Raw genomic sequence first — 70940 nt, 5'->3', positions numbered from 1 at the left:
TCCACTTTCAAATGGCTTCACAGAACCCTCCCTTACAATATGGCTGCAATTCATTTCTCTTGAACACCTAATTGCTATTCTCCATCATTATTGCGTTATTCATTTCCTGAATCCTCACAAAGACCTGACGAGGTGGGGCTGTCCTCACCTCATTTTACAGGGGCGTCTATAAAGCCACAGATGTTTAACAAGCTGCCTAGGTCGCAGCCAGCAAGTGGCAGAGCTGAGCTTTGAACCCAGGCCGCCTCACAGCATGGCAGGCAGCCTGCTTCCGTTTAGTTGATCTATTCCATGTCATCCAATGGAGCAAAGTTTCAAAAAAAGACTTTTATTCTTATTTTGTAGGGTGTTTTCATTTACTATTGTTCTGGTCAATCTATTATTATGGGGAGCTTTGGGAGGGCCAATGGAGATGGGAGCTGGCAAAAGAATTTGGATTCTAGTCTCATCTGTTGACTCCTCCTCAAATCACGCCCTGCTCCCCCACAGACTTAGAGTGAGAGGGAGGAGCTGGCAGTGCCTGCCCTGTGGCCTGAAGAACTCAGGGCTGGGCATCCTCTGTAATAAAACAGGCGTCTGCTCCCAAGGTCGACACCCTGGCCTCTGTTGCAAAACCTCTCTGCAGAAGAACCTGAACTCTGGAACCTCAGGCTGTTCCCTGGTGGCCCCGGGGTAGCCCCTTGGTCCTTGGAGAGAGGACAGGAGAGGCATTCTGGGGACTTTCATTGCAGGAGCCTGACTTCCTGAGCCAGCAGGGCAGCACCGGTCTCTGGGGTGGACAGGAAGGAGCCACTTTCTGTTTGTAAACAGTGACCACGCCCTGCTGGCATCCTTCCTTCCTCCCGCCCTCCCTGAGCTCTGCCCCGTTGGCAGGGAGAGGAAACCTGGCCAAGGGTCCTGGGACAGGAGTGGGCAGGACAGTTCTCCCCAAGCTTGCTGGGCCGATTTTCCAGGCCAGAGGGGATCCTTGGGAAAGGGCATCTGGAGTCAGATCTGAATTCCTGGGGTAGACACAACCTTGGCGGATCTTTGAGGGGGAAGCCAGGCTAAAGCAGAGGAAACCTGAGGACCCTCCACCCCCAAAATGCCTGTGCAGCGGGGGCTGTGGGGCGCCCAGTGACAGGCCAGGAGGTACACATTAGGGCAGGCATCTTTTTGTCTGACCAGCGTCTGTTCTTCCTTCGGTCTCCAGCATCTCAATTGCCCTTTGCGGAACCACCCTTCCCCTTTTCCTTTTTCAAGTGACCTCTCCCCTCTGGTAGGTCAAGCCTAGCCGGTCCCTGTGGCCATGTTGGTTCACGCTGTCCACTAAGTTCTGGGGCTTTTGCTGGGACTGCTGAAGAGAAGACCTCGATGTGCTGAGCTTGTTGAGCTGGTCCGATGTAAACTGAGAGCTGCTGGGAGCCGACTTGCCTACCAACAGAAGGAAAACTGAGCCTAAAGACGACTTTTCAAATTGCATTTCAAATTAGTGGGGAAAGAATGAATTATTTACTAAGTGGGACAATCGGCTACACAAGTAGGGGAAAATTAAGTCAGAGCCCTTCCTCCTATCACAAACAGAAATAGATTCCAGTTGGATGAAAGGAAAAGAAGATTAAAAAGTGAATGTGGTGGAAGGAAATGCAGGATAATACTTTTCCATAAGTTTGGGAGTGGGCAAAATATAATCTTCCTGGTCATGACACAAAATCCAGAAATCACAAAGGAATCTATTCTCAGATTGGCCGCACACAACAGAAACGTGGATAGCCAAAGACACCACAGGAAAAGTTGTAAGGCCGATTATTGCCACTGACAGACGTAAATACCCCTGATTACAAAGAGGTCGGACCCTCGATAGGACAAAAGGAAAACCACTTAAACCCTAATTGGGCAAAGGACATGAACAAGCAAAATGAGGGAAGAGTCAGCCAGACCATTGTTCACTCCCAGGAGCACCCATCAAAAGGAGCGCTTGAGGGGAGGATTAGAGATGAGGTCATGTATGAACTGTTGAAGAAATGGAGAATATTTAGCCAGAAGGAAATAGGTCAGAGCAGCAACTGTCCAATAAAATACAATGCCAGCCACACATGCAACTTGAACGTTTCTAATAGCCACTTAGAGAAAAAGCAAAAAGGAACCGGTGCGATGAATTTTAACATGTTTTATCTAGCTAAAATAATGTCATTTCAACATGTAATCAACCTGAACATTATTTCTTGGTTTGGGTCCTAGCTCTTGGAAATCTGGTGTGGATCTTAGATTGAAGGCGCATCTCCGTTTAGCCCAGCCACGTCTCAAGGGCTGGAAAGCCATACCATTGTTAGTGGCTATTCTGAGCAGCCTGACTGTTAGAGGCTGAGAGAATGGATTCCAGAGCTGGGGCCAGGTCCAGGCTTTCCCATTTCTCAATCGCTAAAGGGCTTTCCCATTTTCTAGCCGTGTGACCTTTTTAATGTTCCAGGTCTGCATTTGAAAACTAGCACTAAAGGGCTGTGTAGGTTTTCAATGGAATCCACATGAGCATCCAGCTCACTGGCTGGCACAGAGTTACGAGCATAACAGTTGTTTATTTGTAGTTATAATAAGTACCAAATAGCTGATCAGCCTGTAAGCACAGCGGACAAAACAGAGACCAACATGCAAACACGGTGGGACATTAGATTTCATTCAGCATAAGAAACACAACCCTCCAACTGAGAGCTACTACAGCTGCCGCCAGCCCCGTGTGTCCACAGAGCACCAGACTAGCTGGTCTGATTGAGAAATGCCTAAATGAGAAGGCAGACTTCCAAGAGGTAGCGCAAAAAAAAAAAAAAAAAAAAAAAAACGGAATGGAAAACATCTCACTAAAATTTTTAATGTTGATGACATCCTGAAATGATCACATTTTAGACGGGCTGGGTTAAAGAAAATATTAAAATTAATTTTGCTTGTTTCATTTTAAAGAACATGGATTCGTTCGCATTACAGTTCTGTTGGGTGGCACTGATTGAGAACTCCGCCACAGTGGGATAGCATGCTTTGTTGAGTAGTGAGTTCCCCGTCCTGAGAGTGTTTCACGCTGAGGATGGATGATCAGAAAGCAGGGATGGCACATGATGGCTGGAGTTGGGGATTCGTGGGTTTCTCCAGTCTGGGTTTTCTCGCCATGCAGAGGCCTCTGGCTTTGCAGTTAAGTGTGTGGCTGGAAGGCAGCTGACCGTCTGCCTGGAGGCGGCCTAGAAAGCAGCGCTCACTCCCAGACAGCAGGCCTCAGTGCTTCTAAACAGGATTCCAGCATGATACACTGTTGGCCGGCAGGGAAGGGGGTGGGGGCGACTGGCCAGAGGGCGGACCCGGCCCTGCATGCCTCTTGTGTCCTTGTCTCTTAGTGTCTCTGGGCAGCTTCATGAGTTCTCCATTCTCTCCTGCTCCCAGACAGTGTCTAGAGGGAGGCCCCCCTTTGCTGTCTGCTCAGCCCGGACCCTGGGCACAGCTGCCACAAGGGAAGTTCTTGTCTGCCTGGATGTGCGGAGAATCCCTTAGAGCAAGTAGTTTAGCAGATGTGAAGTAAGAGCAGCTGTTTCTTCCACCCAGACGGCTTCCTCCTCACAGCCTGTGTCTCATCCAGGAAGCAATCCTCCGTAACCGCATGTGGGCTTACCCGATGCAAGCCGGGCAACCAAGACCCGGTGTGAATTCTGCTTAATAATTGAAACCCACAACTAGCAGGGTGCCGTGGCCAAGGCTCCAAGTCTGTGTTCCAACCTTGTCTTCTCCGTTACCATGAGACCTCAGGCAAGTCTCTTCCTCTCTCTGGGCCTCAGCTTCCTCATTCATCAAACAGGAGAGGGGACGCCAAATGGTCTTTCCAGTTCTTAAATTCAGGGATCATTTGTTTGATCAATGTCAGCTCCTCATAGCTCCTGTATGTGCATCCACATATATATATTTTTTAGAGACAGGAAGGGAGAGAGAGAAGAGAGAAACACCAATGATGAGAGAGAAGCATTGATTGGCTGCCTCCTGCACACCCCACATTGGGGATCGAGCCCACAACCCGGACATATGCCCTGACCGGGAATCGAACCGTGACCTCCTGGTTCATGGGTTGAAGCTCAACCACTGAGCCACGCTGGCTGGGCTCCTCTTATTTTTCATTGCTGAGTCTTATTTGTCCCAGCTCGGTGACAATGATGATGGTAATAATAATAAGCCACAATAGCATTTGTTGGTTTCTGTTTTACTTGCATTAAACTTATTCAATTCTCCCAACCACCTTAGGCGATAGGGACCAGTATTATGTCCGTCTTACAAAGGCAGAAACCCAAGAACTATTAGGCCCTTGTATTAGTCTGCTCAGGCTGCCATAATAAAGTGCCACAGGTGGGTAACTTAACAGAAATCGATTTTCCCACACTTCTGTAGGCTAGAAGTCCAAAATCAAGGTGCCGGTGGTGTTGGTTCCTTCTTCTTTTTTTTTCTTTTTTTTAAAAATATATATTTTATTGATTTTTTACAGAGAGGAAGGGAGAGGGATAGAGAGTTAGAAACATCGATGAGAGAGAAACATCAATCAGCTGCCTCCTGCACACCCCTCACTGGGGATGTGCCCGCAACCAAGGTACATGCCCTTGACCGGAATCGAACCTGGGACCTTTCAGTCCGCAGGCCGATGCTCTATCCACTGAGCCAAACCTATTAGGGTGTGTTGGCTCCTTCTGAGGCCTCTCCCCTTGGCTTTCAGATGGCTGTCTTCTCCCTGTGTCTTCCTTCACACGGTTACCCATGTGTGTCTGACTGTGTCCTAATCTCTCCTCTCCTTACTAGAGCACCAGTCCTATTGGATTAGGATCCACCCTAACGATCTCATTTTAACTTAATTGTCTCCTTAAAGACCCTGTCTCCAAATACAGTCACATTCTGAAGTACTGGGGGTTAGGCCTTCAACATAGGGATTTTGGGGGGGACACTATTCAGTTCATAACACTTCTCAAGGCAGGGAGAGACTCTTCCCCTGTACCCCTCACAGGCCTGGCCCACAACAGAGGTCCTCAGATGATCTTTGTTGAAAATCAAGATTGGGGGCATGGGGAAGGGGGAAAAATAAGGGGATATGAGGGTGAGAAGTATTTCCTCAGGGTTCTCTAGGTCCACCCTAACAGTACCCCGTGGGAGGGGCGTAGGGGAGAGACTCGGCCTTCTCTTTGCCCCTGTGTGTGGCTGACACCCTAGATCAGTGGTCGGCAAACTCATTAGTCAACAGAGCCAAATATCAACAGTACAACGATTGAAATTTCTTTTGAGAGCCAAAATTTTTTAAAATATATTTTATTGATTTTTTACAGAGAGGAAGGGAGAGGGATAGAGTTAGAAACATCGATGAGAGAGAAACATCGATCAGCTGCCTCCTGCACACTCCCCACTGGGGATGTGCCTGCAACCAAGGTGCATGCCCTTGACCGGAATCGAACCCGGGACCCTTCAGTCTGCAGGCCGACACTCTATCCACTGAGCCAAACCGGTTAGGGCGAGAGCCAAATTTTTTAAACTTAAACTTCTTCTAATGCCACTTCTTCAAAATAGACTCGCCCAGGCTGTGGTATTTTGTGGAAGAGCACACACTCAAGGGGCCAAAGAGCCGCATGTAGCTCGCGAGCCACAGTTTGCTGACCACAGCCCTAGATGAGGGAAAAGGCCCAGGGAACAGAAATTGCCTTTTCATCACAGAAGAGTGCTGACCTCATTGGGGAGGATCAGAAGGAGGCGCCGGAAAGAGGATGAGTCCTAGTCAAGTAAGAGGGGAAGGAAGAGCTTTCTGAGCAGAGGGAACAGCAGTGCAAGCTGGGAGTGAAAGTGTGTCCTGTGAAGGGGGCTCCAGCAGCATCAAGTTCAAAGCTGGGGACAAGGAGACAGGAGGGGCAGTCCAGGGAGGACTTGGTGCTAAGGAATGTGGACTGAACCAGAGCTCCAGGGGTTACTGAATGATGTCCGGAGGAAAGTGCAGAGGTGATTTCCCCATGTTCATGCAGTGGCATGTGGGCTCCTGACCAGGCTGGCTCCTCCCCACCCCCTCTCTCTAGTTTCCCAGTCCCTGCCATGCCTCCAACTCACTCACAGCCCTTTCTTCTCCTCGCCCCCTGGGAAGCCAGGGACCCCTCTCATCTGTTGTCCAGCTAGGACCCTGAGCCATTCTGCCTCCCAACATTAGTCTCGAACAATCACTTTGCAAACTCAGCTTTTAGGCACAGTTTGGGAAAGTTGTCCTGGTCACGCTGAAAACGGGATGTGATCTCCATCTTTATAAGGACTTCGTGTGCCTTGCTGAGCTCCCATCCACTGGCTCAGGAGGCAGTGTCTCTGACTGAGCCTCCAGAGGGAGGGGAGAATGCAGGGACCCAGAGTGGGCTAAATTGGGCACATCCTGTGACACAGAGACCCCTCCCCCCACGCCCCCCCCTCCCACGCCAAGCTGCTTTGGCTAGGAACAATAATCATAATATATAAAGAGCCAGGGTCTGTAACGTCCAAAACAACCAAATGGACGACCAAAGCTGCGCGCACAGCAGGCTCGGGTGGGCGGGGACTGGCAAGTGGGCTGAACTGCTCACTTCTCAGTCCCTCCTGGGTCGCAGGCACTGTGGCAACCCAGCACTGACTGCTGCTGCCAAGGAGGGTGCGATGCTATTGGTTGGGGCGGGAGGGGCCCTGCCATGGCCCCATGATCACCCCGCAGAGGGAGGCCCAGGCTACCTGGCTGGCGATGGTGGGCAGGGCCTCCCTCTGCGGGGCAATCAATCGCGGGGCTCCGGCGCAGGTTGGACTGAAAGACTCCCCTCCCCCAAGTGCACAAATTTCGTGCACTGGGCCTCTAGTAACAATAATAAAAACAGAGTGAATATTTAGCAGGCACTTACTCCATGCACACTTTACAAAATTAATTGTGAATCTTCATAGCTGCCCTATGAGGTAGAAATGATTTTTATCTATTTTACAGATGAGGAAACTAAGGCATAAAGTGGCTAAGTCACTTGCCCAAGTTCATTGGTTCAACTGCTCAAATAAAGAAAGAGAGCTTTTTGCTGAGTAGAGACGAGGAAGGCTACCTATGGCTTGGAAATAGTTACACTGTCCATTTTGAGCCAAATGCTTCACAAAAATTAGAGGACACAAGCTGGCTTCTCCAGTTTTCCACACAACGCTGAAACATTTAGAAATTAGATGCCATGTTTACATGGAGAGATGTATAGAAAAGTCTGGCTCCTGCTCCCTGCTGGAAAATTAGAGGTGTTGGCGCCTTGGGCCCACATTCCCAGCAGTCGTCCGGGGCAGATCTGCTGGCAGGTCCATCTATCCTCCTGGCCGCACTCCCTGGGTCCTGCACTCGTGGTGGCCGCCTGCCCTGGGGGTGGAGACACTGAGTTTGTCTCCCGCTGGATGATTGTAGCCATAGAAAGTAGTGTTAGAAAGTCCTTTAGAAATTGACTTTGAGCCCGGTAGGCATGGCTCAGTGGTCTAGTGTCGACCTATGAACCAGGAGGTCATGGTTCGATTTCTGGTCAGGGCACATGCCTGGGTTGCGGGCTTAATCCCCAGTGTGGGATGTGCAGGAGGCAGCCGATCAATGATTCTCTCTCATCATTGATGTTTCTATCTCTCTCTCTCTCTCTCTCTCTCCCTTCCTCTCTGAAATCAATAAAAATACATTAAAAAAAAAAGAGAGAGAGAGAAATTGACTCGACACCTTTACTTTACATACATGGAAACTGAATACCAGAAAGGCAACTGCAGATTACACAAAATCTATGCATTTTCATAGATGAAATGTCATTGTCTCTAAAAACCACTTGGGGGAAGTCGTTAAAGTACAGATTCCCTGGCCCTGGTCGCACATGTTCTGATTCAGTAAGTCTTCCCTGAGGTCCAGAAACTATGTTGAAAGGAGCATGTTCCCTCCTGCCCCCAAGGGGTTCCCTCACTGGTGGTCCTTAGATTATACATAGAGAAACGTTGCTTTAGACCCTGGGCACTCATTACCTGGGCGGCACACTAAACACAGCGTTGCACCAGAGTCCGAAGGCCCAGGTTTTATCCTTGATCCTGAATGGCCATGCTAAACCCATATTCAGCTTACTCCGTGTCAGTGTCTGCCAACACCAAGATCATACATGAGGCTTTTCTTCCCAGAGCATCCAGTCAAGGCTCACATGGAGCCTTGAAGCTTTAAGGACTCGTCAGTCCCTGCCCATCCTCACCCTCTCTACCTGCCCCACCTCCCACCTAGAGCTGAAGGTGCCAGGTCTGGGTGGAACCTGTTTCCCTGCTTGTTGTACAGGTTTGGATGAAACAGACTTTGAGGTGGGATGGGTTTTAGAGGAAAGAACCTGGGTCCTGCCTACTCCAACCCCTTACGACACAGAGGGCTGGTTTATGATCTCGTATAAAGGCTTTCACATAAGTGGTCAGACTTACCAGCCTGCTCCACTGGAAAGGGAATGGTCCCATTCATACTGCATTTACAATGAGGAATCAAATTGGATGTGGGCGTGGAGGGGTCCCACACTGCAAGCTCCCTGAGAGGTGGGGCAGGACTCCAAGACCCGCTGTGCCCCCTGAAGGTCCCAATCAGCCCTTGACATCAACATTCCCACACGTGGTCACCACTGTCACCAGCAGAAAGCCTCTGTTGCTGAGGCCTGCTCGCAGCTGGGGAGTTATCATAGGGCCAGCTCTCTCTAACCCTTCTCTTGTTCTGGCTGTTCTCTATGCTCAGGCAAATCCCACTACAAACAAATTACATTTCGTCCTGCTCTTCAGGGCTCCCCTACCTAAGTCATGACTAATGCTAATCCTCACAAAAACATCCCGAGAGCGGTACCACAAGCCCCATCTCATAGATGAGGAAATGGAGGCTCAGAGCTCGGGGGTGGGGGCGGGGGGGACTTGCAGAGGTTCTCAGTGAGGTTTGTGCGTGCGTTTTTAAGACTCATGCTCCTCCTCTGATTCCTAGCTTTGGTTAACCCATCCTCTACGTCCCAGCAGGTCTGGGATAGCCTTGAACCTTAGAAAGAAAGACTTACCCGTCCAAGGTGATAGCTGCACTGCCTAATTGAGGGCCACAAGCCACAGGTGGCCACCGAGCACCCGAAATGTGGCTAGTGCCAACTGAGATTTGCTCTAAGAGTAACATACACTCGCGGTTTTGAAGACTTAATACAAAAGAGGGGATGTAAAATAACTTACTGATATTTGTATCTTGATTGCATGCCAAAATAATATTTGGGATATATTAGGTTAAAAAAATACATTATTAAAACTCAATTTCACCTGTTTCTCCATTTATTTATTTTAAAAATATTTTTATTGATTTCAGAGAGGAAGGGAGAGGGAGAGAGAGATAGAAACATCAGTGATGAAAGAGAATCATCAATTGATCAGCTGCCTCCTGCATGGCCCCCCCAGCAGCCCTACACTGGGGAGCAAGCCCGCAACCTGGGCATGTGCCTTGGCCAGGAATCGAGCCATGACCTCCTGGGTCATGGGTTGACACTCAACCACTGAGCCATGCCAGACGGGCTGTTTCTCCATTTTATAAATGTATCTACTAGAAAACATTAAATTCTATGTGACTCCCATTTTATTTCTGTTGGACAGCAGCTCAATCACTTCCTTCCCAGAAGGTCCTGAGCTCCTTATACAGAATTTCCCAACGTATCCTAGCCATCTTTCAATTACAAACATCACAGGGAGGAAGAGATGGAGAGCTTCATTCGCCTACTGAGCCCACGTTAGAATTATATCATTAGCACTTTCTCCTTTCCTCGAGTTTCTCTTTGTGGTGCATGCCCATATTAATTTTAAAACAATAGCACGTATGAGTCTCTTAGAGTTGCTGTAACAAGTTGCCACAATCCAGTGGCTTAAAACAACAGCAATTGATTCTCCCCAGCTCTGGAGGCTACAAGCCCGGAATCAAGGTGTGGGCAGGGCTGGTTCCTTCCGGAGGCTCTGAGGGGGAGCGTGCTCCTCGTTTTTGGAGGAGGCCCATGGTGTCCTCTGGTGTCCCTTGGCTTGCAGCTGCCTCACTTCCATCTTGGTGTCCCGTGGCTTGCAGCTGCCTCACTTCCATCTCTGCTTTTGTCACCACATGGCCTTCCCCGCTGTGTGCGTGTCCAAGTTTCCCTTACAAGGCCAACAGTCATTGGATTGGGGGTCACCTTAATCCAGTGAGACCTCAGCTTAATTACTAACTAATTACAACTGCAAAGACCCTGTTTCCAAATAAGGTTATACCCACCCCCCGGGGTAAAACCGGGATGGCTGCCCCATGTGCCCAGGAGCCCCGTTCTCTGAGTCTGGCATTGAAGACCTGTTTGCTGCAGGGGCTCCTGCAGCTGGAAGCAGCCCCTGTCCCCATGGGGAGTTTGGTGTGACTAGTGGCACTAGAGTAATCGGGGATCCCTAGTCCCAGCTAGTCAACGACTCAGCCAGCCCTGCATGAGGTTCCCACATCCATGGTCAAGCCATGGGGGGCCTGGGGGCACGTCTTAGACGCCACTGCCTTGTCGTCCCAGCCTAATGTCTGCATTTAGTCTCCCAAGTTTCCATTCATGGGGAGCTACCCCAACACAGCTGGGCACTCCAGGGTTGGTCAGTGAGAGAACTGGCACGAGCCCATGTTCGGGGCTGCGCCCATGCTGCTGCTTCTCCCTATTTGCTTATTTTATTCACCAAAATAGGGCACCCCGCCCCCAACACTCCGCTTTACAGATGAGAAAACAGAGGCACAGAGAGGCTGGGTGACTTGTCCAAGGAAACACAGCTAGAAGTGGTGGCGGTTAGATTTAAATCCAGCCTGTCTAGCTATAGAACTGAGACATATGGACAAGGAAGGTTTGGGCAGGCAGGGATGGGAGGTGGGAGAGGTCATGGCAGGTGGAGAGACCTATGATCAAAGGCCCAGAAGGAGGGGTGGCTCCTGGGAGGAGGGCCCATTGTTCCTAAGAGCCTATTAAAGAAAAGGGCAGGGAGAGAGGGCTGGGAGCCCGGGCAGATGTTCAAGGGCCCATGGAACTCGCTGCATGACACCGACCTGGTTACTCAATTCCAGTGCCCAGTATGCCATGTGCCTGGGATGGGGTCCCCAACATAGCGGATCGTGAAGGGGGTTGGGGGCTCCATGGGTGGCCTGCTCCCATCACTCAGCCCCATGTCCCCTGGCAGACCCCAGCAGGCCTCTGGGAGCTGGAGGTTCTCTGGTCAGGTTGACATTGACGGGAAACAGGGACATTCCAAACCTGCAGGAATTGGAACAATGTGGCCACCGCGGGCTGAGGGCTGGGGGTGCGGGGGTGGGGGGTGGGAGGTGGGGGGGAGGCGGGGTGATGGCAGGCAGGGTTCCAGCCAGGCCTAGCTGCAGACAGGCCTGGCCTCAGCAAACACTTTGGGTGCCTACTGTGTGCAAGACGTGGAGGGAGAGGCATTCCTGAGCTCCCTGCCCAGAAACTGTGGCAGCCAGCCCATGGGGTGCGGGGTCAGCACCCTTGGAAGGAGTGAGAGAGTTTCGCTCTCACCTCTCTTCTGCATCTCAGGCTCCTTGAGAGCTCAGGGCGGGGCAGAGCCGTGCCATCTGAGCTGCCATCTCCGTGAACACTGGGCAGGGACAGTATCAGCAGGGCTGCCACCCAGAGAACCGTCCCCAGGCTGGGCCCGGAGCCGCGAGGTCCTGCGGCTCTGCTTTCATGTCGTTAGTACAAAAATTCCTCTTGGGCTGGCATCTGAGCCAGAAGATATGACAAACATCTTGAGAGAAGGAACTCCAAGCCAGAGTGGCGTGGGTGGTGACAAGCACAGAGTAGGGCAAAACCGCTCCCTCCCCTGAAGAAGGTTCCTCTGAACTGTGGGAGGCTCCAGGAGACGGATTCTGGGCTAGGGGAGTCCACCCCCACCCCCGCCCCACCGGCCTGGCTCTTGCTGTCTTCTCCCTCTTCCCACCCCTGGCTCTTGTCGGTCCTATCTGCTGGGATACCTCAGGATCTTACCCATCCCTCTGACATCCAGCCTCTGAGCGGGTATCTGGGGCCTGGTAGCAGCTAGTACCCACCCTCCCATCAGGTGTATCACTCAAGGTGCAGTCCACAAACTGCCAGCTGCCACCAGCGCAGGAGAGCTGAGCAGACGGGAGTCAGGGTTTGGAAATCTCTGCAGCAGTACGCCATTGCTGCGACGTGCAGGCACAGGGTGGCTTCTATTGTATGTTATGGAAATATGGGTTCCTGATGAACAGGCAAACGAACCGGACCTTTACGCAACTGGGTTGGTGAGCACTGAGCTCTGCGAATTGCAGAGCAGGAAAACGTTGTCCCAGGATGCTGCCGGCCTCACCCTCCTTCCCTGCGAGCTTCGGGGGGCCCTCCAGAGCTTCCTAGGGCAGGGAGTGGGCATGGCCTTGCTGAACTCTGAGGGATCCTCTTAGCTGAGCCCTGGGGCCTAGGATGCCATGCAGAGAGGACATCCAGGAAGGCACCCCCTCTTCACCAGTAGCCCCTTCCCCTCCCTCCGGAGCCTCCAGGATGCTCTCCCTGTGACTCTGTCATTCATTCCCATGAGTTTGCCCAGTTGCTGCTTTAGGCATCAGATGGACATGGCCCCTGACCTCATGGAGCTTGTGTTCTGAAGGCTGGGGGAGGTGTTGGCCCTGCAGATGAACAAATGAGTCAGGTGATCTCGGGTGGGAATAAAACAGGATGATGTGACAAGGAGCAGGTGGGTGTGCTTGGGAGTGCAGTATATTAAATGGGACAATATGCATGGCCGGTGTGCCTCATTTGGTTGAGCGTTGACCCATGTATAGGAGGTCACCAGCAGCTAGATTCCCGGTCAGGGCACATGCCTAGGTTGCCGGCTTAATCCCTGTAGGGAGCATGCAGGAAGCAGCCGATCAACCCTCATCGATGTTTCACTCTCTCCCTCTCTTTGAAATCAATAAAAACATATTTAAAAATAACTAAGTGGGGACAATATGCCACCCACAGGAAACGGTGGTGGCATATTGTCCCCATTTATTTATTAAGCTATTTTAGATAGTGTAACGAGGCATAGGGGGTCTTTCCAGAAACCCTCAGGGGAAGAAAGAAAGAAGACAACGAGGAGAGAAAGGAGAAGAAACTCTGCAGGGGACTCAGCCCTGCCCAAGTTCAAGGTTGGCCAGGCCTCTGCTTGCTCACACCCTGGAGGGGTCCAGCCACCGCTGTGAGGAGACCAACAGGAAGGAGGGAGATGTCCCCCTCTGACCAGATCCCACCTCCCAAATGCAAGAGGAGGCAGGCCCCCTTCAGGGGGCTTCCATCCTAGTAACCCCAAATCTCACCCAGGTGTTGGTTGGGGGCTATGGATTGGTATTGGTGTGTGTCAAGTGTCCCAAACCCTGCCCTTGCCATCTCCTTCTGCCTGCAGACCATGGCCTCTGTGACCTTCTCTCTGTGCCCCTGCCCATGTGAGTTCTGAGAAGCGCTGAGAGGGGATGCTGGCCATGCGCCCTGCTCCCCTGTTTGCAGCCGTCCCCTGGCTGGTCTGTCTGCCTGGCCTCTTTGGTAACAGGCCTCCAACCTCACCTGAACTCTGGGGGATCCTGTTAGCTGAGCCCTGGGGCCTAGGATGCCATGCAGAGAGGACGTCCAGGAAGGCACCCCCTCTTTACCAGTAGCCCCTTCCCCTCCCTCCGGAGCCTCCAGGGTGCTCTCCTTGTGAGATGTCCCTCCATTCCTGGGGGCTTTGGGAAAAGTCTGGTTCTGTCGCTGAGGGTCAGGACCCCCGAGCTCCTTCCTCAGCTAGAGCACGTGTATTGGTTTTTTATGGTACAAAACTAACTCCCACAAACTTCACCACACAAAACAACATGCACCTATAGCTCCCCGGACGCGGCGGGGCTGGGTTCTGTGCTCTGGGCTGAAATCGGGCTGTCGCCTTATAACTGGGGGCTCTGGGGGGAAGCTACTCCCGGGCTCACTTGGTTTGGTGTGAGAATGCAGTTCCTTTTGGCTGGTGTTTGAGGTCCCCATGCTGTTGCTGGCTGTCAGCCGGGCTGCTCCTTGCTCCTGCTCCTAGGCCGTTGCATTCCTTCTCAGATGGCTCGTCCATGTTCAAAGCCAGCAACGGCGCAGAGTCCTCCGCGTCACCTGCCAGAGCAAACGCCTGCCTTCAGTGGCCTGCGTGATTAGACTAGGCCCGTGGTTGGCAAACTGCGGCTCGCGAGCCACATGCGGCTCTTTGGCCCCTTGAGTGTGGCTCTTCCACAAAATACCACAGCCTGGGCGAGTCTATTTTGAAGAAGTGGCGTTAGAAGAAGTTTAAGTTTAAAAAAATTGGCTCTCAAAAGAAATTTCAATCGTTGTACTGTCGATATTTGGCTCTGCTGACTAATGAGTTTGCCGACCACTGGACTAGGCCCCCTGGACAACTGCCCTTTAGAGGGCGCTGTGTAAGATGACAGAACCCCAGGAGTGACAGCTCCTACACTCACAGGCTCCCCTATACCTGAAGGGGGGGGACCATATAAGAGTGAGGGTCACCATGGGCATTCTTTCAATCCACCCCCCTCACAAACGGCTGGTCTCAGATGGGGTCTTGCGTGTCCCCACCTGAGACCTCCCCCTCAGGGCACATAGTGCCAGCCTGGGAATCAGGAGTCTTGGTTTAAGCTCTGCTTTTGCCACTAGCTGGCTGTGTGACCTTGGGCCAGTCACCTTTCTCTGGGCCGCAGTCTCCCTACCTATAGACCGGGGAGATTGGACTATCAGAGGTTCTCCAGGTGACTGCCTTTTGAAGTCTCCTGGGGGAGCTGTTAAAAACTTTTATAAGTGCCTGCACCCCCTCCTCAGTGATCCTGGCTTACTGGGTCCTGGGTGGGGCCCAGATGTGGATTTCTTTAAAAACCTGCCCAGGAGATTCAGACAATGAGTCAGGGCTGAGAAACACAGAATTGGAAAATTCCTAAAGCCGAGGTTCTCTGCCTGGCTGACATCAGGATCCCTTGGGGAGATTTTTAAAAGGCCAGTTCCTGGCCCCACCCCAGAGCCCCCACTGAACTGGGTGGAGGTGAGGTCCTGGCAGCAGCATCTCTTTAAAGCTCACCAGGGGTTGCCTGTCCAGTTAGGTGATTGCAATTCCTGACATCCTGTCCTTCCCCGTGACACCGAATGGGAGAGGGACAAAAAAATGCTAGATTGAAGGAGGCAGCAGGGACGGGGTCCGCCCCACAGCTGCTTTTCTCAACAGCCCCCCTTTCAGGACTGAGGGTTGAAAGCCAATTAGTGGCCTGTGTGATCAGACCAGGCCAGTTTAGCACAGGGCTCCAAAAATGGCGTTGAACCCGAGTTCTTGGAAGCTTCCTGGGGCAAGGTGGAGGCTTTGCAAACGGAATCAAACTTCCTCAGCCCCGAGAAGGCCTCCTGATTCCTCAGCCACTGGGATCTGAGCCCTGGAAACAGGTCCCGGCCTATTTTCAGTGTGGGCACTGCTTCCTTCTGCACCATTTCCTTCCAAACAAGCAGCTTCCCCTGCGGGGAGGTTATCAGTGCACAGACCAGGGCAGGCAGGGCCGGATTTCTGCCCTGGGCACTCCCAGGAGGTGAGAAGGACCAGAGGATGGGGCCCTGGCGGGGCTGACTGACCTCAGGCTGATCCTGGACCAGAGTTCCAGGCGGGGATGCTTCAGGGCTAGCTGTCAGCCCAGGGTATCCGGGTGCAGGGTGTTCGCCTCTTTCCCTCTTGGAATAATGCAGCCTTGCAAACAAGGACCAGCCTGCTGGCCAGCGAGCCATGCTGTTCGATTGGGGTTGCCCAGGTGCCTGCCTATATACTCTGTAGGCACCTAAGTAATGGGCTCTCCATTCTCACCATTTCTCAAGAACCTCACACTGGTCTCTCCCCTCCCAACTTTGTCCCCTTCCATTTGTTTTCCTCAGAGCAGCGGGTGACTGTCGGAAAACATGCGTTAAATCCGTCACTCCCCTGCTTAAACTGTTCACAGGCTTCCTGTTCCCTGAAGATCAAATTCAAAACCCTACCACAGCTGCTTCGTGTGGCCTCTGCCCGCCTCTCTGAGTTTTCCTCTCCCTCTTGCTCATCCCAGTCACAACAGCTCCTCCTTTTCATCAAACATACTGAGCTCCTTTCTACCCCAGGGCCTTTGCACTTGTTTTTTATTCCCCTACATGAGATACTCTTCCCTTGGCTGATAATTCTTCAATTCTATATGTCACCCTTCAGAGAGACCTTTCTAGATCACCCTGTTATTTCCTCCCAATACTTATCACTATTAAAAGTGTCTTGTTTGTTTTGTGTGTTTTTTCTTTCTGGTCTAGCTCCACCCCTAGAAGTAAGCTCCTCAAGGGCAGGGGCCTTGTCTCTGTTGAGTTTCTGGGCCTGAAAAGTGCTCAATACATGTAGGCTGAATAAATGAACAAAAGAAATGGACAAAGCGTTTCAAAGCATGTAGTGTGTGCGAGGCACTGTAGGGGGTTAGGAATGCATACATCACCATCTCAAATGGAATACACGCCAGGGATTGTTCTAAGTAGTCTAAGTAGATGAACTCTGAGGGAGGCAGTGGTGGTATTGTTCACATTTTATAGATGAGAAAATGAAGGCACAGAGAAGCTTAGGTGACCTGGCCAAGGTCACACAGTTGGTCCAACTCAGGCATAGTGGGCTCTCAATGCCAGCGGTCACCAAATGGTGGTCTGCGGACCACTGGAGGTCCGTGAGGTCTGAAAGGTTGGCGACCGCTGCTCTATGCTATGCTGTCTATGGGGAAACATGAGGCGTGGTGCAAACTGCTTCGCTGGTTGGTTGCACAAGGCAGAGGAAATCCATTTCATTGCACTCCCCTATGGGTGTGATAAGGCTGCAGAGGGCAGGGGCAGGGGCGGGGGTGAGGTATTCCCTAACAAACCCTAAAAGAAGCGGCAGCATCCCACAGGGGGGTCAATTAGGAGCCCCACTGCTGCCTGCCACCCCAGACTCAGTTTCCCCAATTTCAAGGTGCAAAGGGATGGGATGGTCTTGGGTATCTCTCCCTATCTTAAGATTCACGTAAGTGACAAATGAGTGCCCCCAACAAATGTCACACAAACTCCAAGGTGGGGGGTAGGGGAGATGGCAGTGAGTGGGGTTCGGGTGGTAGAAAGGCAAGCGGGTCTAAGTCCGCACACGGGAGACAAGTGGAGTGGAGGGCGCAGACCCCTGAAGTTCCTGCTCGCAGTGTCCAGGCCCCGTCCTCGGCTGGCGGCAACCCATTCGGCCCCGGAGACTACCCAAGGTCATCTCATGGGAACCGGGGTGGGAGGAAGGGCAAGGTGCTCAGCATTCCTCTGGCCCCAGGGTGGGCACTGGACCCATCCCATACCGGTCAAATCCCACCTCCAAACCCAGTCCCAGCTCCAGGAGCAGGAGGGAAGGGGGCAGGTGATGCCCACTTCCGGACTCCTCCCAAGGCTTGCCATGCCCTGTGGCTCCCGCGGCTGCTGCACTCACAATCCTCAGAAACCCTTGCCTACCCTCTGACCTCATTCCCTACCACTTTCCCCTTCACTCACCGTGTTCCTGAAACACTGTCCCCTTTTTATTCCTCACACCAGCCAAGCTCCTCCTCACCCCAGGGCATTTGAACTTGCTGTTCCTGGGCTTGCAACCTTTAGCCCCGTCCTTATTTCACAAGACTGACCTCTTCTCATCATTCCAGCCTTCCTTCAAGGTGTCCTCAGAGAGGCCTTATCACGGAGCCGAACCCCAGGCCCATCCCTCTGTCAGGGTCCATCACATCCTGCGGTTGTGTTCTCCGCACGGCACACATTACCAGCTCGGGTTGCTTTACTGACTTATTTGTCAGCCTGTTTCTGCCTGTCTCCCCTCGCTGGTCAGGAGTCCCTGAGAGCCCTTCTCTGAGTGTCTTGCCTCCCACTGCCTCCCAGGCCTGGCAGAGTCCCAGCACTTGGCCGGTGCTCAAGAAATATTTGAATGAATGAATGAATGAATGAATGGCCTAGGATTACGTCTAATGCCCAAGAATCCCTCATAGGGATTCTTTGTTGTGTTTTCCAATGGGGAAACTGAGGCCCAGTGAGAGAACAGGAGGCCACATCAGCGCTCACTCGGCCTGTCTTCCCTCCGTGTGGGAGCAGAACTTCTCCACCTCCCTCCACCTGCACACTTGGGGGTTGGGGTCACTTCCCACAATTGTGAGCCAAGTCACCCCAATGCCACGGGATCCCCATCCACAGGCCCCCCTTTCTCCTCTCCCCAGGCTTCCAGGAAGGAGTGCTTGTCTCCCTTTGCCAGAACACCAGGCACTCTCATGTGGGGATGGAGGAGCCTCTGAGCACCTGGGCCTCCGGCACCTGGCAGGTGGGAGGGTGGGAGGCCAGGAGGCAGATGAGCCGGGTCCTGCTCTGTGCCTGTCCAAACGGATCCGGCTGGCATGTGGGTGGTGTGGTCCAACTGGTTGGGTGAGTATAGGGTGTTGGCTGGCAAGGGTGCCAGCCAGTGAGCTGTGGCACCCCCACCCCGGAGACTGGGAGGCCCTCTAGGGAGGCAGCTGGTCTCTCAACGTCTCTCCTGCCCGGTCAGCACTGACTTGGGGTTTGAGACCCTCAACTTAAGAAACCCAGAGATTCCCTGGCATCCTTCCAGGGCTTCCCAAGAGCATCTCACCTCATGGAGGGCAAGGAGGAAGCATTCCGGGGCTGGGATGGAGTGTCTGGGAGCATACATAAAGGACAAAGAAAGAGGCCAGTGAGGAGAGAAGCCTCAGTGGAGGCAGGAAGAGAGCTGAGTGTGGTTAGTCAACGTTTTGAGCCACAAAGACCTTTGAGCCTTGGCTCTACCACATACTTAATTAATCTGTCTGAGCCTCAGTTTCTTCATCTGTAAAGTGGGGGGTCATAGTACCTAAATCCTCGTGTGGTATTAAATAAGCTATGGCATGTAAGGTGCTTAGCACTCAGTACATGCTCAGTAAAATCAGCATAAGGAGGAGGAGCTTAGAGGGGAAATACTAAGCACAGTCTTGCTTTTTGTCCTCAGTTTCACTTTCCTAGCCTAGGAAATGCAGAAATGGGCCCACCTCTCTAGACCCTTTCCCTTCCATAATCTATCCTGCTCCTTTGTAAAGCTGGTTGATAATGGCTCTAGCCAATGGGTTAATGGTTGGTTACAGCTGATGAGTAATCATGGCTTAGTGGGTTTCCCCATCTAAGAATATTTACATTGTAATCAGTGACAACTGGGGAAGACAAAGGAACAGTCACTACGGAGCTCAGGGTGGGGTTGGAGATAGAGGGGTATTTTGGCTCATGGGGGCTTCCTGGGTTTTCCTATGTTTCCTGGGGGCATTTGTATCCAGTCCTGGGGGTATTAGATGGGTGGGCACTGGACACAGCTGGACAGAGGAAAGACAGGGAACTTTACAGCTGCCTTACATGTTTCCCTGGGTTTCTGACTTCCTCTGTGGGGGCTGCAGAGGGGCAAGATGAGCAGATGTGCCAGGAAAAGGTCTGGGGGCTACGCTTGGGAAGAGGCCCTACAATTTACTCTCTCTTCCTCTGTGTCGCTGTTCTTGATCCCCTGGGTTTATTCTAGAACAAGGCTTCCTGTGTTTGGTCATCTCAGTACTACCTTCAGCAGATCTCAGTACCGTCTTCGCAGACCCACCCAAGGGCAGGGCAAACTTGTATTTACTCAACCTCTGCTCTTATCACCCCGCAAGGACCCTTTGAAGCCCCCAAGATGGTTTGCCTCATTGCTAGCTCAAGATGTCTTCTTCACCTCCATCCTCCTTTCTATCTCTGACCCTCTCCTGCATGTGGGGTCCCTGACCCTCTCAAGTATATGAGGTTCCCAAACATACTAGTATGCATATATTAAATTTGGCTATTTTGCCCTAACTGGATTGGCTCAGTGGATAGAGCATCAGCCTATGGACTGAAGGGTCCCAGGTTCGATTCTGGTCAAGGGCACATGCCTAGGTTTCGGGCTTGATCTCCAGTAGGGGAGTTGCAGGAGGCAGCCAATCAATGATTCTCTCTCATCATTGATATTTCTATCTCTCTTTCCCTCTCCCTTCCTCTCTGAAATCAATAAAGATTTTTTTTTTTTTTTTTAAAAATTGGCTATTTTTTCTTGCTAATCTGTCTCATATCTATTTGATTGTTAGACCAGCCAGAACAACTGTGAGGGTATGAGAAACATTGGTCCTTCCACACAAAAGCAAAATGATGGTGTGTGTTTTTTTTGTTTTTTTTAATTTTTACTTCCACACTCTTGCCTAACCAAACTTCTGAGGTGAGGCCTGAATAATGCTCTTTCTTTACAATGGCTAATATTTTTTCATTCATTCGACACATCATTGAGAACCTCCTATGTGCCATGCATTAGAATGACTGTTGCCCTTGTGGAGCCTACTCGGTGCCACGCACTGTTCTAAGCAGTTCATGTGTGCTAACTTGTTAAGCATTCTCTATAGCCCTGTGAGGTAGGTACCATCACCCCCTTTTATCAGATGGGCAAACTGAGGCACAAGGGGTTGGGACATTTGTGAACGTTTGGACAACGAGGGAGGTTGTTATGGGCTAAAGTGTATGCCTCTCTCCAAATTCATATGTTGAAGTCTTAACCCCTAGTGCCTCGGAATGTGACTGAATTTGGAGATGGTGTCGTTAGAGAGGTAATTACAGTTACCATTTTACAGTTAAAATGAGACCATTAGGGTGGGCCCTAAACCAACATGGCTGGCATCCTCAGAGGAAGAGGAGATTAGAACACAGACATGCACAGAGGGAAGATGATGTGAAGATACAGGGAGGAGACAGCCATCTACAAGCCAAGGAGAGAGGCCACAGAAGAAACCAACCCTGCCAACACCTTGATCTTGGACTTCTAGCCCCAAATTGTGAGAAAATATCTTCCTGTTGTTTAAGGCTTCAGCCTGTGTTCCTTTGTTACGGAAGCCCGACCTGAGCAGACTAACACAGAGGTGCAGAGCTCAGAGTCCCTGTCATACCACCAAGTGGCATCTGCAGGTGATGAAGGCATCCTAGCACCCAACAGAGACTTTCTCCTTGTGATCATCAGAGAACAGCATTCTTATTCTATAATTCAATATCATTATTTCCATCGCCATGTATCACCAAAAGTAATCTCCAGGACTGCTAGGGTGTACGCCCCTCATTTTGGGAAATATAAACCTGACCAGTTAGGACCAGCCTGGGTCCATGACAACCCATGGGTCCGTGATGCCCAGCGGTTGGCTCTACCAGACGTTTGCGTGACGGATGAGCGTCCTCAGATTCCCTGGGCCAGCTCTTGTCTCTACTGATTTTCTTGGTCTTCACCACCTTAAGCCATTTTCTGGGACCTCAACATATGGACCGATTCCTACGTGGCCTCATGGTGTAGGGCAGGGCTTCGCAGTTTGGTGTGCATGCACACCTTCTGGGGATCCTGTTAAAATGCAGATTCTGATTCAGTAGGTCTGGGTGGGGCCTGAGATGCATTTTTAACAGTGGGTGATGCGGATGCTGCTGGCAGGGTGACTCAGGAGCTGGATCATGTGAAAACTTCAGTAGATGCTGTGGTCCCCACCATGCATCAGAATCTGGTGGTTGGAGAAGTGAGTGGGAACGTTTATAAGCCATTCCAAGAAAAAAAAATAGTATGTCCTTATTTAGTCTTTAGCCAAAGGCTCATTTGCCGTTTTTTGGGCTCCTAAGTCTGGACTCTGTCATGAAGGAGCCCCTGGGATAACTGTTTGCAAGTCATTGGACCAGTGCCTAATAGATTTGTATAATCCTGGAGCAAGGAAGGAACTCGGCACAGTTCCTCAGTGCCATGCTGAATTGGGTGAGTTGAGGAGAACCCTATGGATGTGAACTAATGCTGCTGCATGGTCAGAGCCTCCTCCTTTTCAGGTAACTTACAACCTGAGCTCTGAGACTCCAGGTTCTAATTCGCTGCAGGATTCTGGACAAGAGTTGGCCATTCATTCTAGAATCTTCCAACTCCTTCTTTAAGGATCCCCAATCTTTCAAGCTTAGAAGGCACCTCTTCAGAGAGACCTTCCCCGTTTAATCCCTATAACCATTCTGTGTGACAACTTCCTCTCCAAGTCTGTCGTTTGCCTTATAACTTTTTACAATTAAATTCATGATCACTGATATTTTTCACTTCCTTAATAGCGGCTGCCACACCTTGTAATTATATGTTTGTTTGTTTCTTTGCTTATTTATTTCATGCCTAATTGTACCCTCCACTGGGTGGGAGACCATGTCATTTTCATTCATCTGTATTTCATTCATCTCCCAACACCTGGTATAGAGCCTGGCCCTAGGGGGCCCTTGATAAATAGTTGTTGGAAGAAGGACAGCAACCTTTCTAAACTTTAACACGCATGTGATTCATCTGGAGATTTTGTTAAAATGCAGATTCTGATTCAATAAATCTGGTCTGAGAGTCTGCATTTTTCACAGGTTCCCAGGGAATGGTGATGCAGCTGGTCCATGGACCACACCTTAAGTAGCAGTAACCTAGGTAACATCTATCCTATTCAGCCATCCACTCTGCCGTCTACTGCCCCCTTTCTCATTGCTTAATACCTAGGAGAGGTTTCAAGCTTTTCAGAAGCGAGGAAGGGGCTATTAAAACCAAAGAAAGGATCAATAAAGAAGTAGGACAAATAGCAAGGAACACAGAACTAATAAAGCTCCGGAAGTTTAGCTGAGCAGAGCACACTGAGTTTTCAGGGTCCCATAGCCTCCATGACCTGGCTTCTCTAGACCTGGGGGCGCTGGGGGGGCTGGGGGACTGAACAAAGATGGTCCCATCCTGCCTGCCCAGGATCTCTCCCAGCAAGAAGATGGGCTCTTTCCGGAAGAGTTAACCCTTGCCTCACCAGCTTGTCTCCATGCACGTCCCAGCAGTTTAACATCCCTGGACTGACTCTTCCAGTGATGGGTGCTCCACATTGCCTCGGTGACAACATCTGTCCCTCACTCACACAAAGCCTTCTAGCAGCAGAGAGACGCAGGACAAGGTAGTTCAGCTGAGCAGATGATGCCTCCAGGGGCCCGTCTCTGTGGGGAGCAAGGTGGCCCTCCATCATCCAAGGTGTCAAAGCACCACATCTGAGGGTGTCAGGAAATGCCATGTGAAATATGATGCTCAATGCCTATGACCATGTTTAGTTAAAGGATTCATGCAGTGTTTTTCAAAGGGTGGTCCACACACCACAGGCATCAGAATCACTTTTCAGTTGGGGGTGGGCAAAGAGCTTATTAAACATGCAAAATCCCAGGCTCCAGCCCAGACCTACAGTTCCAGCACCTTTGGAAGTGGGGCCAAGAAATTTGCATGATTCTTAGGTTCCCCAGATGATTCATAGATGCTTTTGCCTTTCAAAATCACTGGGCTCATATATTTGCTTTCTTCTCAGTCTACATAGTTTTTATTTCCTTTTGTGTCAGCTCTATTGTGTGCCTGTCTTTGATCATCAGCTTCCTTGAAAACCCTTTGGAAGCCAGATAGTAGAGTAGATCCAGGAGGCTTCATACATGACCAGGTGCCCCAGGGAACCACCCCTGGCCCTTTGATGCTCTTCTTGCCAACAATGCCATCATCAAAGTGCAGCCCACAGAGAAGCTGCCCAATTATCCTTCCTTATGACCTAAGTGAGCCAACGGGTCCCCGAGACTCTTTAGGGAACATCTGCACCTTTGGACCCTCCAATTGACCATTTCACTTGAGTCCCAGACTCTTCAGACCTCTATGCAATGTTATTTTCCTTCTACATCTCCTTGAAGGGACTTCTGAGCCACCTTTGGGATATTCTTCTCCAAGACACAGTGTCATTCTATAGTGTGAGTAGAATCTTGGATCCCAAGTTACTATCCCTCCTCACCTCCTCATTTCTCTGCCTGGGTCCAACTCTGGCCTCCTTAACCTTCCCACATAGCAGTCAGTCAGGCCGTGTTGTTACTTTTTTATTTGTTTATGTAACTTTATTAAAGAAAATTAAGTCACTTACTAGCAGAGCAATTAGTCGGATCCTTCATCCATTGGCAACGTGTATCATTTATTCAGTGGTACGCTAAACAATGTATTGGACGATAAATTAACTAATGGCTCCAAGCCTCCTAATAATTTAAATGAAAATTACATAATGTAGGAGACCCTATTTTGGAATGCAAAGAGTGATTGACTTCCAATTTTCATTCTCTGTGGAACAAGCACTGGTCATTCCTTCATTGACAGGCATAAAATACATCACATTTTCTGTTCAGCTGATGCTATAAATGCAATACCAATTCTATAGCCACATCAGGTTATGAGCATAAAATAGTCATGTAACCTCAAACCTCTAACAATTCAAGGCTTAAACAAGAATGGATGCTGCTGACTAATGCTACTTCCTTTGATGAGACAACGGAGCATCCATTTCCCTTTTCCTCAGATGACGTGTTCAGCATGTTAGAGCAGTGAGGAATGGTGCATCCATAGTGCTCCATCGCCTAGAATGAAGCCCCCAGCCCTACCATAGCCTGACTGCCTTTCCCAAGCTCATCCTGGCTCTCCCCTTTCTAGCCACATTGGTTTCTTTAAGACCCTCCTACGCACCACATTCCCACGCAGAAAGCCTTGAACTTAGTGCTGCTTCTTCCACCGGGGGCCCTTTCCCTTCCCTCTTGCCAAACCAACTCCTAGGTATCCTTCAGGTCTAAGGCCTAAGCTCCAGCACCACTTCCTCAGGGAAGCCCGCCCTGATGTTTCTGCTTGGGTCAAATCCCCTTCACTGCAGGTTGCCAGAGCACCGGCTTCCCCTTCCTTCATAGCGCGGCTGTTATGGTGACACGTTCACATTGAATTGAGTGATTACTTAATCCATTAGTGCATTCTAATGAGGGTGATGTCATTGCGCATCTGTTTCCCTGGGACAGTTCCTAGTAAGTATTTCTGTCCCACTGCAATTATGAATAGTAGCCCTCTCACTCTCAAAAGTGTCCTACTTTGGATGATAAACTCTGGTCATCCCAATGATAGCCCACCCACCAGACTACAAACTCCATGAGAACACCAGCAGTGTTTGTGTCAACTTACCACTGTCTTCCGAGCACCTGGCTCCCAAGAACCAGGCAGATCCTGCCTGGATACTTACAGCCCAGCTTTGGAAGTCATATAGCCTCACTTTCACCATATTCTCTTGGTCTACCGGACCCCTATCGATGCGCCTGTGCTCTTAAATAATTCATTCCTCAAATAGCTCTTGATCCAGTGCTCCTGTCCCTTGTGGCATAGTTAGTAGATGGCCCACGAGTTCCTAGCTGAGAGCTAAGGGGATGCTTCTTACAGACTGTTCACCAAGTCACATGCCTGGGTGGAATTGCATTTGCCTGGAGAAAGGGACAGGTTTTTCCTTTTCAAGAAGATGTCACCGTTATGCCGAGCCCTGTGCACTGAAAGGACACCTGTTTCTAAATCCTCAGTTTGGAAGGAGCACCTTTTTCTAATTTTCATAAAGGCACTGTGAAGACCAGCGGGAACCCTGATGGATCTCCCACTGTGTGTCAGACGTCAGTGACAAAGCCACGGGCAGGAGGGAGGTGGCCTCTGCCCTCAGGGGGTCTGCCTTCTATTGGGGAATGAAGACAATGAGTAAGAAAACACACAAATGAAACATTTTAAAAGGTAATTACAGATAGTAAACAGTGTTATGGGGGGAAAGGCCCTCTACCAGCACCTACCCTGTGCTGGTTGCTGGAGGCAGAGGCCAGAATCCAGAGGGCGAGGCTGCCGTGCTCAGGGCCACCACCTCTCAGGAGATGTCAGGCAGCAGAGGGATAAACAAGAGCAAACAGAAACCAGCTGTGTCCAAAAGGACTTGGCTCTCCATAAGGAGGGAATTCCAGACTGTTCAGGTGGAAGGACTTTAAGATGAAGAGTCTTATTTGCCCAGAATGCTTCGAATGCCTTACTGCCTGGAAGCAGAGGAATGGACAACAGATTCTAAGTTTACCCACCTCCTACTTGCCCTGTCATTCTTTGGAGTTTGAATTGTGAGTGTGGTCTGTGCGCTTGCGCGCACGCGTGTGTGTGTGTGTGTGTGTGTGTGTGTGTGTGTGTGTGTGTGTATTCCAGTGGAAAGGGAAGACACCCGACCTTCCCCAAAGATCCATAAAGATTTGTGAGTCTGGCCTGCACTCCGTTTAGGGAATGTTTCCATAGTCTTACAGCCTAAGAGGAAACCCACATGCACAAAGATACCCAAGAATCTTGGGAAACCAAACCAAATCAAAACTGTAACCGTGTCAAGCAAAGTAACAGTGTTGCTAGCAAGTTCCACGAGGTCAAGTGTTTTTGACAAGTTTGTTCACTGCCCCATCCCCAGTACCTTAAGCAGTGTCTGGCACATGGGAGAGTCACACTAAGTATATGTTAAATAAATAACTGGAAACTTTTATTTCCCTGAGCAATAGTTTGACAGAAAGGAAGGAGGAAAAGATTTGGGGGAGGGGGGATTAAAAACATTTAGAAAGGACGTTTTCATAGATGGATGGAATAGTATTCATAATAGTACTTAAGATCCCAGGAAAATGAGAGGGACATTATTAGGAAAAGGAACTTCTTTTTCTCCTTTTCTTTTTCAGTGTCAAATTGTACTCCATTCTGTTCAGAAGAAGGGTCAAGAGTGCTGGCTTCCACTCACCTTGCCACACTGAGAAACACCTGGGGGCTTCCTTTTGTGATTTGCCAAGTACATCCCATGGGCCACTCTGGGCTCCAGACATCTGGGTGGTAATGATGCTGGTGGGAGCGTTCTGCTTCCTGTGACTCTTTCTAGCTGTGTTTCGGGAAATTCAAATCTGTGAGGGCTCCGAAGCCCTGGCCCTACGATGCCAAGCCTCCTGATGAAAGCTGGGCACTACAGTCAAGCCGCTAGATGCCAAACATTCCCATAACAGGAGATGCCCAGACACCACCCCTCTGGTTGGTTCTGCTCTTAGTAAGCTTGCGTGCATTACGTGTGTTACCTTTAAAAGACACGAGAGCCCAATGCAGCAGCAGGATGGGCTGTGTCTCCAGAGGTCTGGTGGCCGTTGACTTCTGTGATTAGTGTTGTGAATGCTTCTTGTACTTGCAGGAAGCTCTATGACAGAGCGTAGAGATGAGACCCAGCGCTCCCCGGGTTAAGTGGGAAGACAGCAGGGCTTCCTTCTCAGCTGGAAACCATTGTCTCCATCCTGCCCCCAGTCAGTCTGTGGAGGTGGGCGAGGAGGAGGAAATGGTCTCAAGAGAGCATATTTCTGAGACCCCACTCCAGGAATTCCGATTTCTTGACTCTTCATACAGCAGGCACAAGGGGTTTTCCCAGCTGTCATGGCCAGCCAGCAGAGCCACGCCTAGAAGTGCTGATGGCAAGGCCTTTGGTTTGGAAGATCCTGCCTATCTGGAAGAGCAGCCAAGAGAAAATGTTGCTTGTGAGGCCTTTGAATGGGCTTGCTATATTCCTACACCCAGAAGCAGTTAGAGCTGTAAGCCAAATTCAAAGATAGAAATGAAGTGACTGGCCAAGATAAAATGGCTACTGGGAGGTTATTCTCGCTGCTTGGCTTTACGACTTGCTTTGCCAATGAAATGTGAGCATGCAGAAGCTTTCTATACTCAATGTGTGGTTCATCCTCTTAACTACCCACGTCCCTGAGACCAGCAATGGTCCATATAGACTCTATAGAGGATGCTCCACCAGCCCGGGTCCTAAAGTAAAGATGACATGGACACATGGTCAGAATCAACCCATCACGGACATGTAATACGAGCAAGATATGTCAGCATTTGTGTTGTAAGCCAGAGAAATTTGGGGATCATTTGTTACTGTGGCATAACCTAGCTTATCATGACTGATGCAAAGGCTACAACTAGAACCTGGCCTTCCTAATCTCAGTCAATGGTAATTAAATTATTATTTTTTGTCTGTGTATCACTTATCTTTTACCACATAACAAATTATTCCAAAATGTAGCAGCTTAAAGCAACACACATTTGTTAACACAGCTTTTGTGGGTCAGGAATCTGGGCATAGATTAACTGGGTCCTCTGCCTCAGGGCCTCTCAGGGCTTCCAGGGAGGTGTCAGCCAGGGCTGAGGTCTCATCTGAGGCTCAACTGAGGAAGGAGCCGCTTCTAAGCCCACATGATTGTTGGATGCATTCTGGTTCTCAGAGGCTGCTGGACTGCAGGCCTCAGAGCCTGGCTGCTTTGGGTCAGAGTTTCCCTTTGTTCTTTGCTATGTAGGCCTCTGTAACATGGCAGCTGACTTCACTAAAGCAAGCAAACCTAAAAGGCAACAGAGTCTGCTAATGAGATGGAAGTCACAATTTTTATAACCTATTCATGGAAGTGATATCCATCATTTTTCCCTTATTCTATTCATTAAAAGCAAATCATTATGTCCAGTCCACTCTCAAGGAGAGCATGCAAGGGGGTGAAAACCAGGAGGCAGGATCACAGGGGGCCATCCTTAGCAGCCTATCCACCAATTTGTTTTCAAAGGAAATGGTCCTTGAATGGAAGTGAGTAAAACCTCTGACATCTGTCAAGAATTAAACTGGCCCACTAACCAAAAGCCAGTTTCCGTGACTGAACATGTTCCTATTTGATCCATTTCCACTATGACTATGTATTTAGATCATGTTTTCTGTTAGATCCCAGTCCTTCTTGACAACAATCCACATATTCTCTTCCACTGTGTGTTCTGCTACTCTTAGGCTCTCTTAAGGTTGGGATCAGGCTTGCCCCAGGCATGGACACCCCTAGTTATTCCTTCTGAGGACAGAAAAGAGCCAACAGGAGCCAGTTATAAGAGACTGGCAGACTCTTAAAACATCTTAGCCAGGAAAGACACACAAGAGATCACTGAGTTCTCAATTACTGCCCCTCCCCAACCCCAAAACACGCCCCCCCCCCAGCCTTCTGCATGGCCTTCAGATGCCTTCTTTTAGTTTTCTCTTTCTTTCCCCATATAAGATGGTCCTTTTATCAACCAGCTACTGCTGAGAAACAAACAACCATGATGCCCCAGTGACATGCAACCATAGACATCCTTTCTTAGTCACGTGTCTGCAGCTTGGCCAAAGCAGCTCCGTGTCCCAGATGGAAGTCCTGCTGATCACCTAGGGTAGCTCTGCTCCTCATCTCTTTTATTTTCCTGGGGCCAGTGGGTTACCAGAGGTATATTCGGCTTATGGAAATGGCAAAAGCACAAGAGGGCAAGCCCTCCCCCGCACCCCAGCGCATTCCCAGCTCTCATGTGTACCATCTGCTACTATCTCATTGGCCGAAGCCAGTTAGTTACCTGGCCTAGCTCAAGGTCAAGGAGGGAAGGGGCTCCAATTGCCAGGAGGCCACATCTGGAGTGTGAATGTATTCATTACTATAGAGCAGTGATCGGCAAACTCATTAGTCAACAGAGCCAAATATCAACAGTACAACGATTGAAATTTCTTTTGAGAGCCAAATTTTTTAAACTTAAACTTCTTCTAACGCCACTTCTTCAAAATAGACTCGCCCAGGCTGTGGTATTTTGTGGAAGAGCCACACTCAAGGGGCCAAAGAGCCGCATGTGGCTCGCGAGCCGCAGTTTGCCGACCACGGCTATAGAGGGATGAAGAGTTGGGACCCAAAATTTAATGGAACGCACTCTTGCTTTTCCTTCACACCATGTTGATGTTTCAGACTTAGTATTGAAACACTTGGAGTGGAAATACAAGTGGTTAGGAGGAGGCAGATTTCTGCTTCCAGTCTTATCGGAGAGACAGGTAGATATTCAAAGAGAGTAAACTAAGAGGCACACCTATCAGGTGAATGGGACAGGGGGGTGGGGTTCTGGAGGGGGTTTTGAAACCAGAGCGAGGAGCAATCCATCCATTCCTTTCTCTGGGTCCTGGAGAGGCAACTTGGAGTCTGGCCAGGTTCTTCCCAGTGTGGGGCACACCCACCAGCAGGCTCAGGGGAGGTGCTTTTAGGTGACAGAGGGAGGTGGCGGCGTCTAGCTTTGAATCACCAGCTGGGAACGCAATTCCCTTTTCAATGATCTCCCCATCGTTCTGATTACAGGAAGGAGAAAGTTTCCTTCTGCAGTAGCATGAGTCTCACGCCTCTCTTATACCTGCTGATCTCCCTTTGTCACAGCTCCTAAACCTCAGGCTCGGGGGCTCGTTCAAGCAACAGTATCTGGCTAGAATGCACCAACACTGTTTTCTTTGGGTAGTGTTTAGATTAGTAAGTTTGTCTTCTATTTCTGGCAGATGGCACTAGTTTCCTGTTTACCATCATGACATCGAACTTCCTTTTAAAATAAATATAGTTAGCCCTGGCCAGTGCGGCTCAGTTGGTTGAGCGTTGTCCCGTGCACCAAGAGGTCACAGTTCAGTTCCCAGTCAGGGCACAGGACCAGGTTGTGGGTTTAGTCCCTGGTGGGGTGTATATGGTAGGTGACTGATTGATGTTTCTCTCTCTCTCTCTCCCTTACTCTCTCTCAAATAAAAAACAAAAAACAAAACAAAAAAAAACCACACCATGTAAATATAAATAAACCGAGTAGTTTTAAATGAAAATGTTAAGTGAATACTAGTTCAGGTGGCATGTAGAAATGGCAGAAATAATGGCTTGACCATGGTTAGCATTTGGTGAATAGCTATATATAGTAAGAGGAGAGTGGGGTGTGCTGCAGTGGGTCTAAGTTCAAATCCCCACTCAATCCCTCACATAGGGCCTTTGGGCAAGTTCCTTAGGTAGCTTCTCAGAGCCTGTTTTTCATGGACTGTTGTGTACACTGACGGTAATGTTTGTAAAGTAACTGGTGCAGAGTAAATGCTCAGCAAATGGCAGGACGGCTCCAGCCCCACCGAGATTGTGCATTCTGGGAGTCTCGGGTTTTCTCTGTCCTCTAGGTGGCTGTGAGGCAGGCAGGGGCCACCGTCCCTGCTGCTGGGTGGGTCCCTCCTGACCCTCCTCTGCAGTAGCCAGACCCCATTCTTGTTCCCTTTTATATGGGACCTCAGTTCAAATGAGCACCTTCCTGCCTCCTCTGCAGCCCTAAGGAGAATCTCTTACTTGGGAGATAGGCCTTGATTAGCCATAGAATTTCAGAATTAAAAGACATGTGACAGGTAGACACTAGATCTACTGGGAAACCTCAGGACCTGGGGCAGGGTGGTGGGTGGCCCTTTGGAGGGGCCTCAAACCTCACAAGGATCTCTCATTTAGACCCAGGAGAGCTTCCCAATGGGATGGGAAAAGGGCATCAGAAAACTTAAGCACGGCCTCCCAGCTGGTCCAGCATCTGAGCAATAAATGAGCCTTTCTGAAAAGGGCTTCTAAGTCTCATGTTAGTGGCAAGTCCATTGCCTTGTATTTGGGGGTGGGGGGGTGGGGGATGGTGCAAATAGCATTAACCTGTGGAACTAAAAGCTTAAAAATATTCTGTAATACGTTGTGGCCCTGTTTTGCAATTTCTTCAATTTTTTAATACAGAAAATCTCCCCTTCTCCTCTCTTCTCCTCCCCCTCCCTCCCGCCCCCCGCAGGTGGGGGAACCCAGGCGGGAAAGAAAGCCAGTACCTTCTTTTTTGTCATTTTCAGGGACAATAAATTCCAGGACTGTGGGTTCAAAGGCTATGGGTAGTGGTTTGTGTGAGTAGGGGGTCAGTGAATGGGGGACTCTGGAGGAATCCCAGGACTAGGTTCCCGGTGGCCCTGCCACTCCCAGCAAGGTCGGGCTATGTCAGATAATAAAAATGCCAGTAGCTAACATGTACTGAGCACTGACTATGTGCCAGGCACTGTGCGTGTGTTCTCAATTTCAGGCCTTACAACCGCCCAAGGAAAGCGGTCCCCGTGTGGAAAGAAGAGAGACCGAGGCAGGAAAGATTACAGGCAAAACCACAAAGCTAAGAAAAGTGTCAGAGAAGGGGTCCTAAAGCACGGGGTCTAATTCCAGAACCCTGTTCTTCCCCCTTCCCCAAGGGAAGAGAAGAGGGGGGAAGGGGAGGAAAGAGAAGAGAGGAGAGGCGAGGGAGCTGGGAACCGGGGAGGGCGAGCTCAACGAGGGGGACCCAGATCCAAGGAGTTTCCTTCCCACGTCTCCGCTTCCCGCAGCTACGCTACGGAATCCGCCCTAAACTTGGCAGCGCTGCGCAGGAAGCAGGCAGGGCTGGGGTGCCCTCCCAGGGCTCCGGCCTTTCTCTGCGGGGTCCCCCACCCACCTCCTGCGGCCCCTCCCACTCCGCTCTCCCGGCTCCTGACATCACGCCCCGGGAGGCGGGATCGGAGAAAGAGGGGGACGTGGGGAGGAGGCTCCGCGCCACCGAGAGGGAGGAGGGAGGGAGGGCGCGCAGTCCCAGCTCAGAGCTTCAAAACAGTCCGGCTACTTCGCCTCGCGCCCCAGCCCGTCGGTCGGTCCCGCCGCCAACGCCCGGTGAGTGGGGATTGTGCCCGGGGGCCGCGCGCCCCTCTTCGGGCTCCGGGCGGTGTGCGCCCGGGAAGCGCGCGCGCGGGCCCTGCACGTACTGGACCCAGGGGGATCCCTGCAGTTGGTAGGGAGCAGGGTGGGGTCGAGGCCCCTCCCTGCCGAAAATCCGCCCTTCCTCCGCCAGATTACGGGGACCAGGCTTCCCGCCGGTGCCCCACTCGCTCGGGACCCGGAATTCCACCTCCCCACCCCCGGACTTCTTCCTTCTCCGTGAGCGCCGGGGCAGGCGGGAAAAGTTTGGGGAGGAGTCCAAAGCTGCCCTCCTGTCGCGTGAGGGTCCACAGCGCCTCGCAGCACTGCCCCCCCCCGCCCCCTGCCTCCCAGAGCGCGCGGGACTGGCTGCGCCCAGGCCGGGTCAGTGGGTCGTGCGGAGTAGCGCAATCTTTTCGGCCCGGGCGGCGGCTCCGTTGCGCCCCCCTACGGCGTGGAGCTACTTTCTTAGGTCTGGGTCGGTGGAGGAGCCTCAAGGCCCTGCTTGGAGGACGCCTCCGCCCCTCCCCACCTTAACCTTCCTGGGGCTTTCAGGGCTTTTAGGGCCCGCCCATGGGTTCCAGAGAAAGAGGGATCGAGAGTTCAGGTGTGAATTATACAGGGTGCTGAACACACTCTCATGAGGTCCTCATTTGGGGCCCTCCTGGGGACCTCAAAGAGGGAGACTAGTCTTGGGCACCTGGACCTGAGGGAGGCCCCACAGAGGAAAGCCCTCCCTCCCAGGCCCCACAACCCACTCCTTACTTTGGGACGAGGCTGGCAGCTTAGTTTCAGGTTTGGGGTTAGGGGCACTGCCCCCTCCCAAGCTCCAAAGATGTGAAGGTGGGATTGGCGGTGGCGGTGGTGGTGTGATCTTGTAACTTATCTGCGTCGGAAATGCAGAGACCAGCCTGAAAAGTGACAGCCAATGGCCTTGGCGAGGGCCTTAAACGAGCAGCCCAAATACTGGGTGATTCCACTCCCATGAGGTGCCCCAGCACAGGCAAGTTCCTAGGCGCAGAAAGTAGAGTAGAGGCTACCAGGAGCTGGGGAAGGGGAGTGGGGATTATGGCTTAATGGGGGCAGAGTTTTTGTTGGGGCAGGTGAAAACCTTTTGGGTATAGATCGTGGTGAGGGTTATACGACATTGTGAATGTATTTAATGCCACTGAATTGCACACTTGTAGGTGGTTAAAATATTATGTATATTTTATCATAATGGTTTTTAAAAGCCTTCAGCCACTTCTGCCCTGAATCGGTTAGAAGTCCCAGAAGCGCTCACTGTTGCTGGCCACTTCTCCCTGGAACTTGGCCTTGGGATGAGGAAGTGGACGGAGGATGAGGAAGGGGCTGGAGCCTGGTTTCCCCAGGAGTCCTCAGGGACAGAGATGGAAACCAAAGCTGGCGGAGCCTTTGCGGCGCTGGGCGCCCACGCGCTCCCGTTCTCCCAGAGCCTCTCGCTCCTAGATGCGGAGCCTGGCTGAGACTGCCAGTCAGTATTTCAGGTCCCTGAGCTAGGAATGCCCAGAGCCAGACTTGGAACCTCCACCTGCACCCTCTCCCCTGCAAGACCTCCCCTTTGCTCCACCTGGAGATGTCCAGGTGGGTTGTGGGGAATGGGGGAGACCCTTCTGGGGAAATCAGGGCCCAGATGCCAAGCCCACAGCCTAGGGAGGGGTGTGGGGGTGGCAGCAAGGTGCAGAACCTGTTTTCCCACTGCGGGTTTTGGATCTGCCACCTCTACCCCCGCCTGGACTTGGGGAGTGGGGGTGGGAGGCCGAGAGCAGGCCACACAGCCTGGAGCTGCCTCTGTTCCTCCAGTGAGGAAATTTTGATTCGCCTGAAATCCCGAGACAGGTGTTTGTGCCTCAGAGGTGGCCAGCGGGGTGGGTGAGGCCAGGGCCAGGCAGGGAGCTTGGGAGCTGACACTGTACTTCCCCACCCAGAGGGGAGGGGCCGTGCCCTCTCTGGAGAGCTGGCAGGGCCCCAGATCAGGGCACAACTCTTGAGGGTCAAGCAGGTCTCCCTGGCATCTAATTGTAAATACAGGGTGCATCCATTCAGTCCTCCCTGCCACCCCCTTCCCACTACACGCACAAGTCATTTGTAAGGCCCTTTCTTCCTGGAATGTAAGCGTGTTTCACCTACATATCCTTTCTCTGTCTCACACGACATCTCTTTCCCAGGAGCTAAAACCGCGTGCATGTGGCACACTCTCCATTTCCCAGCTACGGGCGATGGATTGAGAGGCAGGCTCAGCTGGCCAGTGTTTCATCCCAGGCACATGCCGCCCTGCCCTCTGGGGCCTTCCTGGCTGACGGGGGCAGAGTGAAGGCCTCTCTTTGTCATAGTCAACCCCGCCAGACATGGCCAGGAAGGGAAGTCTGTCGAGACAAAAACATAGGAATGCCTTTCCAGGCCAGATGGGATGGCAGTGGACTGCTGGCTGGTTGGCGGGGTTTGTTTGGGAGGCAGGAGTCCAGCCACCTTCCTGGGGGGGGGGGGGGGGCAGAAAATTGTGTGTGTTGCAACATGTGGTTGCTGCACCGGCTCTGTGGACAAGTGGGGCCTCTGACATAAGCTCTGGAGCTAACGCGGGGTGGGGGTGGTGGCAGCATCACCCAAAGGTGAAGTGGGGTCCCCGGCATTGGGACTGGGGAGCAGAACCCTTCCAGAAGAGGCAGTTAAAGGTCAGGTCGGCGGCCGGACTCCTGTGTGGGAGCCCCTCGGGGATGTCTTACTGGGTTTGGAAAAGCGGGCGATTGGCAGCAGCAGCTGGAATGGGGAAAGAGGACAGCTGGCGCCATAGCCAGGACGAGAGGCCTGACTCTGTGTTGTTGGCTTCAGCTTGTCCAGGGAAGGAATGGGGGCCTGGGAGGGGTGTGGCTGGAAGAGGAGGCCCCCATCCCCGCCCCCCCCCCCTCCCGCCCCCAGGAGTGGTGCAGCCTGGCTTCCCGCAGGAGTTACTTAAAGACTGCAGTTTCGGCAGGACCAACTTTGGCGGGAATCGGCAGATGCATCTGGCTCTTGTTAGGAACGGCCGAAGGGGGAGGCTAAAAATATCTGAGGCAGAGCTGCCACCCAGCGTGAGCGCAGGGCTGGTAACCTGATACCCCCGGTGGGGGCGCTGGTGGCGACTGTGACGTTGTTCTGTGCCAGTCACTTGGGCTCTCCCAGGCAGCAGAGCCTTAGGTGGACTCCTGGAAGGGGTAAGAGCGCTCAGCATGCAGGGCAGCCATGGAGCGAGATCGGAGAGTTTCAGGGGCACAGCCGCCTTAGATCATCCCGTTGTGACAGCAGCAGGGCCACTCCGAGAGGTGGAGTGACTTGCCTACAGTCACCCAGCACTTGGCTGCAGGTTCATCTCTGTACCAATGTAGTAAGATCTGTAAGACACGGTTGAATCTTTTTAAAAAGAGCAAAGCAATATGTGGGAAAATATGCTATTTATATAGCAACAAACAAGTACTAGTTGTATTTCATCTGTATTCCTGTAACTCATACGTATTACGTGTATACAAAGAAAGATGTCTGCAAGGATTTATCAAAATAGATTGAAGTGGTTGCCTCTGGTGAGAGGTGTGGAAGGCACGGGCACAGGGACTCCACTCTTATCTACAACAGAATATGTTCATGGGTTACTTGTGTACCTGAAGTTCAGTAATAATATAGGGCATTTTGCAGGGGTGAGGGTGGGGAGCTTTAGAAGATGGGCTGCATGGTGGAGGCTCTGGACAGAGTCTAGGTAGGGCTGTGCAGTAATGCAGGGACACGTAATGGAAGCTTAAAGCCGGAGGTGCCATCCAGTCCCCATGGAACGTTGCTCTCATTGTGGACACCTCATGGGTATGATGGGTTTCCCATCTGGGGTCTGGGTGCTGTTATTAGACAAGTGGCAGGCGGGGGCAAAGAGGAGCAGTGAGTACCCTTGGGGTGTGTTAATAGCGCCACCATGAGGTCCTCGGCAGGGTGTCCTGGAGACCACTGGGAGTCTGAGCTGGGAAGAGAATTCGGAGACAGACCTGGGTCTGCTTGGTGTTTGAGAGCAGGGAAGAATGACTTAGATTTTGCCAGTTTTTGTTTGTTTTTTAAAATATATTCTTTATTGATTTCAGAGAGGAAAGGAGAGGGATAGAGAGATAGAAACATCAATGATGAGAGAGAATCATTGATCAGCTGCCTCCTGCATGCCCCCTACCGGAGATTGAGCCCACAACCCAGGCATGTGCCTTTGACCGGAATCGAACCTGGGACCCTTCAGTCTGCAGGCCGGTGCTCTATCTACTGACCCCAACCGGCCAGGGCAGATTTTGCCAGTGTTATCAGCAGCAATGAAAATAATGATCCTGCTGTTATTATGGCATTTATAGGATGCAAAGCAGTGTACTGGCCACGTGCTTTACAACCTTTACCTCATTTAAAGTGAGTAACCACGCCCTGAGGTAGGGACTCTTATCCCTGCTCTATAGATTTAAAAAATGGAGTCCTAAAAATGTGGCTTAAACACACACCGTGACTGTGTTGAGATTTGAATCCAAGTCCGTGGACCCCACAGACTCTGTTCCATCAGACGTACTTCGGTCCCGTCCCTCTCTTTAAAAGCAGACGTGTGTGCTCTCCTCTTGAAGCAGCCCTGGTCCTTTGGGCCAGGAAAGTTCCTTGCTGCAGATGTTCTGGTGAGTGCCCGGGAGACGAGCATTTCTCATCCAGAGGCGGCCATCTCGGCCCTGAAGGTCCCGCAGTAGCCCGATCAGACAGAACAGGCGCCCACCCCCAGGAGAAATCCTGCTTTCGACGGGAACCCCCCGTCCACATGGCATTGGGTTCCATTGTTTCTGATGGTCTTTGCGTAAGAGAGGCCAGAGCTGCAGGTGCGGGGACCCGCCTGTCGAGTTCACAGGATGTTTCCAGCACCCAGCACAGAGCTAAGCATGCACTAAGCGCTTAGTAGATCTCTGTTCACCTGACTAACTGATAGAAGGAATCACCCTGGGTCTTAGGCAGCTTCCTGCTTTCCAGCCAACCCCAGTGAGGGGCCAGCCAAAGGCAGCAGGGGAGGGGGAGGGGAAGGTTTGGGGAAAGGTTGGGGACCGTGAGAGAGAATTAGGATCGGCAGCTGTTCCCTCTCCCTCCTGCCATTGGCTCTGCCTGGAGCCGCGACAGGCCCAAGCGGTATGGTCAGTGTCCATTTATATCAACATGACATGGGGTCACATTCTTCTAAGACCAGAAGAGGCTTAATCTTCGACACGCTCAGAGTGTGGTCTGCACACCCACAGGCTTCTGGAGGTGAATTATGTGCAGGCAGTGCTCAAACTGCAGCACGCTCATACTTATTTTAAAGTATATTACTAAAACGTCAGTCATTGGCAAGTGATACGGATTTTCCATTTATGGCATAAGACACATTTTAAAGGGACTCCAATTAAACTGATGTGCTCTAATGATAATTCTGGGCAATGAACAGTACAGTTGGTACACAGACAGACAGAAAGGATAATGGTGGCCGTGTTGACACTATTGGTGTCCCACCTGGTCCCCTTGGCTGGCTGAAGGGCCCACCACCTACCCCCACCCCCAGCTGTGATGCTCTCAGCTTCCCCTTCTCCTGAGAATTTCAAGAAGCCCCTGACCCAGAGATGTCTGGGAAGTTATGCGCCCGCTCCCTGGGAGTGAGAGGAGGACGCTGAGCCTTCCTCTCCGTCCGCTCCCTGGAGGTTCTTCAGTCTTCACCCCCTCCCTGTTCAGGGGCTTCCTGGATGCTGGGCACTGTGCTGGGCATCAGGGACACAGCAGTGACCAAACAGACATAAATCCCTGCCCGCGGGGCGCTTCCAGTCTAGGGGGACGAGACTAAAAAAGTGAATAGAGAGCAATAGGGAAATAGCAGATGATGTTCAGCGGTTTGAAGAAAATAAAACAGGAGTCACTTCGCTAGGATGGTCTGGGAAGGCTTCTCTAAGAATGGGGACTTTGGAGTTGATGCTGAACACAGAGAAGCAGCTAGACACCCCAAGATCTAAGAACGTCCCAGAAAGGGAGTATTGCTCAGCAAACATCCTGCTGCCCTGAGTGGGAAGCAAGCTCGGTCATTTGCGGAGAAGGAAGGGGCACTAACTAAGGTTTGGGGTACTAGCCCATCCCCGATTTCTTTTGGCCACTCTGTGAGGGCCGGGACTGGGTGGTCCATGCCCTCATGTCCTCGAGTAGTGCCTACTGTATACTCTCTGTACTCAGGACACCCTGGAAAGTGAGGGGCTGGCTCAGTCGCAGGCCTTGGGTGTGGGTGGTCGGTTGAGGGTGTGGGACGAGGATGTCTGGCCTCTGGGCCGTGCGGCTTCTACCTTCCCTTTCACACCAGGGCTGCCAAGGGCTCTCAGGTGTCCTTGTGTGTCAGCCCCAAGGGCATGGAGGTGTTGAAATACCAGCCCCCAGGAAACTCAGAACTCCCCCATTTTATTCTCTGAAATCTCTTTTTAAATGAGTTTTTTCAAGCGTACAATTCAGTGTGTTTTAGAGGCGCCGCAACCAGGTGTGACCATCACCAGCGTCCATTTGGGAACATTTCATCGCCTCATAAAGAAACCCTTTCGATATCCCACCCTATTTTCCCATCCCCCTCAGCCCTGGTCAGTCACTAATCTTCCTGTCTGTATAGCTTTGCCTCTTCTGAACATTTTATATAAACAGAATCATACACTAGGTGGCCTTTTGAGTCTAGCTTAGTTCACTTCGTGTAATATCTTCAAGGTTCATCTATGTTGTAGCATATCTATTAGACTTGTTATGACCTAAGTCTGTTACATTGTATGGACTTAACACATGTTGTTTATCCATGCATGAGTGGATGGATGGATGGGTTGTTTCTACCTTTTGGCCATGGTCAAATGTATACAGCTGCTGTATACATTTGTGCAAGTTTTTGCTGGACACGTGTTTTCATTTCTCTTGGGTACATACCTAGGAGTAGCAGCGCTGGGTCCTGTGGTCACTCTGTGTAGTTGTTTGAGGAACAGCCAGACTGTTTGCCATAGTGGCTGCACCATTTCACAGTCCTACCTGCAGTGTAAGAGCATTCTCATGTCTTCATTTTCACTCAATGCCCCGTCCTGTCCTGGTTCCCTACGAAGCTTCCACTGGTGCAGGTCTAGAGCAGCTCCTGAGTTCGGGGCTCCTGGATCTAAGTGAGGCCCCCCTGAAGGTCTTGGGACAGGCTGGGCGTGGAAGGAAGGGAAGGCCTGTGCTCTGTGGTTTCCTGGGAGGGGACCACCGGAGGCAGAATTGGAAATCAATGGATTCCTGCAGGGTGGGGGTCGTGATGCTGGAGTGATTTCAGGTGGTGCAGGATACGACATTAAACAATGTTAAATCGTTCAGGGAGAAAGTGGTTCCCCCTTTTTTTTTTTTTTTTTTTTTGTCTTTAAATGTTTTTATTCCATCAAAGGGAAACTTTGTTGCTGCTAAACTCTTGATGCCTCTTTGACTCTAGTTTTGTTTTGTTTTTTCTTTCACCAGACAGGGCAGGTCTTCAGCTCAGCCCTTCTGCAGACAGCAGCATTGAACCAGAACTTGTGAATTTTGGAGGGGTTAGCGGAGGGGCCATTTATTTTACAGTCAATCTCAATCTCTATTTGTGGCAAGTGGTGCCGAGTTTCCGTTTCCCAGGAGCCAGATTTCTTTTTCTTTTTAACTGGTTTGGCTCAGTGGATAGAGCGTCGGCCTGTGGACTCAAGGGTCCCAGGTTCGATTCTGATCAAGGGCATGTACCTTGGTTGCGGGCACACACCCAGTAGGGGATGTGCAGGAGGCAGCCGATCGATATCTCTCTCTCATTGATGTTTCTGGCTCTCTATTTCTCTCTGTAAAAAAATCAATAAAATATATTTTTAAAAAATTAAAAATATGTTTTTATTGATTTCAGAGAGAGGAAGAGAGGGATAGAAACATCCTATATAATAAAGAGCTAATATGCTAATTAGACCGAACAGCTGAACGAACGACCATCCCAACGACCTTCCAGATGAAGCCGGGGCTGCGAGGGGCTGTGAGGGCCGGCCAGGGCTGTGAGGGCCGAGCCCTTTGCACGAATTTCGTGCATCGGGCCTCTAGTCAATAATAAGAGAGAATCATCAATCAGCTGCCTCCTGCATGCCCCCTACTGGGGATCAAGCCTGAAACCCTGGCATGTGTCCTGACCAGGAATCAACCTGTGACCTCCCAGTTCATGGGTCGATGCTCAACCACTGAGCCACACCGGCAGGGCCAGATTTCTTTTTAAAACACACGTATTCCTGTTAAATAGTGGGTTTATTTTAAGACAAAGATGACGTGAAATCCTTCAGGGATACCTCGAGAGGGTGGTAGGCAAATGACTGAGGTTTGGAAAACCGTGCTCTAAAGCTGAGGGCCCCCAAACCAGATGCGATGTTGGGAAGTGGCGAGGTCCCCAGTCCGGGGGCACGTACGGGTGGAAACTGGATGCTATAAAAATAACCCCGGCAGAGGCTATGAGTCAGGGTGGCTCTGCACGACCACACCATGCCTTTCGGCTGAGACTGCATGAGTTCGCAGTTCTCATTGTGTGGGGTCAGTGTCCCAGTTCCATGGCTGGACAGTGGCAGAGCTGCAGACACAATGTCATCAGAGGTGCCCCAGTTGGAAAGGGGAGGTGTTGGGACTGCCTTTCTTTCTAGCAGGGTGACCTCACAGGCCTCCAGGCATGCCAACGGGGAATGGTACAGTGCGATGTCAGGTTCACGGGGCTGGCTCCCCAGCTGGCTCAGTATCTGCCCTGGTCTTGAGTGTTTCACGGCAGGAGTCCCTTCCTGTCAGTCCCTCCAAGCCCCCAGGTAAGGGCCAGGACCTAGCTGCCCTCAGGTTACAGAGAGGTGCTGTGTTAGGCAGGGTTCTCTATGAAACTGAACCAATTGGTGTGTATTATAAAGAGAGATTTACTGTAAGGAATTGGTTCACCCAAGTATGGAGGCTGGCAAGTCCAAAATCTGCCAGGTAGGCCGGCAGGACCTAGGGAAGAACTGGTATTGCATTTCCAGGGGGAAGGTCGGCTTTTTCGTTGTCTTCAGGCCTTCAGCTGATGGAATGAGGCCCACCACATCATGGAGGGCAGTCTGCTTTTCTCAGTGCGCGCCAATTAATCTCATCCAAGAAACACCCCACAGAAACACGGTGGCCTAGCCAGGTTGACACATAAAATTAATGATCACAGGTACTTTAGGTGGGCCAGACACACAGCATTAAATAAAATAGAATCTTTCAAATACTCCCCTTAAAATTCCCTTCTAACCCTCCAAGGAGAAACTCTCAGTTTTGTGCAAATGTGTCTTTAAAACTTCTGAAACACGTGTGACATCCTGTTGCAGCAAAGAGAGAGAGAAGCTGGCCGGGACTCACAGCTCTCAGCAGCAGCAGTTTCTAGCTGGAACCTAATAACACTGTTTTGTTTTCATTGTATTTCTCTTCCCCAGCACCACCTACTTAGGGCAGCAACGGCTGCCTTTCCGTTTTCAGTCTTGACATAAGGTTTCCTTTTATAAAGATGTGAGTTTTAAAATCAGTTACTAGTAATACAGGGGGTACACAGATAGGCCTGACCTTCTGAAGGTGGTGCCGGGATGACGGATTTGGAAAACGTTGACGTAAGCATCGCGGGGACGGTGCCTGAAATATCCCCTAATTTTCCGCACATCTCGAGCTTCCTGTTGTCTGTTTGCACTTCTTTCCCTCCGGGAGACAGCTCTGGTGGTCATTTCCACTTGGTGGCTGCCACCTGAGAGTGGTGGCGGAGGACAGGAGGAGAGAACCTGGCTGTTGGGGAGGAGAAGGGACTGGGGTGGCAATTCTAAGAAACGTCACTGAGATTCTGGTTGTGATTGGTGCATGTACTTGTTATATACAGATGCTGTTCTAAGCATGTCCACTCTGTTATCACCCAGCAGTCCTAGGAGGGAGGTGTGCCATTGTCATCCCCATTTTACAGATGAGGAAACTGAGGCAGTGAGTGGCCAAGCTGCTGGGCCACAGTCCAGTCTGGCTCCGTCTGAGCTCTCACCGAGTTTTGTACACATTACTTCCTGCTGGTCTTCCCCCTTCTTCCCCTTCCTGTGTGAATTTACTCGGTGGTGGAGGCCTAGCTTCCTGGTCTTGAGGCTCGTTGGGCCTGGCTGAGTTGTAGGCAGTGATTCCTGGTCCCTCACTTGCTGGCAAAATCCATCTATAAAAAGGACAACTCTTGTCACTTGGGCTGTTAAAGGGAGTGCCGCTGCTCTGCGGATTACATGAAAGTCACTAATACAAGGTGCTCTGTGGCGGGAAGAATATCCCTAACCCAGTGGCTGTGAGGATGGGAACACCCTGAGTCTGACACCTGCCTCACCCCTAGCCACCTAATCCGAATCCACCTCACCCCACACTGACATGTGCGCCTGCAGATACAGTATCAACCCTCTCTGGGCTGGGCTGTGTGTTTGCCGGGCGGCGTAATTACAGGGAACTCCTGGGATGACAGCAGGCAGCAGGGAGCTCTTTAATTGAGGGGGTCAGGTAGCAGTCATTGGCAGAATGGTGGTTATTAGCCCTTTTAAGAGCTGCCCAAACTAGCAGACATTCAACAAGTATGTGCTGAGTAACCTTGGGCACTGGGAGTATGAAGATGAGTAAGACGGGGTTTCGGTCCTTGAGGAACTCTGAGTCTCACAAAGCAGTGTTTTCCCCTGTATCAGTTCGCACTTGCTGTGTAACAATCCATCCTGGAATGCAATGGCTTAAAACAGAAAACATTTATTTAGTTCCTGATTCTGCAAGGGGGACCGTGTGGGCTTGGGTCAGCTGGGGGCTGGCTGGCTTAGGGCGGCCATCTCTGCTCATGGAGCCTCCTGCCCTTCCACGGGGCAGCCAGGATTCCGTGGGCAGTGGGCGGGGAATGCATTCCACCTCTCAGGAGGAGGATTCGATTCGTGGAAATGTTACTGAAACCCTTTGTGCTTATGACCAGGAGAGATGTTGATCTGCATTTTTCTTACAATGTCTTGTCTGCTTTTGAGATCAGGGTATTGCAGGCCTCATAGGATGAGTTGGGAGGTATCCCCTTTTCAATTTTCTGGGAGAGTTTATGCGGAGTTGGTATTATTCTTCCTTCAGTGGTGGCAGAATTCACCAGTGAAGCCATTGGGGCCCGCGTTTTCTCTTGGGGAAGGGACTCCAGGCACTTGAGAAACAGTTCCTTCTTTTACTGTCAGACTTGGAAGAAAAGTCTAGCTCCTCTCTTGTCTTCTTCTTAGCTCTGTAGCTCCTTGGAACCTGGTTCCTTTAGTCCAGGGGTCCGCAAACTTTTTAAACAGGGGGCCAGTTCACTGTCCCTCAGACAGTTGGAGGGCCGGACTATAGTTTAAAAATAAACTATGAACAGATTCCTATGCACACTGCTAAGTCGGCTGCTAAGCAGGACAGGCAGCGGCGGCAAAAACACCCGGCGGGCCGGATGAATGTCCTCGGCGGGCCGCATGTGGCCCGCGGGCCATAGTTTGAGGACCCCTGCTTTAGTCATTCATTCAACACACATTTACTGAGCACCATCTATAACCCGGGCACTGTGCCTTCCTGTAGAAACATGCCAGGTCCCGGACCCCAGTGGGAGAGGCAGTAATGCCCAAGTTAACAGCCACAGGATAACCAGCAGGTCGCAGGGAGGAAAATAAAGAAGGGCCTTCGTTCACTTCACCAAAATTATGACCAAGTTTGCCTGTGAGCTCATTTTCCATCATGATGGGTTTTTTCCTAACCCTCCTCTCTTGCCGTCTTGTTTCCTCCCCACACTGTGCCCACATCGCTGTCTCCTTCTCTGGCCTTTCCTCCCCACCTCTGCTCTCTGCCAGCACTTTCTCCCGGGTAACACTTTATATCTACCCGGGCTTTTGTCCCCCACGCTCACCCCCATGACCCTGGGTTTCTGCTCCCAGCTCCCGTTTTCTCCTGAGTGACAGTCCCGCCCATATTTCCAACTGCCCAACCCCTTTCCACCGTTGTTAACCAGGCATTTCTAAAGCCCTCGTCCTTCCAGTGCTCCTCCTGCCCCAGCCCAAGTGCATCCGTGGAACCAGCGTCCACTCTGGCACAGGCAGACGGCCCCCAGGGTCCTCTGCCCGCCCCTCAGCCCACACAGGTCCTGGTGATTCTGCCTGCTGAGGAGCTCTCCATCTCTCCCTTCTGCCCACATCCCTGTCCTGCCTTAGTCCAGACCCTCATCATTTCTCACCAGGGCTGCTCCAGCCGCTCCCCAATTCACTTCCTTCTAAACCGTCTCCCGGACTGTGGGATGTTTTGCTTTAGAGGTGGATCTTGTTACTTTCCTGCCTGAAAAATCTTCCCCATCTCCCACTGCGTCCAGGGTAACACGCAGACTCCCAAGGCCCGTTAAGTTCTTGCCCAGCGTAGATCTGGCTCAGCCCGGGGCCCTGCCCAGCACACACCCTCCTCACACTGGTCAGGCTTCAGCGCCTCGGAGCGTTTGGCTCCGTTTGCCTACAACACCCCATCCTCACAGCCCTGCCTGCCCATCCTGACACCCAGCTCCGATGTCACTCCCTCTGAGAAGCCCTGATGACGCTGACCCCACCCCCCGGCACAGGGCTAGTCATACCTCCCTCTGTGTTCTCCCAGCACACATGTCATCACAGCGTGTTCATTTATTGGCACACACTTGGTCTTGCACCTGAGTGTTCCCCAGGGACACAGAGCCTGCCTTACTCATCCGTGTATCACCGGGCCCCGGGCGTGGCCAGCACTCAGTGAATGCTCATTGGGTGAATACTTGCTCCATTTAAAAACGGTGAGTGACAGGCTGGTAATCAGAAGGCTGGGGTTCTGAGCCCTGGTTCCCCCACCTGCTAACTGAATGATGTGGCTAAATCCCTTAGTTTTAATGTGTCACCTGCAAAATGCATCATAGTCCTTGCCCATCCTTAGGACTGGCCACCTCACTGACAAGTGTTCCTCCTGCGCTCGGCGAAGGAAGGCGCTTTCAGGACTCACGGGTGACTCTGTTCTCTGCGTCCCTTGTCCCCAGCCTGCTTCATGTGTGGAGCCCGGAGCAATGACACGTAGGGGTGACCAGCATCCAGAGCCACGTGTGGCCCCAGGATTTTGGACTGATCTCCTCACCAAGCCCGAAAGTAACAGCACCCTACCAGGGAAAAGAAACTGAGATGTAGACAATATGGTGGTTTCTCTGGTGGCTGATTGCCTAGGTTCAAATCCCAGCTCTAGCCTTTTCTAGCTCTGTGGCCTTGGGGAAGTTGCTTAACCTCTCTGAACCCTATTTTCTTTACTGTAAAATGAGGCTAATTATAGCCCTTGCCGGTTTGGCTCAGTAGATAAAGCGTCAGCCTGTGGACTAAAGGGTCCTGAGTTTGATTCCAGTCAAGGGCATGTACCTCGGTTGCAGGCTCCATCCCTGGCCCTAGTCGGAGTGTGTGCAGGAGGCAACCAACTGATGTGTCTCTCGCACGTGGATGTTTCTCTCTGTGTGTCTCTCCCCCGTCCCTTCCACTCTTTAAAAATCAATGGAAAAAATATCCTCAGGTGAGGATTAACAAAAAAAAAACAAAAAATGAGGCTAATTATAACAGTCACATCATAGTGTTTTCCCAAGGAACAAATAAGTTAATACATGTGGAGAGCTTAGAATAGTGCCTGGCACACACAAGGCAATAAATGTTGGCCATCGCTGTTGTTGATGTTGTGTTATTATTATTTCAGTGGCTGAGAGAGCCAGGGCTGAGCAGGCAGAACCATTCTCTGTGGCTTCTGCCCTGAAGCACTGCCAAATCCCAGTGTCCTGCCTCTTGTCATTTCTGGACGGAGCCAAGAGTTGTCTTTGTGCCCAGAAGCCCCAGCCACAGTGAGCACAAAGCCGGCCAACCCAGGGCAAAGGGGCTTCCGCCATCCCCAGGGCATCTCAGACATCTGGCTATTTCGGGCTGACTGCTGTCTAGATAGCAGGGCAGGAGGCTGGGCTGACCTCTGCCTTCCTGAAACAGAGGCCAAAGCCACTGTCCCCTCCGAGGGCTGTGGGCGGTGGGAGCGGCCGAGGCTCCCGCCAGCTGGAGGTTGAACTGCCAGCTCCAGAGTGGGCCTGGGAGTCTCCTTGGCAGTGTGGCCTGGGCAGCCGCTGACCGGCCGACCTTCCCCAGGACAGGGCCCAGAGCTTCCCTGGCCTTTTGAACCTGGGAGCTGTGGACGGAGCACTTCTGGGTTGGGGGCAATGGCCCTGACCTCCAGATGCCAAACTTCTCAGGTCTGTTTGAAAGGCTCCAGGATTGTCCTTTTGCCTACAGTTCCTGGAAAAGGCTCCACTCAGGCTGAGAATGGGCCGTGGTGTAAATTGTGGGAAGAACTCCCAAGGGTGGGAATAGAATCGGGGGGGCCGAGTGGTCACCTTAACAGCGTGTTCTCTCCCCTCGGGAAGGCAGCTGGCTCACTCTTGTTCCCTTGCACGAAAGAGAGCGGGTGCCAGAGCAGCTTCCTGTTAGCACCAGCAGGCAGGGCTGAGCCTCCTGCTGGGGAGATTTGTGTTTCTATGAAGGGACAAGAGGAGGGGACCCCTACACTGCCAGTGGCAGGCCTCTGGCCTTCTCTCTACCTGTAAGACCATTAGCAGTAAATCAAGTCAGATGGAGGCCTGTTGAGTCACCAGCAGAATTTTTTCCACACCCAAGGCTAGATGTGCAACACACACACACACACACACACACACACACACTGCAAGCAAACATTGGACCAAGGCATAGTAGGACAGCACCTCTACTTAGGGGGCAGCAAGGAAGTGGCAATTCTTGGTGTATCCTGTTTGCCATCTGAGATCTAGATGGACATTTCTGGGGAGTACTGTCAGCCATCGCTTTAGAACTTGACATTCACGGAGCCACAAATACTCGATTCTGCGTGCAGAATTTCCATGGCCCCACCTACATCTCCCAATGCCCCTCCTCCTCCTCCTCCTCCTCCTTTTCCTCCTCCTCACCCCTGCTTATCCCAGACTCATGCCCAAAGGAAGTGGAAGCCCATCTGCTGCTCCTGTTCTGATTACTGATTCTTTCTCATTTTAAGAAAAAATTTAAACAATAATTTCTAATGTCCTGTGCTCTGTACTCTTTTCTGTGGTTATTTTATGGGGATTGTATACAACGGTAGGCATTCAGTCTGAAGATCCTCTTCCATGGTTCCTACAATGCACCTAAACCGAGGTTGGGGAGTCCGGGTACAGTGCCCCGCCAGACCCACCTGGGTGGAGAGAGGGTGTGTTGTAATAAATTTAGAAAACAGAACGTAGTCCATTCTCCCATGTCAGAATGAATCCTTTCAGTGGCTAAAGAGCCAACATTCAAACCAATCTCAGAGGAGATTAATAAAGACAACGCATGCTCCAGTTTGGCCAGTGAGCCAATAGATTTAAAAAGGCAGGAAGCTCTATTTTTAGTCCAAATGAAGACTGAAACATCCTTCTTCGTCAAGCCCTTTCTTAATTAGCCCAGTCATATCCCAGTTTAGCTAATGGGCGTGCCCAGATCTCTCCTGCCTGGTGCAGAGCTTGAGGTAAATCCAGCCAAAGGAACAGAAACAACAACGACGCTGCCTGTCCTCTCACCTGATTTTAACTAGGCCACCGTGTGACTTCCATCAGGCCCTAAGCATGTGGGCAGGGAAGAGAGGCATAGAAAAGTGTCCTGGATTTGGGAAACCATAGATTGGTGTCCCAGCTTTGCAAACGCTGGCAAATCACCTGAAGCCTTTGTCAGCCTCAGTCTGTCATCTGTAAAATGGGGATAATGATACCTCACTCTGCCAGCTTCACGGAGGTGACGTGAAGATCCAACACAAGACAGGCTGTGTAAACTGTAGCTCGACCTTTAATCAGAAGGAGCCTCGTTTCGTGTGGGATGAGTCCTCTTGGGCATCCCCTCCCCAGGGACCTGTTTTATCTCCTTTATCTCTTGGGGTTATGCCAGCATCCTGTGCCCTGGCCACAGTTAGGAGCGAATCTGCTAGTCTTCCCTGGAGAATGCTTGTCTTACTTGTTCTGTGGCAGCAGCAGCTGCTGAGGTTGCACATGGCGGAGAGCAGAGGAGGACGGAGTTAGAGAGGGCCTGGCTGGGTCAAGTGCACTGGGAAAGATGAGTCTAACACGGGCTTGCAAGTGAAACCGTGCGTTTGCCCAGCATCTGGGATTCTGCCATAGGAGACTTGGGATGATAAAAATATATATATGGAAAGCACTGAAGAAATGCGGATAATAGATGGAGCCACAGAGAGAGAGAGAACAGGGAACTAGCTAGAGAAAAGAAGAGTTTTGTAAGAAGAGTGCAATCATAGTACACTGTTTGGCTCTGCAGCAAACAGCCAACGTGGTCATAATGCAAATGACACTTACTGATGTATGACAAGACCGTATTGGGATGATGGGTGAGGAAACTCTCCTCTAGGCAGGAAGTCAGTAATGTTTACAGTAGATGAATCTGGAAATAGAAGTGCATGAGTGTTGTTGGGAAATATGGAACTGTGGAGGGAAAGACAGCGAAAAGGTTAAGTGTTTCCCGGGATCAGGACTGGGGTGGGGCAGAAGGCTGTGGTTTTTCATCCTATGCCTTTTGGTTCCATTATCCTTTTCATTCTTAATCAGCCCATGTACTATGTAGATCAAAGCATATTTTTTTAAAAGAGAAGTTCTGCCAATCGTAAGACTGATTTCTAGACAGGAACTGGAGAAGCTCATCTGGTGCGGCCTCCCACCTTTGGACAGGTAAACGCCCAAACCCAGGTGGCCTCTTACCACACCCTGCTCGGCACCAAAAGAAAAACAGCCTGGTTTGAACTGCCTGGCGAATGCTGTGCTTGAGAGTGACAGAGACTTTTGGGAAATGGTCATTGACTGTTGCCGGATCATCATGCGCCCTCTAGGGGTCTCCCATCGAGGTTGAAAGGGAAACGAGAGGGGCCAGGAGACACTCCAGTCCTGGCCTTGCCCTCGTTTCGCTGTGGGACTGGAGCTAGTCATGGCCTCCCAGTTCCTGTCGTTTCGCTGTGGGACTGGAGCTAGTCATGGCCTCCCAGTTCCTGTTTCTGGGCAATCAGAGCGCTGAGTTTTCCAAGGGCCTTTACAATTCTACATTTCCCCAGATGGAAAGTGACAGCTTCTGTGCGCTGGGCACAGCAGGGGACAGAGGGAGAGACAGATAATAGACAAGTGAACAAATAAGATTCTTTGAGACTGAAAGTTTCCTGAAGAAAATAAACCAGGGGATGGTATAGGTGATGCTGGGATGGGATAGATAATGACGGGAGATAGACATTGCTTGGGGGGCATGGGTGATCAGGGACACTGCTCTGAGGAGGAGATGCTTGAGTTGAGACCTAGACAATGTGAGGGAAAGCCAGCAGGGGTGGCAGGGAGAGGGTGCTCTGGGAACTGCTCCAGCAGAGCACTGTGTCCCGCAAGGACAAGGGGGGGGATACAAGGGGTCAGTATTACTTTTTTTTTTTTAAGGGAAAATAAGTTTCTGTGCATGGGAAGCATAAATGTGATGCCACCCTGGGTTTGGTGGGCCAGCCTTCCCATACCCAGCCAAGGGAGCTGTCTGTCCTTCAGTATCTCCCGAGAGGGCCCACCGAGTCCCTGCCCAGGAGTAAAACATGGGTGTGTGTTGTGGGAAGGATTGAGCACTGCTAGGAAGAGCCATGGGGATGCAGAAGCTGGACTATGGTGGCAGAATTCTACTTCCGGGGGAAATAGGGGTGTTAATAAGTCAAAGATAGGAAACCAAGGCTTGTCCACCCACCCAGGCCATGCATAAGAGTTGGTCCAATACTTTCTACCCCCTGAAGACCCTCTGAAGATCAAGGCTGACACAGCACTAACAGTTCCTAGTATGCTTTGCAGTAAATCAAAATTTAATTAATAAAAATTAAAATGCAATAAATTAAATGTTCATATCCTTTGACCCAGCATCTCCACGTTTAGGAATCTGTCCAAGCAAAGAAGTAAGTTCAGAAATGTTCACTGGCGGTATCGCTTGGAGTAGCAAAAGCCTGGAAATGAACGAAATGGGCCTGGATAGGGAGCTAGTGGAGTACATTGTGGCAGAGCCTACAACAGAACACCAGGCAGTCTATCCAAAAGGAGGTGGATTCTTATCCGGGGGACATGAGCAGGTGAGAAAGGCTGGGTTGACTTAGCTCAGACTGTGGCCAAATGAGCTTGCTGTAGCTCTCAGCTCCACACCCCTGTCCTCCACTAGCCCTGGAGCCCCTACAGCCAAGGGACATTGGGACTCTGGAAGCTCAGACACACTTAGTGGAGATAGGAGGGAAGGGCATCGCCATACACAGTGGCCCCTTGATGCCTGAGCTCCACCAACCTCGAAAATGAACACTGGATGTCTCCTCCAATCAGAAGCAAAGGAGTGAGTGAGTGAGGGGTGGGGCATGAGGCCAGAAGTGTTACTCTGATGCATCTCCCTCCATAGGGAAGCATGAGGAGTGGGGAGTAAGTGTTCCCACCTAACAGATACTCTCTCTGGAAGGGGTCTTAGGAAACTGGGGAGAGTGGCTGCCTGTCGGAAAGGAATAGGGAGACTTACTTTGATTTAAAGATGTAGGAGTAAAAGGTCATATCTAGTCCCTTTTAAAGATTCAAGGGATCTCCTCTACTTAGGAATAATTTCCTCCAAAGCTCTGGTGAGGTCACTAGATCTGAATTCCAGATGTCATCATGGGAGAGTACTTCTCTATTTCCGATTTTCCCGGATGTCAAACAATTCAAACCAATCTCTAGCCACCCTTGTATTCCCCAAGGCCTTCCCCTTACACTGGACTCAAGACCTGACTTGACCCTTGTAAACACTTACCCTTTTCTGTGCAGGAGCTTATTCCTAATGTCTGGGATTCCAACTGAAATCACCTCAGGTGTTAAAGCAACGCATCCCAGACATTAGGCTCTGAGAACCACCCCCAGGATTTTTGCTAACGCTGAAGACCACCCGTTCTTTTATGTTACATAATATATTTTTAAATGACTCACTCTTTTAAAATTTCAATAAAGTTGTTTTAATGAGACTTTATATCTCTACTATATATGTTATTTCTATAAAAAGAGAGAACCTTAGCCCTGGCCTGGTAGCTGAGTTGGTTAAAGCAGCATCCAGATACACCAAGTTTGTGGGTTTGCTCCCTGGTCAGGGCACATACAAGAATCACACAATGAATGCATAAATAAGTGGAACAACACATCAATCTCAATCTCTCTCTCATTATCTCTCCCTCCCTTCTTCCCTCCCTCCCTTCTGTCCTCTTTCTTTAAAATCAATCAATACATTTTTAAAAAAATTAAAAAGAGAGAACTTAAAAAATAAATATTATAATATCAAAACAACATTGTTAAATTCTAGCTACACACTATGGCTTGCCCAAAGTTCTGCTTATTGTTGTTGTTTTAAAAAATGGCGCATGTTAGAGACAAACTAGCACCAAACTGGGTCTTTTCTCCTTGGTGGACTCAGACAATTTCGATGAGGACTTTCTCCCTACATGGTTCATTGTTATTTGATACCATATCAGTGTACCATCCAAGATCATGCCTTGTAACATGAATTCCACACTTTGGGGAAGACTGAGTTAAAGCCTTTTTTTCCTTTTCCAGAAAGTCTTAATTATGTGTCCATAGGCATTTGTGTCATCTGAGCTGGACAATGTGTAAAGCCATTATCACCCTGAAGTTTGTGGCCCTGCCTGGTGAGGTTGGCATTTTGCATTCCAGCTGGCATTAAAGTAATATCTGTGGTGCATGAGCCTTTTTTGTTTTTTCCTTTGAGGCAGCATATGATGGCAGCTAAGAGTGACGCGGGCCTACACAAAGCGGGGTTTGTCCTTCTTAAAAGAATTGGAAGAATCTCTGAACTGGTTCACTGGGTTCTTCCAAATGATGATGCAGAGTCGCAGCTGGGACCACCCAGGCTGAGTCCTGCAGCCACACAGCTCCTGGCTCATTGTTAAAGGTCCTGGGTCTCAAAGGGCGGCCTTGGTCAGGGACTCAGGGAGTGAGAGTGAGCACGCTCCGAGGGGAGAGCTGACAGAGAAAGGGTGGGGAGTTTTGCACAGTGCAACTCTCTAGGTGGGAGAGTTGGTATCAGGAAAAGGTTCTTTTAATGATTCTATTTTGGTGTGTTGTGGCTGCACCATCCCAGCTATTTCATCAGTGGCGGGGAGCATGGAGAACTCACACCTGCTTCTGACTGCGGAAATGCTTAAGACCGGAAATGACACCCACCCGTGTTGCTTACAGCCCATTGGCCAGAATTAGTCACAAGGTCCAACCTAACTGCAAGGGAGTCTGGGAAATTCAGTCTTCCAGTGCCCAAAGGGAGGAAAAATGAATGGCAGCTGTCTGCCACATATTGTATTTGCATTTAGTGTTCGGATGTTGTTCAAATGAGTACAGGTATTAAGAGGACGAGTGTTTGAGTGGGGGTTAATTCTATAAATGGTCAGATCACTAGGAAATATTTGTGTATCATGACCACCTTTGCTTTGTTACACAGCAGGGACTGTGACAATGAATACTCAACCCAGAGGGTGAGCTTCCTCTGGTGCTGTGATACCCCCAGAGCATTGCCTGGTGGGAGGGAGATTCAGACAGCATTTTAGCCCACACACAGCCCCTCCTGCTCGCCTCAGCGCCCCTGGCAGGCCACTGAAGAGGTGGGATGATTTTCTGAAGTAGGAATTCTAATTGGTTGGTCCTCACCCCAAATCCTCCACAAGGCATATTCAGTGTCTGGATGCAACAAAGAACAGCTTTGAAAAGATAGCTCTAGACTTTGTCTGATAAAATATGCAGGCAAGGAAAGACAGGAAGAGCTGCTTTTTCTTTTCTTTTTTTAATAGAAAAGTCTGTATCTTTTCTTAAAAATATATTTTTATTGATTTCAGAGAGGAAGGGAGAGGGGGAGAGAGAGAGATACATCAGTGATGAGAGAGAATCATCAATTGGCTGCCTCCTGCACACCCCCACTGGGAATCGAGCCCACAACCTGGGCATATGCCCTGACCAGGAATCAAACCGGTGACCTCTTGGTTCCTGGGTCGATGCTCAACCGCTGAGCTACACCCGGCTGGGCTGCTTTTTATTTTCTTAAACCCCGTTAAAAGTTGCTTGTTTTTCATTTTAATGTTGTCGTTGACAAATTCCAATTTCTCACACCCTCTTTAGCACATCTCCTGCTCTCTCTGGGCTTTCCACGCGACCCCTCGCCCTCCCGCGCCCTGTGAAAATGTTGGTGCTCCTGGCTTTCATCATCATCTTCCACATCACCTCCGCGGCCTTGCTTTTCATCGCCACCATCGACAATGTAAGTTCCTTTTCCTTATGACCATCCCAGAACCCCTGGACCCTGCAGTCAACAGCAGGATTAAGAACTCCCCAAGGTGATTATAATTGGGGTTGTCCTGCCCACCAAGGCATGCCCACCTCCTGAGCCTGGGCCTGAGGGCTCTGGCCTAAGTGTTGGGACATTTAGGTGGGCCGGGACCTTGGTCCTCTCATCTCTGATTCCCCCACAGAGCCTGGCGTGATGCTTTGGTTGTAGGAAGCCCTTTGGGCACTCGGCTTCAATTCAGCCCTCCTGAGGTCAATGACTCAACCGTGGCACTAGGTTGAGCAGTCATTTTGGGGGCCGTCTGTGCACTGTAGGAGGGTTAGCCACATCCCTGATCTCTACCCACTAGATGCCAGCAGCACTCGCACCCCTACTTGTGACAACCAGAAATGTCTTAGGATGTTGCCAAATATCTAATGGGGGGGGGCAAAATCATCCTCGGTGCCCTAGCTCCCAGGTGACCCATCCCGGGGGATCTCTGCCCCTCTCGCTTCTGACATCTCCTGACTGACAGAAGCCCTTGTTGCTGGCCCTCCTGGCCTTGCCCTCCCTAGCAGAGCCCAGGCCTGGGACTCTGTGACTCTGCCCGTGCTCCCGTGAAATATTGAACTCTTTTCCTTTAGTGTCCAGCTCTCGGCCATATGGCAGGAATGCATTTGGTAAATAATCTATTAGCATAGATTAATATCCCTGCCAGCAGCAGATGAAGATTTTACCAAAGGTCCCCTGTGGCCCACACCGTGATCGAAAGGCCTGGCTTCAATCCTGATCATTTCAGACTGCAGAGACATTTAGAGTCAGAAACACTGCTCACACAGCTGAAAAGTGCACCTTACAAGTGGCCCTCAGCTCTGCCTACATATAGACTTCTGTTGACTAATCGTCATAACAGCAGTGACATAGACCATCACACCTCCTGTCGCTTAGCGTGTGCTCACGCTGGCCAGGTCCTGGGCTAGTCTCTTTTATGTGCATCATCTCAGTTGATCCTCACCTCAAGTTTACGAGATAGGCCCTCTCCTCGCACTGTTTTCTGAGGGAACTGGGTCTCCAGGCAGTTAAGGTCCCTGCTGGAGTTTACACTGCAGTAAGGGCAGACCTGGGATTAGAACCATTACAGATCTGGCCTTGGATCCTGTAAGGGCAGATAAATGCAGTGATCAGGTTTGGCTCCTTGCAGGTTCCCAAAGAATAGCCGTGAGTGGTAGGGCAGGGATCACAGTGATGCGGGGGTTCAAGTATTTCACTTGCCGTTATCCAAAGGGCCCGCGCTTGGTGAAATAAATGGTATTGAATGTCCTTTTAGAATCTCCTTTCTCTGTGTCTTGCCTCTGGTCCCCTGGGGTTCTGAAATGGTCGCAGACTTAGTGAACAGGATAGACAGACACGAGGGGCAGAAAAAGCATCGGCCACAGCGCCACTCAGTCCTGTGGAACGCTCCTGCGTATGCACATGACTGTGGCACTCACAGATGGGCATTCTTGCCAGTCAGTGAGTCACAGGTTGCTCATGGGTTAGGAATTGTGCTTGGCACTGTAGCAGGGCACGCAGTGGGAGCGCAGTGAATGTCTGTGACTGGTGGACGGGTGGGGGAGATTCCTGTGATCTGGGGCGTGGATTCCGCAGAAGCAGGAGAGAAATGAAAGCCTTTGGACTGAAGACAGGAGAGTCTCGTCTGATCATTTCATTCATAACAGGTCCCCCTTCCCTGACCAGTTTCATCATTTTCTCATTCCCTTCTGCCTTCACCCCTGTAGCCCTGGTGGAATTTACCACTGTCTGTTTATTCCACCAACTGAGCCTGGTCTCCTCTCCTCCACCTCGGGAGGGCCTGGACCAGGGGTCCTCAAACTTTTTAAACAGGGGACCAGTTCACTGTCCCTCAGACCGTTGGAGGGCCGGACTATAGTTTAAAAAAAACTATGAACAAATTCCTATGCACACTGCACATATCTTATTTTGAAGTGAAAAAACAAAACGGCAAAAACCCCCTCATGTGGCCCGCGGGCCGTAGTTTGAGGATGCCTGGCCTGGACCATCCTGTCCTTTACTCAGACCAGCAGTGTGGACATCACCTGGGCGCATCACCTGAGCCTGGACCTCAGGCCCCACCGCCGGCCTCTCGAATCAGAATCTGCAGGTTAACCAGATCCCCACGTGACCCGCACACACACCGCACACTGAGAAGCACCGGTCCCAAATGCCCACTCACCCCGTGCCTCCCACCCAACAGGAGTCCGTGTTTTCATCATTAACATGATTAGGAGTCCGTGTTTTCATCATTAACATGATTAGGAGTCCGTGTTTTCATCATTAACAATCAGCCTTTCCCTGTGTTTCCATTTTGTGTTACAGGCCTGGTGGGTAGGAGACGGATTTTTTGCAGATGTCTGGAAAGTCTGCTTCACAGAGAACACCACCAATTGTACAGACATCGACGACAGCTTTTCCCGTGAGTTGAAGCCGATGGGGAAGCATTGATGAAAAAGAGGCCGCTTCCCCGCCCTCTGACTCCTCACCCTCTCTGCCACCCAGCATAATGGGAGGGGTCCGGCTGGGGGTTCAGCAGGGACGATGGCAGCTGAAGACGGAGGGTGGAGAGGGGGAGCGGATGGAGAAGCTAGAGGCCTGAGGGCGCACCAACCCCACCTACCTTGGGCCCACCCATCTCTGTGTCTTGGCCAAGCAGAGCTTCCTTTCCTCACACTTTCCCAGCTTCAGCCCTTATCTAGAATCTTTCCCTCCTTCTCATTTACCCAAGCCTCCCCTCTCCATAGGCTCAGAGACTGTATTTGACACCTGTGTCACTTCCCAGCCTCTCCGTAGCTGGCTCCTTTGTGAACTGTGTGACCTTGCCTTGGGACAGGTCATCTGAGTGCTCAGAGTATCCTCAGCTGTAAATGGAGGTAGAAGCAGTGTACCTGCCCTGCCTGCCTCTGTGCACGAGCCGAAGTACCAAAAAGCTTTGCAAATGCAGGACATCCCACTCAGACCCATACCGGCTACTACTCTCCTCCACTCTGGAGAGGATGGCTCTGTGTTCTGTTCTAGAACTCATGCAAGAGGCACTTTGGGACCCGGTGCCTGATAAAATACTGGATGCCCCATTAAATTTGGTATCTCAGATAACCATAAATAATTTAAGTATGTCCCAGATATTAACATGGGACATACTTATACTAAAAAAATTATGTGTTGTTTATCTGACATTCATATTTAATGGGCATCCTGTTTCTTTGTGTGTGTGTGTTTATCAAATCTGGCAAGCCTATTTAGGGAGCAAGGGAACCTGCTCACTGACTCCTAAAGTCTCACCGTTCCGTCAGTAACAATATCAACATTCATAGCACAAGCAGCAAAAGTACCAATAGAAGGCATCATTTGCTGAAGGTTTCCTGCGAGGCACAGGGCTACGTCCTTTACCTAAGCAATTTCATAGCCCTATCCGTCAGGGACCATTGGCCCTATTTTAAGATAGGGAAACTGAGGCACAGAGCGGAAATCCAAGGTTACACATCCAGGACTAGATGATGGAGCCAGGATTCCAGTCTTGAAGTGATCGACGCTGAAGCCTGTGCTCTAAACCGCATCATGTGGTCCCTGCCACACCCTCCCCCTCAGTGCGTTTATCTGCCACGCTAACCCCTGACCCTGGGAACAGCCATTCTCCCCTGTGCTCTGCAGCCCCGGCTGCCAGTGTGCGTGGTCAGCTGGGAGAGCTGGCTGTGCTCCGTGGCAGTGTTTCCAAGTCTCTATTATTTGCGTTCCATATCCTCTACGTGGAATTATTTAATTCCCTGTTACTTTTCCTTAAAATAACAGGGGTTGGCAGACTACCAGCCAAATTCAGTCCAATGAGCTAAGAACGGTTTTTACATTTTTAAAGAGTTGTTAAGACAAAACAAAACAAAAAAACGAAGATGAAAATGTAACAAGGGACTATATGGCCACAGAAAAGCCTGCCGACCCGACTTAAAAACTGCTCACGGTTTCCTTACATCCATTTATTTTAAAAGGGACTTTACATCCCTACATCAATGCTAACCTGGAATCACTTGCCATAAAGCAAGGAAAATTTGTTTAAAGTGCTACATTGAAAATCAAATGTTATTAAATCCTCACCAGATGCATTTGCCTCTTGAAGGTCCTGAGACTGTTTCCGGTTCTTTCCTTGTTAAAAACAAAGCCACCGTGGGAATGCAGACTGGTGCAGCCACTGTGGAGAACAGTATGGAGTTTCCTCAAAAAACTGAAAATGGAACTCCCATTTGACCCAGTAATCCCACTCCTAGGAATATATCCTAAGAAACTAGAAACACCAATCAGAAAGGATATATGCACCCCTATGTTCATAGCAGCACAATTTACCATAGCTAAGATTTGGAAACAGCCTAGGTGCCCGTCAGCTGATGACTGGATCAGAAAACTGTGGTACATCTACACAATGGAATACTATGCTGCCATAAAAAAGAAGGAATTCTTACCATTTGCAGCAACCTGGATGGAACTGGAGAACATTATGCTAAGTGAAATAAGCCAGTCAATGAAAGAAAAATTCCACATGATCTCACTCATTTGTGGATAATAAAGAACATTATAAACTGATGAACAAAAAGATAGATATAGAGGCAGTAAAGCATCAAACAGACTGTCAAATTACAGGGGGAAGGTTAGGGAGAGGTGGAGGAGATAAGAGATCAACCGAAGGACTTGTATGCATGCATATAAGCATAACCAATGGACGAAAAACACTGGGGGGTGAGGGCATGTATGGGAGTGGGGGAGGACAATGGTAAGATATGTACACATATAATACCTTAATTAAAAAAAATGGAGAAAAAAAAAAAAACCACCACTAAACCCAGATATCAGCGGTGTTATACATGTGCTAACGGGCCACGTGGAGAGCTCCCTGAGGTCCATAGACACATGTAAACCAGAGCAGAGTGCGCATCCCTCTGGCCTCCACCCATACTGAGCTCATTGGCCTCCAGCGCTACATTCTGCACCCATCCCCCAGCGTTGAGAAACCCTCTTCTAATAAACACGCATCCTCTTCTCCTAAAGCCATGGTCTTCATACGTCCAGGCAGTGTGTAACCATAGGCTGGTTACAAGAAGGCTTAGACAACAGACATGTATATCTCACAGGGCAGGTCTGGTGTCTGGTGAGAACAGACACTGGTGCTGGTTTGCAGACAGCCTGGTTCTCGTGTCCCCATGTGGCAGAGAGCAGAAAGAGAGGGTCACATTGAAGGTGGCACCGCCTCCAGGCCGGATCCCGACACCAACTGATTCTGATGGCGTTCATCTCGGTGTAGCCTCCCGGATGTTTTTATAACGGAGCAGAGCTATAATTTACAAGCGAGAAGATGTAGACTTCTTAAGGTCTCAGTTCAAAGAGCTTTGACAATTATGTATGCACCCTTGTAAACGCCAGCCAGGCAAGGAGGAGAACATTCCGTCCCCCCACAGGGCTCCCTCGGGCCCCTCTTAGCTCAGTTCCCACCACCCCCTGCCCCGAGGGCAACCACTTCTGCCACTGTTGTTCCCTCTGCCTGTTCCTGGACTTCATAGGATGCGATCATGTGGGGTTGGGGGAGGGGATGAGGGTTCGTAAGCAGTGGGGGAGGGGCTCCATGCTCTCCGGGCGGATCTTCACGCGCAACCAGACCACACTAAGAGCCGTTGCTTACATTCCATTAAGAACTTAACATTATGCCTCCCTCTAGTCATTTTTTAGGCAAAATTGCAAAAAGATAAAAAAAGGAAGGTTTTCCTTAGATTTTCCTCTGCAGCTCTGGGCATTGTCCCCTCAACCATCTTACCTGCGTCCTGGTGATAACATTAGCCCTTACATAGCACTCCCTTTGAGGGGTGGCACCCCCTAAAATCCTTCCATGGGTGAGTTCACCCCACTCTCCCAGCCTGCTGAGGTGGGAGCTGTTATTATCCCCATTTCACAGGTGAGGAAACTGAGGTGCAGGCAGGTGGCTCCAGTCCCTGCACTCGACCCCTCTGTACACCTTCGGCGCAGGGCTCCAGCTGTGTCCTTCCCCGTGCAGTGCCCTCCCAGACTGGCTCCTGTCTTTCCTCAAGCTCCCCTCGTCGGCCTCCAGCGCTACATTCTGCACCCACCCCCCAACGTTTACCAAACCCCGACTGCTCACACCTCACACAAACGTTGCTTTCCTTTTCCTAAGGAGCGAGCACAAGCTTCACTCTCTTAAATGTACTTTCAGAAGCTCACTCAGTCCTGAGGGCCCCACGTCCCCGAGAATGCCTCCAGAGGTCTCACTAAAGAACAGACACGCAAACTGACCTGTCCCCTCTGAGCTCTTGAATCAGAGTCTGCCAGCTGGGAACCTGATGGCCTGTGCTTTTAAATAATGCCCATCCGAGAGCCACGGAGGTGGGAGCAGCGACCCAGGCCGGGAAGAATGCCCAGCAGGTGGTGGTCTCCATTTTCCAGATAAGGACACGGGATCTCGGGTCAAGTGCACAAGTGGACACTAGAGGGAGGGGGGAGGGAAGACTCCTTGGCTGCCCTGTGCTCACACTGTGCTCCCTGCACTCTAGTCTCGTCCCCCCACTCGGGAGCTGGCACTGTCCCTGCACCCCGGAGCCCAGGGCGCCTGCGGCCCTCAGTCCCGCGCTCTTGTCCTTTCCCACAGATTACTCCACGGTGCAGGCGGTCCAGGCCAGCATGATCCTCTCCACCATTCTCTGCTGCATCGCCTTCCTGATCTTCCTGCTCCAGCTCTTCCGCCTCAAGCAGGGAGAGAGGTTTGTTTTAACCTCCATCATCCAGCTCATGTCATGTAAGTAAAAAGACAGGCTTCCTGGAATAGACCCCCCTCCCAGCCAGGAGCGTGGCAGGCGAGGACTCGGAAAGGAGAGGTTGGCAGCTGTGCCCCGGTGCCTCCGTGGGACATTTCACATTTTGGAGTTTGGATTTAGTTAGGGGGTCAGGGAGGGCATCCTTCCTGAGCTGGGATCTATAGGGTGAGTAGGAGTTGCTGCAGCATGTGCTCTGTTGGTACAGAGGGGAAGGAACAGTGTGTCAGGCAGAGGGAACAGCATGACCAAAGCCCTGTGATAGGAGAGACTTAGCTGGCCAGTGGGGCTGGAGTGTAGACACTGGGGGCGGGGGCGCCGCAGGGGGTGGTTGGTGGGGGGCGCGTTGTGTGGGAGGCCTGGTGTGAGCTGCACCAGACTCACAGGTGTTGTAAGCCTGCTAGGATTTGGGGGTCTTTCCCCCAAGCTGGTGGGAAGCCATCAACAGGCTTTTCTGTCGTCTTTTTGGCTGGTTGGTGTTAGGCGTGCCTGCTTTGGGCCCTTGGGGGCTGCTGGAGATACAGAGCTGAACAAGACACAGCCTCAATCCTGGAGGGACTTAGAGAAAAAAGGTGTCTCAGAGCACTTGGCCCTATTGTGAGTTTCAGCGACGCTGAAATCGGGTGCAGAAACCGGTGCCAGCACGGGATGGTTTGTTATTGTTCCTCAGTAGAGAGTTAAAGCTTTCTGATGACAAAAACTGGAAGCCCCTCCTTCCAGGGTACTTTCCAATCGGGAGACAATGGGGGGCTTGAGGAGGATGAGAACTCTGTACTTCGGAGACCGCTTGCTGCTTGGTGCTAACTCCCACCTCCTTCCAGCCAGCTGTCTGTCTCCCAGACTTCATTCTCTGCAGCCCAGAGTGAAGTCCAGACCTGCCATGCCCTCAGCATAGCCCCAAGGCACGTTACCACACACCAGGGGGATCTGTGTGCCTGCGACTTTTCAGTTTTACTTTTTGTTTTTTTTAATTCTCACCCGAGAACATGCTGAGGAAGAGAGAGAGAGAGAGAGGAACATCGATGTGAGAGAGAAACACTGATTGATTGCCTTCCATATGCTCTCTGATTGGGAATCAAACCCACAACCCAGGCATGTACCCTGACCAGGAGTTGAACCAGCAACCTTTCCATGCACAGGACAATACTCAACCAACTGAGCCACTCCGGCCGGGCTGTCTCAGTTTTAAAACCGAGTCCTGCATCCCAGGAAACCCCTCAGTCCTGGGCATAGCAGGATGGCTGGTCACATACAGCATCCTTCTCTCAGGGCACCTTACCTAACAAGCCAGGGTGCAGGCAGAGATTAAAGTATTTTGATCATAAAAGACCCTGGAGGGTCACTTGGTCCCCAAGCCCCAAGTCCACCAGGATCCCTCTGGGGACCTGTCTAAAGTGCAGCCCCCAAAGGCCCATCTTGACCCGTTGGTTAGAACCTGGGGATGTGTGTTCTCATCCATGAGCCCAGCACTTGGGAGCAGTGACGCAGACCCAGACCCAGTGAGGCCGAGAGAAGTAATGTGACTTGCCCAAGGGCACCCGTGAGGGGGTGTCTGCTCTGTCTCTTCCTTTACTTTCCTTGTGTCTCCCAGCAAGAGGCATGGACACCCCACTACTCACACCATTAAAGGCCATTGAATCTCGACGCTTAACATGCAGAGAGGGAGTTGGGGAGTTTCCCATTCAAGTTTACTTTCTGTTATTGTCTCCATTTGTCTATTTGTCTCTTAAGGCCATTTAGTCAAAACTGGTTACCTTGATACAAAAGTCGCACACACCCCTTTCCCGCCCACAACAACTCCTTTGACCATTTTCTGGTCCGAGGACCTGCCCCTCCCTCTTCTGCCCCAAGCCTGCAAGGTTTGGACGCCATATCAGTCAGTGATGTTCAGGTGTGTGAGCAACAGATGCTCTAACGTACGCAAGAGCCGGATGCCGGGGCAGCTCACACGATTCAAAGGAAAAGCTGGACACCAGGTCTTGGATAGAGGCTCCAGGCAGCAGGAACTGATGGGCAGTCACTTCAGCGAGATGCTGGCAGAATCCGTGTGAGTCAGAAGACAGGGTGACTTTTCCCTAGATTCAAGCCTCCAGGAACAACAGTCTGATCGGCAGAGATTGTCATACACTCAGCCCCCAGTTAGAGAAGGGCTGGCACGCTGATGGACAGTCCTACCTGGCCAGGAGAGGCTATAGGTCCCGCAAGGAAATCCAGGGTACTTAACCTCATCCTAGCATTCATGTCTTTCAATCAAGTTGCCTTTGGCTGCAAGTAAGAGAAAATTCCAATTAACAATGACTTCAGCCAAAGACCTTTACTTTTTTAATATAACAAATAGGAGGTGGAAAGAGCCAGAGTTGGTCCGGCAGCTCAGCAGCAGTATCCCCAACCCCCACACCTTTCATCCTTCTATGCCATCATCTTCAGAGTGTCAGTGATAACCCTCTCATGGCCCCCAAAAGGTTCCATCCTGACCTAACAGGCTAACGTAGTACGCAAGGGAAAGTACAGAGTTAAGTAGTGGGGGACAGACATTGTACAGAGCCTGCAAAGCCTGAACTATTTACTGTCCAGCTGACCCCTGGTTTAGATACATTATGTCTTCTCTTCTGGGCTGGGCACATGGCTGCCCAAATAAAATTGGGTTCAGCCTGGCCAGCATGGCTCAGTGGTTGAGCGTCGACCCATGAATCAGGAGGTCACAATTCGATTCCCAGTCAAGGCACGTGCCCAGGTTGTGTGCTCGATCCCCAGTGAGGGGCGTGCAGGAGGCAGCTGATCAATGCTTCTCTCTCATCACTGACGTTTCTATCTCTCTCTCCCTCTCCCTTCCTCTCTGAAATCAATAAACACATATTTAAAAAATGAAAAATTGGGTTCAGCTAGCAAGAATGAGCAGCAAAATGGTGACAGGGGAGGCAGTGATAGTCAAATAAAATATTCGTTATCATCTTTCCAGTAGACTAAAACAAACACCTATAATAATAAAAGCTTAAGTTGGTCTTTAAAATAGTCCCCGCAGGGGCCTGGGACACACTGCGGTCCGTGATTTATTGGTATTTTCACTTTTCTCCTCACAGGCCTGTGTGTCATGATTGCAGCTTCCATTTACACAGACCGACGCCAAGACATTCACCACGAAAACCAGCATCTCTATTCTCCGACCGCAGAAGGCACGTATGGCTACTCCTTCATCCTGGCCTGGGTGGCCTTCGCCTTCACCTTCATCAGCGGCCTCATGTACCTGATCCTGAGGAAGCGCAAATAGACACCCGGCACTCTGTCGCTCTCACGCAGTACAGAATCTACATCCAGATAACCGTTTTGTATATAATCCGTTTTGTGTTCTTTTGTTGTTGTTTTTTGTTTTGTTTTGTGGTTTTTCTAGCAAACATATTGTTTCCTTTAAAAGCCAAAAAAAAAAAAAAAAAAAAGAGAGAGAAGAGTTTTTGCATTCTTGAGATCAGAGAACAGACTGTGAAGGCTGGAATTCACAACTCCCGCCGTCGGAAAGTCCCAACAAGACAAAGCCAAAAATCCAGCCATGCTCAAATCCTAAAATGTTCAGCAGCGTGTTTCCTTTCCACGGGGATGGGATGTGAGGACAAGAGGCCGAGAAAGCCAGGTCTGGGGGGGGACATCTCCCCCGAGGTTGGGCCACACCATGTCCTCCTCACCTCAGCTTCCCTTACCCGAATCTCTGGGTGTTAATGGTGCAAGGTGGGGTGAGCGGCGGCCAGGTGAGGGATGAAACCTCCTCAGGTGTTTAGCCAAGTTCCATGTGAGAAACAGGTGTGGACCCTCGTGTTCTGCCTGTATCCAGACCACAGCCCCTAACTGCCTATAACGGGTTAGATCCAGAAGGTGCCACCTAAAATTTGTAGACGGCGTCACCTGCTTGCCTTGGGAGGGGGGTTTAGATGTGGGCTCACCCTGAGGCAAAGACTTTCCTCTTGTGATCCCTAGGACACCTTGTAAAATGCAGACTATTGAGTACCCACCCTAAGACCTACAAAATCCCAGTCTTCTGGGGTGGGACCCGGGAGCCTGCCTTACTAACAAGCTCCTCCGTGATGTTTATGTGCCTTAAGTTGAGGGCCACAGTCCCAGAACCCGGGGAGCAGAACTGCCTCACAAACGTTAAAGCTCTCCTCATATCAAGCTGGGAGGTGGCTCTAGACCCCACTGCAGACCAAAGCCCTGGCCTCCATCAGCTCTTGATTCTTCCCTGTCCCTAACTCAGCTGCTTTCACCTGGACTACCCAAACTCCAGGCCCAGGCCCCACACCCCAATAGCCAGCCACCCCCGGGGGGGCACAGCCTCCTTACAACCCTGTCAGAAGGCCTCTCCCTTCTCTTCCTGACCTGCCGTCTAAGCTGGTTGGTTGGCCTCTACTAACTCCATTTCTGGAGCCTCAGAGGACCCATCCACCATCCATTCATTTACCCATTCATTTATTCATTCATTCATCAGCACAAGGCTTGGTGATAATTTCTCCTTCTGGGGCTCATCGTCTAAGGAGAAGATGAATTAAAAACCAATTAGGAAAACGAATTAAAAACTGTGATGAAGGCTGCGAAGACCGCAACCAAGGATTGAAAAGCGAGGCCGGTGGGTGGGATGGAACCTGCTTCGTGCCTGCCTATCTTTAAATGCCCCGGGAGGCATGGAGATCACCCTAAACATCGCTCACTCAGCCCGTGCAGCTGGCATTTATTGGGCAGCATTGTCTATTCCATCAAGAGAACGTTTAGTTCTGTGGAGCTTCCCGGCGTCCTAATAGCCAATGAAGCAGGGGCAGGAACCCAGCCTGCTGTGGTTCTCAGACGTGAGTGAGCCCAAGTGCCCCCCGGGGAATCTGCCTTGTCAGGGTCTAGGTGGGTGGGTGTTCCAGACAATTCCGAGACTGTACTGACCAATGCGGCTTTGGGGAGTTTGTCCTTAGGTGTAAAAGCACCGTGAGGTGCGTGGCAATGCGCCTGACCCTGGGGCGTGCCCCAATGAATAAGCTCTTTGCGCGTCTCTGTCTTTTTCCTCTGGTGCTCTGAGCACGCTGCTGGGGAGGTATGCCTGGGCCAGTGCGACCTGTTGGCCACGTCTCGGCACTGGTGCTGCTTAAATGCTTCTGCACTTGACCTGCTGAGTGGCGACGATCTGCCATCAGCCCAGGTCTGTGTTGAGTAGTTTTGGGGCCACCGTGGACTCCTTTTCAGTGCAGGATTTGGGTTTTTCTGTCCATCTACTCATTCATTCGTTGTTCATTTTCAACAGAGTACTCCATGCCTGCTGTGTACCAGGCAGGGTGTGAGGCTTTGAAAACACAGGGGTGAGCAAATCCTCCCTGAGACAGGACACCCTCCCCAGAGAGAGGCCACCAGCACAGGGCAGGGACAGGACAGGACAGAGTGCCACCTCCTGGAAAACTCAGGCACGGGGTGGGTCGTAGCAGTCACACCCTTGGGGTTTGGAGGATGCTACAGGAGCCTCTGGAGGAAGGTGGGTCTAAAGTGCCCCCAGCTTTCCAGCCAGGTGGCTTTTCTGGTGGCCACATGGAAACAAGCAAGCAGCCCTCAGAACCAGAACTCTGGTAAGCCTCATCTCCAGGCAATGCCCGGATTTCCTTCTCCAAAACTTGAGGGGTGCGTGAGACTCTGAAATGACCCCACGGATTTTCCTGGCTGGTTGCCGCTACTATACAGCACTTATATCCACATCCATCGCGATACCAAGGTTTTGTGACTCACGAGAGCTGCCTGCCCTGCATCGCGGAGGTGGGAAAGAGGTGATGCGTCAGGGAGAAAATACCCACATTTCTTCTCTGTAGGCAGAATCGGCCCTCGCTCGGTGCTTATGATCAGTTACTCGAGAACTTCAACAACAGAGAAAACTAACTGAGACATCCAGGAAGCAAAAATTAGGACCAAATATATTACTGGTAACAACTGTATTTGAAGGAACTGTAGTTTGCGCATGTTAGAACATGTTTATACAGTACTGTAATTCTTTCATGGAGGGGCTATGGATGGAGACAGACTAACTCGTCTTGTTACTCACATTAAAATTACTTTGGGTCTCTGTCAAGTGAGTTTGGAAAATTGATGTGTAGCTCTGAGTGAATGTAAATATTTCTACCTGAACACAGGAGAATTGGAGACCTCCCCCCAATCCTCCATCCTCTGCGACAGGTTGGTGGCCTGTGTGCATCCCTAATTGACAGGCTGAGGTCCTGGGATGCTCTGTGTTAACTAATGCCAAGGACACCTGGACCCCCAAGCCTGTATGTAAACACACTAAACATAGTAGCTTTGATAGAAGCCGTAGCATCATTTAAAATCTGCCTGGGTGGGGAATGACTAAACTTGCTAATCGTTGAAAGGCTACTTATAATACAGCGTGTTGGGCAGTTTTGTATATTGGGGGTGCGGTGGTGGTGAGGAAATGCAGGGAAAGGCCTAGAGGTTAAGTCTGAATCTTGGTTTGTGGACAAATGTGACTTTAGGGTAGTTAGATACTTTCTCCTTAATGTGCCTTTAAAATAGTACATTTTCTATGTTTTGTATAATCTGAAACTGTACATGAAAAATAAAGTTTAAAACCAAATCGCCCGGAGCCACAGCCTCGAATGTGCCCACGCGTGCGAGCGTCTAGGTTGGAATGCTGCCATGTCGAGTGGCAGGGGGTCATTTGATTTCTCATCAAGATGAAGGTGTGGTTTTTACAGCCAGCAGTTGGTGCCTGGCAGTTCGTCATAGGACAGACTCCCACTACCTTTGCTTCCTGGGAGAACCAACCACAACTGCCCAGGACCTGGGCTTCCAGAAGGCCCCATACTCGGTTAATGATCTGCTAACACCATCTTAAACTTCTTAATGATATTTCAGCAAACTGCCCCACATTCTCATTTTGCAATGGTTCCCACAAATTATGTAGCCAGTCCTATTCTCTTCCTTTTTCTTTTTTTTCAGTTATGGCTTACATTCAGTATTTTTTGTATTAGTTTTGTTACTGGGTTGGGTCTGGGCCCCGAGGGGGTCTGTCTAGGGCTGACCAGTAGCGTGTGGGTTCTTGACTTTGTGTAGGAAGGATTGCGCAACACCAGTCCAGGTGATTTGGAGAGCATGATTATTCAAGCTGGGGACAGCGAAACAAAGGAAGGGCTTAGGGTAGAAGAAGCCAGGAGAGAGCCTAGGAGGGGCTGCTTTGGCTCACTGAGAAATAGGTCACAGTAAATGAGGTGAGCTCACTGGGAAGTCGGAGAAAATGGGGGGGCCTTGGAGACAAGTTCAAGGAGTAAGCCTGGGATGAGCTGCCGCTGCCCGCTGCTCCGCTGGTGGCAAGTCTCATGAGGACCCATAGAGTTTAGGAAAAAGAAAGCAAAGATACAGGTGTAGAGGGTGCTCTAGCAAGAGCATGCCATGGATCCTTTGTCTTGAGGCTTTTTATCTTTCTCTGGCCAATGGGAATTCTAGGGGAGGTCTCAGAGGAGGTCTTAGCAGAATATTCGTTAGCTCTCCAGGTGTGACCTTCAATATGTTGATTGATCAAAAGGTGCGTATATAGGTATCAGGAGTTTATTTCCTGGTTAGTTTTATTTTCAAAGAACATCATTGAAGAGGAATGGAACAGAGGCTGTTCTGCCCCCAGACGGTCTGGAATGTGGAAACTATTTGTTCCTAAGTGTTCTTGGTTAGGGAAGAGAAAAACCTGTGATTCGTTAGCTGGCTGTAAACTGCTCAAATTGTTTGGCCTTGTTTAATTATTTTGCCTCAGTTTCCCTTATAATACTTACCAAGGAATTGCCCTAGCTTTTTACTATCCTGCCACAGTTTCAGGTGTACGACATAGTGGCTAGACAATGATATACAGTACAAAATGCTCCCCCTGATATTTCTAAGCCAGCCTGTTCTTTAGTTTGTATTTAATGAAGACTTCAGCTTTAAAGGTTTTGGTGATGATGAAAATAAGACTATCTGTATTAGACACCCCACTGGAAAAATTCAGCCAGAAAAAGAAAGAATGGAGAGATCTCTAATTTTTATCTAAGGAATGCCAAAAGTAGTTAAAGCTACCTATCTAAGGAACCCATGTTTCCTTGTCTCCACACAGGGGTTGCAAACTAAAACTTCCAGGGGCCACTGCCCATATTCTTTGTTTCTGGGTTTTTGTCCATTTGTCAGGGGGATGGTAGTCACTCCAGACCACTCAGTTTTATATTTATTCCATTAGGGAAATTATCTTTTTCACCCACCAAATATTTGTGGCCTAGCATGACTTATCCTGGAATATAAAAGTCTACCTCTGGTTTAAAACTTGCCTTGACCATCCCTGCAAATCTCCAAATCCTTGGAGATTCTCCATCTATTTTAAATTGTAGGCTTCAGGCAGAAAGAATCTCAGTAAAGCCATCTTTTCTTCCATTTTGCCATTAGATGGACCATGTTTGCCCCAAGATTGACTTTTTCTTGTAGGAGTTTACTGAGGGCTCTAAGAAGATGAACATGGCAACATCCCAATGTGTTTCTACAACTTTTTATACTACTACAACATTCACAGGTACATGGTGGGTAAAATAAGTGGAAATTTATTTTTTTTAAGATTTTTTAAATTGACTTTTAGAGAGAGAGGAAGGGGGAGAGAGAGAGAAACATTGATGTGAGAGCAAAACATCGATTGGCTGCCTCCTGCATGCTCCCTACAGGAGATTGAGCCCACAAACCAGGCTTGCGCCCTGACCCGGAATCGGTGCATGACATGATGCCCAACCAACTGAGCCACACCAGCCAGGGCAAAATAGGTAGCAATTTAAATCAAGGTTAAACTATGACCTGTGGGCCAAATCAGCCCACTACCTGGTTTTGTAAAGATTATTGGCACACAGCCACACCCACTAATTTACATATTGTTCCTGGCTGCTTTCAAAGGCAGAGTTGAGTAGTTGCAAAAGAAACCATATGGACGACTAAGCTTAAAACATTTACTATCTGGCTCTTTACAGAAAACATTAGCCAAACCTTGGTGTAAACCAAATGTTTTACAATAGCAATGAAAGGGCCTGGAAGGCCCTCTGCTCTGCCACCTCCACTGGGCCAATTCCACATTAGAGTGTTAGTTGCTCATCCCAAATTTAGGATTAGGGTTCTTAGTTGCAAGCAACAGTGACTTCAGCTGATTTAGACAGAAAAGGAATTTATTAAAAGGAAATCAAGTAGCATACAGGCTTGGAAATATACAGCCAACTCCCCACCCTCCAGTTGCCTCAGATTGTTCCACAGAACAGTTTGGTAAGGAGATGACTGCTAAGACAAGATGGTACCACATGCACCAGGAACTCGATTTACACGGCCAATACCTCTGACGGAAATCACCCAGGCTATCCCTACTTCTTTTGGATTCAGAGCCTGGCTGAGTCATGTGACCATTCATTCCTCACTACAAGGGAGGCTGGAAAATTATTACCAGGCATTTTTAGTTTATGTGGTGGGTGGTATGTTCCGAAATCCACCAAAACTCAGAAGGAATGGCATTCCCCAACAAAGGATACTGGGCAGTCGAACAGATGGCAAATGACTGTTAATCCCATCAGAAACTAGTGTCCTATTTACCCACAGCTAAGCTAATGCTTCCCAAACTTTATCCATACCCCACCTATATGCTCTTTGATTTATGTGTAGACAGCCTGCACTATTATTTACTGAACATTTTTCTTTAAATCAACTTTTAAAATATAACTATATTAGTTGAAAATCAGCATCAGAATGGCAGAGGTAAATGCGGTACTCAAATTCTCCCACAACCACATCAAAATTACAACTAAACTACAGAAAAACCATCATTCAGAACCACCTGGAATTTAACAGAATAGAGGTCCTACAACTAAGGATATAAAGAAGTAGCCACATCGAGACTGGTAAGAGAGCTGGTCCCACACCAGACAAAAATCTGCAGGAATATCTTGGATAAAAAGGTCCCTCCTGAGGAGCGAGGTGTCCCAGCCTCACACTAGCTCCTCCCCGCCAGCCCAGGGTCCCAGCACCAGAAAGAGAAGTCCCCATGACTTCTGGCTATAAAAACCAGCAGGGATTGTGACTGAGTGAATAGAGGGCTTCTGGAGTCCCAGGCAGTACCTCTTAAATGGCTGGCTCAGACCTAC

At 50.4% G+C, this 70940-nt stretch overlaps 1 protein-coding gene across 1 annotated transcript; it reads left to right on the top strand.

The window, feature by feature from the left end:
* The first annotated feature begins 32236 nt into the window (after positions 1-32236).
* Positions 32237-67390, top strand: EMP2 (epithelial membrane protein 2). Its single transcript, XM_008141593.3, has 5 exons — positions 32237-32486; positions 53788-53926; positions 56309-56405; positions 60627-60773; positions 63870-67390. Exons 2-5 carry the CDS (start codon positions 53849-53851, stop codon positions 64055-64057), a joined length of 510 nt encoding a protein of 169 aa, XP_008139815.1. The 5' UTR covers positions 32237-32486; positions 53788-53848; the 3' UTR covers positions 64058-67390.
* Positions 67391-70940: the final 3550 nt, after the last annotated feature.

The sequence above is a fragment of the Eptesicus fuscus genome, chromosome 4, assembly GCF_027574615.1.
Source record: "Eptesicus fuscus isolate TK198812 chromosome 4, DD_ASM_mEF_20220401, whole genome shotgun sequence".
Taxonomy (NCBI): Eukaryota; Metazoa; Chordata; class Mammalia; order Chiroptera; family Vespertilionidae; genus Eptesicus; species Eptesicus fuscus.
This window is presented reverse-complemented; position numbering and strand designations above follow the sequence as displayed.

Bases quoted from the DNA above. Each gene is read 5' to 3' on its own strand.
- EMP2 (XM_008141593.3), top strand. From the start codon at position 53,849: ATGTTGGTGCTCCTGGCTTTCATCATCATCTTCCACATCACCTCCGCG. The intron at 53,927-56,308 runs GTAAGTTCCTTT...TTTGTGTTACAG, and splicing joins TCATCGCCACCATCGACAAT to GCCTGGTGGGTAGGAGACGG. The intron at 56,406-60,626 runs GTGAGTTGAAGC...CCTTTCCCACAG, and splicing joins CATCGACGACAGCTTTTCCC to ATTACTCCACGGTGCAGGCG.